Source organism: Neophocaena asiaeorientalis, unplaced genomic scaffold (genome assembly GCF_003031525.2).
Source record: "Neophocaena asiaeorientalis asiaeorientalis breed wild unplaced genomic scaffold, Neophocaena_asiaeorientalis_V1.1 scaffold132, whole genome shotgun sequence".
Classification (NCBI taxonomy): Eukaryota; Metazoa; Chordata; class Mammalia; order Artiodactyla; family Phocoenidae; genus Neophocaena; species Neophocaena asiaeorientalis.
Genome location: NW_020173393.1, coordinates 1,863,019 through 1,931,893, shown reverse-complemented (window position 1 = coordinate 1,931,893; position 68,875 = coordinate 1,863,019). Strand labels below are relative to the sequence as shown.

General features: G+C 47.6%; 6 protein-coding genes across 8 annotated transcripts in view; 2 read left to right on the top strand and 4 right to left on the bottom strand.

Moving 5' to 3' along the window:
* The window catches only part of LOC112400911 (colostrum trypsin inhibitor-like), a 3,011-nt gene extending 991 nt beyond the window's left edge, over positions 1 to 2,020 (bottom strand). The window contains exons 1-2 of one of the 2 annotated variants that reach the window (XM_024746906.1): positions 1,983 to 2,020; positions 1,741 to 1,847 (exon numbers count right to left, since the gene is read on the bottom strand). In XM_024746906.1, the coding sequence (XP_024602674.1) occupies positions 1,741 to 1,847; positions 1,983 to 2,020 (145 nt within the window). Of the gene's footprint in view, positions 1 to 1,740; positions 1,848 to 1,982 lie in introns of those variants that run through there. The other variant, XM_024746907.1, reaches the window with a different exon arrangement.
* A 9,495-nt stretch (positions 2,021 to 11,515) lies between these two features.
* LOC112400890 (serum basic protease inhibitor-like) lies at positions 11,516 to 15,892 on the top strand. Its single transcript, XM_024746868.1, has 3 exons — positions 11,516 to 11,600; positions 15,191 to 15,382; positions 15,831 to 15,892. The coding sequence occupies exons 1-3, from the start codon at positions 11,516 to 11,518 to the stop codon at positions 15,839 to 15,841; spliced, it is 288 nt and encodes a 95-aa protein (XP_024602636.1). The 3' UTR covers positions 15,842 to 15,892.
* A 14,324-nt stretch (positions 15,893 to 30,216) lies between these two features.
* On the bottom strand, positions 30,217 to 35,541 carry LOC112400895 (serum basic protease inhibitor-like). Of its 2 annotated transcripts, none has more exons than XM_024746877.1 (3): positions 35,329 to 35,524; positions 31,110 to 31,302; positions 30,217 to 30,647 (listed from the first exon to the last, which is right to left on the bottom strand). In XM_024746877.1, exons 1-3 carry the CDS (start codon positions 35,420 to 35,422, stop codon positions 30,614 to 30,616), a joined length of 321 nt encoding a protein of 106 aa, XP_024602645.1. In that variant the 5' UTR covers positions 35,423 to 35,524; the 3' UTR covers positions 30,217 to 30,613. The 2 variants fall into 2 exon arrangements, with proteins under 2 accessions (XP_024602645.1, XP_024602646.1); XM_024746878.1 differs by lacking the exon at positions 30,217 to 30,647 and adding an exon at positions 30,673 to 30,994 and having other exon boundaries at positions 35,329 to 35,541.
* An 8,071-nt stretch (positions 35,542 to 43,612) lies between these two features.
* LOC112400842 (pancreatic trypsin inhibitor-like) lies at positions 43,613 to 47,741 on the bottom strand. The gene is made up of 4 exons (XM_024746801.1): positions 47,648 to 47,741; positions 45,347 to 45,354; positions 43,762 to 43,963; positions 43,613 to 43,647 (listed from the first exon to the last, which is right to left on the bottom strand). The coding sequence occupies exons 1-4, from the start codon at positions 47,739 to 47,741 to the stop codon at positions 43,613 to 43,615; spliced, it is 339 nt and encodes a 112-aa protein (XP_024602569.1).
* A 3,522-nt stretch (positions 47,742 to 51,263) lies between these two features.
* Positions 51,264 to 54,245, top strand: LOC112400897 (pancreatic trypsin inhibitor-like). The gene is made up of 2 exons (XM_024746881.1): positions 51,264 to 51,516; positions 54,085 to 54,245. Exons 1-2 carry the CDS (start codon positions 51,423 to 51,425, stop codon positions 54,243 to 54,245), a joined length of 255 nt encoding a protein of 84 aa, XP_024602649.1. The 5' UTR covers positions 51,264 to 51,422.
* A 7,289-nt stretch (positions 54,246 to 61,534) lies between these two features.
* Positions 61,535 to 64,569, bottom strand: LOC112400896 (pancreatic trypsin inhibitor-like). The gene is made up of 3 exons (XM_024746879.1): positions 64,476 to 64,569; positions 62,147 to 62,339; positions 61,535 to 61,683 (listed from the first exon to the last, which is right to left on the bottom strand). Exons 1-3 carry the CDS (start codon positions 64,567 to 64,569, stop codon positions 61,650 to 61,652), a joined length of 321 nt encoding a protein of 106 aa, XP_024602647.1. The 3' UTR covers positions 61,535 to 61,649.
* Positions 64,570 to 68,875: the final 4,306 nt, after the last annotated feature.

Here is a 68,875-nt window from a genome sequence, read left to right as displayed (position 1 = left end):
ATGGAGAGGATATTACTGTCCCCACTTCACATATGAAGAAACTGAGGCTCGGAGAGGTTTGGTAATTTCCCCAAAATCATAAGACCTGTAAATTGAGAGAGGCTTGGGATTTAAACCCAGATCCAATTTCAAATCCCAAGTGCTGTGTCCTATAGCCTCTCATAACTTGACATCAAGATGTTTGTTGTAGCTTTGTTTATAATTGCAAAGAATTATAATTTGGAAAGTATGTAAATGTTCACCAACAGGGGATCCATGGGCCATTATGCAGTCACTAAAAAGCATAGTGTTGGGACTTCCTTGGCGGTCCAGTGGTTAAGACTCCGACTTCCACTGCAGGGGCGCTGGGGAAGTTAAATCCCGCATGCTGCACGGTGTGGCCAGAAAACAAAAGCACAGTGTTGATCTATACACATCAGCATGGGGAGAGGTCCATAACTTTGGTTGAATAAAAAAACCAAATTACAAAATAGGAGATCTGGTATGATCTGCGGATGTAAAATATATGTATAAACCGGTAGAATGATGACATGGAAGTTGTTCACCAATATATTTAGAGTAGTTATCTCTGGGTGGTAGAATTTGAAGGGATTTTTATCTTCTAAAAAAAATTTTTTTTTTGGCTGCGCCATGTGGCTTGCGGATCTTACTTCCCTGATCAGGGACGGAACCCGGGCTCATGGCAGTGAAAGTGCCAAGTCCTAACCACTGGACTACCAGGGAATTCCCTAAAAATTCTTTTTAGTATCATTTGAATGCCAGTGAACAAGTATTTTTTATAACTAGGAAAAAGATACTTACATTAAATAATCTTAAATATCCCTGAGTAATCAGCAAATAAGGAAACTGGCCTCTTTTACTGAATCACTTGTTATTTTAACTCCTAACTACATCTAGGTCCAGTTATCACACAAAGGAATTTATCACACACACCCTCCCTCAACCATTAGCCTTGGACACTCAGGACTTTTTATGGGATGCAACAAACTCCACTTTGATAATTACACTTTCCCTAATACGGACAGCATCCCTCAAACAAATAAGCACATGGGTCAACTCACCTCTACCGAAATATTTTGTGAATCTTGACTGCGTATGACACTGACCATGCTGAATATACTGGGAGAAACTTAACCCAGAATAGGGAAGAGGCCATTCTAGGAAGGGAATGCGAGACCTTCTGTTAGGCAGCAGTTCTCAATCTTGGTTAGAATATTAGGATCTCTTGGGGAACTTTAAAAAAATGTCCCAATGCCCAGGCTTCATCCCAGACCAATCAAATCAGAATTTCTGAGTGTGGGACCCAGAGACTCCTCAGGGGACTTCAGTGTGCAGCCAAGTCTGAGAATCTGGCCTCATTTTCAAAGCAGTATGAACATTTATTTTCTTGCTTAAGAATTCTAGGGAGTAGGATTCTGGAGAGCAAGATTGTTGGCGCTATGTAAAACAGGGGACCCACTTTTTAAACTTCATACATTTACATATGGTTTGTCTTTAACACAAACATGTGTATTGCTTTTTAAGAAAAATTAGAGTTTGGTGAAGACGTCACGTAGACACCGGGGAGGTCTGGTCCCACATTTTCCTGAGACCAGAAGGTGACCCCATGGGAGCCCCTTCCCATACCTAGGCCCTGGTTTCCTCCTGAGGGGGAAGTGACCAGGTGGCCTCTTGGATCCAGCATCCTCACACCCCATAGGCTGTGATCTCAGGGACCCTTTTCCCAACCCCTCAGCTCACCTGAGGTCTTTCCTGAGCTGGCCAAGCCCACCAGGCAGAGGGTGAGGCAAAGGGCAAGGAGGCGGCTGAGCTTCATGGTGTGAGTAGCTGCTTGTTCTGGGCTGAGGCTAGGAGGCGGGAGCTTATATCAGCAGGAGAAGGGGTCCTCTTCCCCAGGGCTGAGGGAAGTGCTCGCTTTTCATTACTTGGAATAGGAAGCACCCTGGGCAAGGGGTGTGGGCTGGAAGAACTGGACTTCTTACCTGGAGGCTGTGCCACTGGCCTTGGATGGGCTCTTCATGGCTATTGAGCAAGTCCCCTAAGACGGTGCTTCTGTAGCATCCGGAACGCAGTCCCCAGCCTCATGTACTGCAGACTCGAGTCTCTGTGACCTTGGACTGAAAAGGGACCTTTGGGGGCCTCGGTTTCCCTATCTGTAAAACAGGTGGGCTAGACCACATGGTCCCTAAGGGCTCAGCACATCTATTCTCCATTCTGTTATTATTGGTTCCTATCCAGAGCCTCCCAGCTAGTGTCTCAACATCCCAGGAGAGAGAACATAGCTCTTTGTTCATTGGCTTATTTATTTAATTTTGGGATAAGGAGTGTATTGTTTCATAGAAATCATCATATTTATTTTTTAAAGATCAAGCTATACTGAATAGCATAAACAAAAGGCAAAATCGCTCCCCACAGATTCTACCATAGTGCTGTACAGCAGAAATATGATGCAGGCCACAAAGAGAATTTTCAATTTTCTAGTAGCAGCATTTTTTTCCCCATACTGCATAGCCTGTGGGATCTTCGTTGTTGTTATAAGTTTCACTTATTCATTTATTTTTGGCTGCGATGGGTCTTTGTTGCTGCGCGCAGGCTTTCTCTAGTTGTGGCGAGCAGGGGCTACTCTTCGTTGTGGTGCGTCAGCTTCTCATTGTGGTGGCTTCTCTTATTGCAGAGCACAGGCTCTAGGCACACGGGCTTCAGTAGTTGTGGCACATGGGCTCAGTTGTTGTGGCTCGCGGGCTCTAGAGCACAGGCTCAGTAGTTGTGGCGTACGAGCATAGTTGCTCCACAGCATGTGGGATCCTCCTGGACCAGGGCTCAAACCTATGTCCCCTGCATTGGCAGGCGGATTCTTAACCACTGCACCACCAGGGAAGTCCCAGCTTGTGGGTTCTTAATTCCCCAACCAGGGATTGAACCCGGGCCCACGGCAGTGAAAGCACTGAGTCTTAACCACTGGACCGCCAAGGAATTAGCAGCTTTTTTTTTTAGCAGCAGCATTTTAAAGATTAAAAAGAAAGAAGTAAAACTAGTTTTAATAATAGTTTGTTTAACTCAATATATCCAAAATAGTATAATTTCAACATATAATCAACATGTAATAAAGACTAATATGATATTTTACTTTTCTTCGTACTAAGTCTTTGGAATCTGAGTATATTTTGCACTTGAGGCGCATCCTGATTCATACTATTCATATTTCCTGTGCTCAGTAGCCACGTGTGGCTAGTGGCTACCATAGTGGACAGTGAAAAATCCACCACGTGAAATAAGTATCTTTACTTCAAGTTATCCTCATAAACATTTTGTTAGGTAGATAAAAAAATAATAATTCTAAAAAACAAAGGGTTTACAGGTATTTTTTTCTCTGAATTTTTGCATATTGCCTTTATATTTCAAGGACAATTTGATGGGATAAAAAATCCTGGATGAGACTTTCTTTTCCCAGAACAATTGTGGACATGGTTCCACTGAATTCTGCCATGGAGTGTTGCTATGAAGTGGCCTGAATGTTTTTCTCCCTTAGGGGTGACTTTTTTCCTACCTGAAAGCTTGAAGACCTCTTTGCTTATCCTTGAGATAACATATTTTGGTATCATTCTGCATCATTTTTTTTTTTGTACTGGAACACGGAATGCTTTTTCCAATCTACAGATTTTTGTAAGGGAAATTTCCTTGTATTACATCTTGAAATAAAGTTTCTTTTCCAATTATTGAGTTTTCTATATGAGACATCAGTTATGTTAGATTATCTTCACTTGTGCTTCAGTAGTTGTTAAAAACCTCACCATTGGAGACAGAGGAATTCAAATTCCAGCTTTGCTATTCACTATCTGTGTGACCTCAGGCAAGTTATTTACCTTCTATGGATATAGTTTCTACTTGGAGATAACAACGGAAACTGTTGCGGAAAACCCAGCCTCTCTTCACCAGTACAGAATAGAAACCCGGAGACAGAGCTTTGGAGGAGTAGAAAGGAGTAGCTTCATTACTTTGCCAGGCAAAGGGGGCCACAGCAGGCTAACACACTCAAGGCTGTGCCCCGCTTCCTGGGAAGTAGAAAAGGGTCTTACAGTTTCAGGGTGGAAAATAGGGCTGTAGGTAAGGATCAGGGCTGATGTAGTTTGCATCCTTCTTTCCTCCTGGAGACATTGAGATCATTAGGGCTGGCGTCACGTGGTTCCAGAATAGGTTCTGGTGGTCCTCGAGATTATCGTTCCGTGACCTTTTTGGAATGAAGAATGCTCACAAGGGAGAGGAGTGTTCCGGAGTGTTGTCATGGAGAAGTAAACATCAGGCGCACAGTGCAACCTTAGCTAGAGGGCAGTCGTTTTCAGAGTGCAATTAAGCAAGAAAGAGAGGGGGAGAAAACATCTGTAGGAGACAGGTGGAATGGGTGGAAAGAATAAGGGCTGAATAAGGTCTAACATAATGGGGCGCCTCAACTATTTTCTGCTACAGCAAGACTACTTGTGTTTGGAGTTCACAAGACCACACTCAGGTTTAATTCATAAAAGGACTCACAGGACACAAAGGTGTTATACTTGAGTTTATATCAAATGGCTGCAGAGTAGAATCACCAAAGGGGGAAAGTGCGTGGGGTGAAGCTAGAGGAACACGGGCACAAGCTTCTGCTTGATTCCCTCAGCCCAACACATCCGAGGTGTTGCCAACCAGGGGACCTCACTCCTGTCTGGGAGTCTTGGGTTTTTACTGTGGTCAGGCATGCAGGTATATACTGCCTGCACAGCTGACCTCAGGGGAGCCCCAGACCCCAAAGGGAAAGCAGGCATTTCCCTTGTCTAAAATGATTAAAGAAGACAGTTCAGGTGACACAAACTTAACACTTCATGAAGTGAGCAGTCTCCATCCCCAAGGGTCCAAAGAACTGTAGATCATTTACAAGAACACAGAATTAAGTTTCAACGTGCTGACATGGCACCCCAGACATCTTGGGTCTAGATATTTATTTCAACACAGGCCTGAGATCAGATCCAGACGTTCCTACTGGGAGTTGGGTGTCATGTTGATGATCACAAGAGGAGCCCTGAATCTTTGAGTATTTACCGCCCAGGGGCACAGAGCTGAGCATTCTCTATTCATTAGTCTCAAATGCGTTCACAGCATCCCAAAGAAATGGGGTTGATTTTATAAACAATCCCGTTTTACAGATGAGGGCACCAAGGCCCAGGAACACTAAGTAATTTGCCAAACCCAGGTCCTCCTACTGTTGTCGGGGGGGAAACCTTTCCCTGTTTCCCGTCTAGGTTCCTTGGCTGGTTTGGTAAGACAAACTAGACATAAGACAGGTGAACAGGAGAAAACCAAATTTCATAGGTAGAGCATCCCCAAAGACACGGGACCCAAAGACAGGCAGCTGAGGCTTATATGCCATCCTGAGTGAAGGAGAAGGGGATGGGGATCTAATCAATCATCTCATCCTCGGGGAATGGAGGGAGACTCACGTTTGTTTTTACAAAAGAAGTCCAGTGACTTGTACTTGTCACAGGCCACCAGTGTGCGATCATTGCAACGAATTAAGGTGAAGGCAGAGAATTAGGAAGAGGTGCAGGTTAGTGGGAGAGAATGCGGGGCTTCCTGAGATTCAGCTCTTCCCGACCTTGGCTTCTCTGCTCTACTTCCCAAGGTGCGTGGGAAAGGCAGCTTTTCTCTGCGCCTGCTACCCTTCTCCTCCACCCCGGTGAGTCTCCTCCAGGCTTGCTATCAAATTGTGGTCCTGTGGACCATCTTATAGGAGGGGAAACTGGGGCTGGGGACACACCTGTGACGGTGAGCCTGTTAGGAATGCAGCTTCTCAGGCGTCACCCAGACCTGGGGAATCAGAATGTGTATTTACTTCCACAAGACCCACAGGCAGAGTCAAGTCTGAGAAGCGCTGTTACTGGGCATTTGGCCTCAGCAGGCAGAGGCAGGAAGCCTGATTACGTGGGAGGTGAAGCATGAACAGCACTTACCCCAGCTCCACCCCTTCCTCACTCCCCTCCTCATTACCTGATCCCACCCCTCAGCTGGGATATGAAAAGCTCTGTCAGCCCCCTGCAAGGCCACGAACATGAGCCGGCTCTGCCTCTCTGACCCGCTTCTTGTCCTCCTGGTTACCCTGGTGGCTGGCACCCCGGGCGGTAAACACAAGAGCCGAGCCAGAGGTAAGTCCCGGCTCACCTCTCCTCCACAGGCTGGGGGAGAAATGAGGCTAGTCCATTGTCGACTGAAAAAAAGTGTGCAACCTAAAAGTTGAGAGTTGTTTTATTCGGAGGAAATTTTTAGAACTTCAAGCCCGGGAGGCAGCATCTCAAGTAACCGTGAGAGAACTGCTCTGAGGAGGTGAGCGGGGAGCCAGGATATATAGAGGAAGTTTTCCAACAAAGGGCAGGTAGTCTGAATGTCAAAAGATTATTGTATATGAAAGAAAACCAGATATCCCAAGTTAAGGAATTTAGCACTTTTCTTTTTAAATTAAAACAATTTTTAAAAATTTTTTTGTTTTTTTACGTTTTTTCCCCTGTAATTTATTTCTAATGTCATAGCGTTGCAGTTGGAAAAGATGCTTGATATGATTTCAATTTTCTTAAATTCACCGAGGCTTCACTTGTGACCCAAGGTGTGATGTATCCTGGAGAATGTTCTGTATCCACTTGAGAAGAAAGTGTCATCTGCTGTTTTCGGATGGAATGTCCTATAACTACCAATTAAATCTATCTGGTCTATTGTGTCGTTTAAAGCTTCTGTTTCATTATTTATTTTCATTTTGGATGATCTGTCCATTGGTGTAAGTGAGGTGCTAAAGTCCCCTACTATTGTTGTCCCAGAGGTCTCTTAGGCTGTCTTCATTTTTTTTCATTCTTTTTTCTTTATTCTATTCCATGGCAGTGAATTCCACCATTCTGTCTTCCAGGTCACTTATCCGTTCTTCTGCCTCAGTTATTCTGCTATTGATTCCTTCTAGTGTAGTTTTCATTTCAGTTATTGTATTGTTCATTTTGTTTGAACTTCTAGGTCTTTGTTAAACATTTCTTGCATCTTCTTGATCTTTGCCTCCATTCTTTTTCCAAGGTCCTGGGTCATCTTCACTATCATTATTCTGAATTCTTTTTCTGGAAGGTTGCCTATGTCCACTTCCTTTAGTTGTTTGTCTGGGATTTTATCTTGTTCCTTCATCTGGTACATAGTCCTCTGCCTTTTCATTTTGTCTATCTTTCTGTGAATGTGGTTTTTGTTCCACAGGCTGTAGAGCTGTTCATCTTGCTTCTGCTGTCTGCCCTATTTTTTAATTAATTTATTTATTTTTGGCTGCATTGCTGCATGCGGGCTTTCTCTAGTTGCGGCGAGTGGGGGTTATTCTTTGTTACGGTGTGCAGGCTTCTCATTGTGGTGGCTTCTCGTTGCAGAGCACAGGTTCTAGGCATGCGGGCTTCAGTAGTTGTGGCATGTGGGCTCAGTAGTTGTGGCTCGTGGGCTCTAGAGCAGAGGCTCAGTAATTGTGGCGCACGGGCTTAGTTGCTCCGCGGCATGTGGGATCTTCCCAGACCAGGACTCAAACCTATGTTGCCTGCATTGGCAGGCAGATTCTTTTTTTTTTTTTTTTCGTTTAAACATAATTTAAAAATAGAACAGCATAGAGATAGAAACTATTTATATATTTTCCAATGCCTATTGTGCCTCAGCAAGGTTCATGCAAGGGCTGTCCTCCCAACAGTTTCCTGAATTCTGTATTTTCACCATTAAATTCCACAATAAAGTTGGAAATCCATTCACTGTTTTTAAATACATACTGATGTATTTAATAGAACGGCATGGACTATATCTTTTTCATTCCTGAATCCCAGCGTTCAGTACGGTGCCTACCATGGGCCAGGTTCTCACTACTTGAATGACACATAAATAGCCGAGACCAGCAAGTGTTTTCTGGGTGGGCTTGACAGAATTTCCGTACTTGCTGGGGTCACCGTGAAATCCATGGTCATCAGCTTTGCATTTTCAGCAACGCAGCTTTATCAAGTTATCCTCAGGTGAGTAGTGAGACCCTTGGGAGCTGATTCATGGCAGGGTGGCTTTGTAACGTGTCACCTTGACTAGGCTACGTTTCCCAGTACTCCCTTCCCCGTACGCTTCCGGTTAGGATGGGCCACAAGAGACATTTTGCGTGATAACTGGAGGGCAGAAGTGAAGCAGCAGTGCACTCGGAAGGTTGGTGCAGGGGCACCAGGCACTGTTGCAGTTCACACATGTCATTTATCTGCTGGCTCACCTCGTTGGTGTGGGGCAGCAGTCAGGCCTGCAGCTGCTTCACCTTCCCCAGGATCTTCCTTCGGCTTCTCTAATTCCTGGCCCAGATGCGTATTTAACTCTGTGATGAAGGGCACCAGCTTCTTCTGCAGGAAACCCACATCATCGAAGTTAGGGGTGGTGAGAGGCTGACATGGGTTCTGGGCCATCCGCGTGGTTTCCAGCTTGTACTCGTGGGTGCCAGTGTGTCCTCGGTCTCCCACTCTTTACATCCGTCTTCCCTTTCCGATTGCCTGTCCTTGGCAACCATACTGCTGTGTCCCGGAGGCGGGTTCCACCCAGGCTGAAAATCTCCATGATCACGGGCGTGCCAGCCCCTCCTACCTCCTCGTCTGGGGCCAAGTCAGAGGTGCAGTCATCCTTGTCTTCCTCAGGGTCAGGTGGCTCTTGTTTCACGGGTGGCAGGCCAAGGGTGGCTTCAGGGTCTGACCCAGACAGGGCCTTCGGGTAGAGCCAGGCCTGTTTCGATGCGGGTAAGGTGTGGGTGGCCCTGTGCCATCCTCGGACCCTGGCAGGCAGATTCATAACCACTGTGCCACCAGTGAACTCCCCAGACTAAGACATCATGCTGGAAATGGATAGCATCAGCCGTGGAATATGAAAAAACTCTTTATGTGACGATGGGTAATCCCTTCCTAGAACCTGCGTGGCAGGTGTCACCTGTCTACATGGGGAAACTGCAGATATGTGAGTGGCCTCTTGTCACTTCGTGGTGAGTGGTAAGTTCAAGTCAAAATACTATTCTGTCAAAATCCAGTCAGTGAAGCATCTGACATCTGCAGGGAATTGTTCAAATGCAGATAATGGGTAATAGTTTCTGGATGCACTGCCCCACACTCATTACTCCCCTGTCCCGAAGCCGCATCTCAGCCACCAAAGCCCAGCGACGAGTGGGTCTGGGTTTTTTTCCCCCAGACACCAAATCCATGGTATCTCTACCAACACCAACCAACTCTCCGACACCCACTGGGCATCCCCCAAGTCGATTCCCTTCTGACATTAAATCCCCAGAGTTAGACTAGAGCTCACAGGCGGAAGACTCTGTGCCACAAAACTGCCCCACTTCAAGGGCCAGCCACAAACCCGTCCCGCCCTCTGCAGCTCATCACCCAGCTGTGTGCCCGTTTGACACTTGGCTGGGCTTGCTTCTGGGGCTTCTGGGCATTGAGCCATCTCCCTTCTCCTTGACTCTGGAAGTGGAGCACAGGGTGTGTGTGTGTGTGTGTGTGTGTGTGTGTGTGTGTGTGTGTGTGTGTGTGAGTGATTGCCTACAAGGCTGGGCTGTGGGCTTGTTTTTACTGCTGATCAGCAGTTTGGTGATGGGTGATGCCTTCACCTCTCTGTGCTGCATTTTTTCTCCTCTGTGATAGGTGGTAAGGTAGAAATATACCCTAGAGAGGAGGGTATATATACCCTAGATTTGATGTGATCATTAAAGGAGATAAAAGATTTACACAGAGGGAATTGTAATCAGCACATCTCGGCAGTGTTAGCTGTTAGTGTGTGTGTGTGTGTGTCAGTGGGAGGATACTTGTCTGTGTGTGGATGAGTGAGTGTGTATGGGGGGGCCTTGCTGTACATGGCTGTAATTGGGAGTGAATAGATGGGACAAGTGAAGAGGGGAGGGTATGTAAGCCTTCACATGTGCCTGCACTTTATACCTTACAAAGCAGCCGAGTGCATGGTCCGCAGACTCTGAAGCCGGTTTCCTGGGTTCAGGTCCTGTTCCTACCCAGCATGACCTTGGGCAAATTACAGATTTCCTGTTGCCTCAATTTTCTCCTCTGTATTGTTAGGAAATATTAAGATTTGCTCACCCTCTTTTAGGATTATCGTGAGGATTAGATGAGTTAAATGCTTAGGGTAATGCCTGGCACATGGAAGGAGCTAAGTGTTTACTGCTGTCATTACTCATTATTATTATTATTTTTTAAAAAAATAATTAATTTTCAGCTGTGTTGGGTCTTCGTTGCTGCACGCAGGCTTCTCATTGCGGTGGCTTCTCTTGTTACAGAGCATGGGCTCTAGGCGTGCAGGCTTCAGTAGTTGCAGCACGCAGGCTCAATAGTTGTGGTGCACGAGCTTAGTTGCTCCGTGGCATGTTCGAGTCCGGACCAGGGCTCGTATCCGTGTCCTCTGCATTGGCAGGCGGATTCTTAACCACTGCGCCCAGGGAAATCCCTATTATTCTTACTACAAGGACTGACTTTGCAGGGAGAAGGAATATATGTCTGTTGACTCCACTGCTTCCATAGCAACCCCACGACGTGGGCAGCATGGATCTCAGATGACCCCTGATGACACAGGGCTGTGGGAGATTTCTGGCCACAGGTCACAAAGTTAGGGAAAGGGAGAGCTGGGATGCAAATTGACATCCTCTGACCCCAAAACCACAGGTGGAGAGACCCGAGAACGGGAGATGTTGCAGGCGATCTTTCCGGCCTCCCGCAGATCACGCCAGCCCCTGAGGTCTGCTCAGGCAGGCAGCTCTCCTGCTGGTGTAACCAGGTGAGGGGTGGTAAGTGGTCATGCTGTGGAGACGTGTTCAGTTCCCTGCTTCCCCTCTGCCCATGTCCCTTACTCTTTTTTCTACCCAGAAAATCAGGGTTTGTGCCCTGGATGGAGATAGTCTTCTCAGCTTCTGCTTGGACCAGTGCCAGGTAAAGAGCAAGTTCCATACAGCTGAGAAGCTGTGGCAATGGTTGCAGGAAGGTGTCCTGTGCCACACCTGTCTTCTGAGGTTAGTGAATTTGGGGTGGGGGGTGAAAGGCATTGATGCCCAGATGTGATGACATCAGCAGGAGGCTGAAAAGGAGGACCTGAGCTAACACACTCCCATTCACTCATCTGTCCTTTGATTTGCTCTCATCCACCCACTGACCGTCCATCACCTGCCATGCACTGCTCTAGGTGCTGGGACGCTCCCTGAGTCAACATATTGGACAAAATTCCACCTGTGGAATCACAGTCTGTGTTTCCACGAGACCCACAGGCAGAGTCAAGTCTGAGAAACGCTCTTACTGGGCATTTGGCCCCAGCAGGCAGAAGCAGGTTAGGTGGGGAGATTACACAATAAACAGGACCCAGCCCAGCTCCACCCTTTCCTCACTCCCCTCCTCACTGCCTGTCCCACCCCTCAGCTGGGATATGAAAAGCTCTGTCAGCCCCCAGCTTTCCTCAGAAGCCCTCCTGCAAAGCCACGAACATGAGCCGGCTCTGCCTCTCCATCGCCCTCCTGGGCACCCTGGTGGCCTGCACCCCGGGGTGTGAACCCAGCAACCAGATCCAGGGTAAGTCCCGGCTCACCTCCCCTCCACAGGCTGGGCTGGGGGGTGGGGTGGAGTGGGAATGAGGCGAGTCCATGGGAGGGGCTGGGGAGCAGGGGTGGGGTTGGTGCTGACAGCCTCTCTGGATTTCTCCTGGGAAGTTGGGCAGTTTTAACTCCAGGGACATTTCATGACTCTCAATAGGAATCATTATGTTTCAGCTTTTTAAAAAAGGAGCCCACCAAACCGTACCAGACCAGGGACTCTATCTCTGAGACTCTCTGTTCCTGGTCACTGCCTGTCCCTGAACCTCACTGTAGTGTAATGAAAAGATCCATATTTGATCCTTGTCCTGGTTCCTGGCCCAGATGTCCTGCAACCCTTGGAATTTACTGTCTTCTGTACGGTAATGCGATGAGTCAAGGAAGGGGACCCAGGATAACTTAAGGATGGGGCCGGTCTCCAAAAAGTCTCATCAGGTGATTAGAGAATTAGAACTTTCAACCTGTAGTACTTCTGGGGAGAGGAGAGGGTAAGTACTGAGGCTGAGTTCAATCATCAGTGACCAATGATTCAATCAATTTGCTGACCTATTGAAACCTCAATAAAAACCCCTAAACTTTGGGGTTTGGGAGAACGTCCAGAGTGGTGAACATTCAAGGTGATGTGAGGGGAGAGTGTCCTGAGAGGGCATGGAGGCTTTGCACCCCTCAACCCCCCTTTGCCCTATGCGTCTCCTCCAGTCAACCTGAGCTTCGACCTTTGTAATAAACTGGGAGCAGTAAGTAAGGGGCTTCCCTGAGTTCTGTGGGTGGTTCTAATGAATTCCTGAAAATGGGAAGTGGGGTCATGGAACCTCCGAATTTATAGCAAGTTTGTCACACGTATGGGTGACCCCGGGACTTGTGACTAGCATTTGAAATGTGGGACTGAGCCCTCGTATTGTTGAATCTGCACTAGCTCTGCGGTTTTAGTGTCAGAAGTGAATTGACTCGTGGGACGCCCAGTTGGCGTTGCAGAATTGGTTGGTGTCAGTAGGGCCACCACATATTTGCTCTCAGGGACAAAACCCGGAGTCACTCTCCCCTTTAATTTGGTGACTGTGGCTCGGGGGCAGGGTTGTGTTTAGTATGCGTCGGTGCTCCCAGAAACTCTTACAAGTTATCTGTATTTTCAGAATTCCTGGCAGAATCAGGTAGTTTATCAAATGGGTTGTGACATGATAGTATCGTGGTGACCTAAATACTTACGTGCTGTGTGTGCTGGGGCAAGTCGTCTGTGGTTTCCTCACCTGACTGGGGACACCTGTTGCACAGGTTCTCTGAAGGGATAACCAACCAATCATGAATTTCATAACCAACGATGTCCATTTTCCCCCAAGATGTATTTATCTGGAAGACTTAGTCTGCTTATCTTTCCCTTCCCAGCCCAAAATATTTAGGTGTCAAATAATGATTATTTCTCTTTTATTAAAATTCATCAGAAAAGTGTGGGGCAGCTGAGCTTCTGCTCTGTCTGAGGCAACTACAGGGAGGGCAAGACATCTAGCACTGCTGTGAGTTTGTTCGTGGGCCTAAGGCTGTTTTTTTTTCCAGGCTGGAACAATATTACTCAAAACTCAATGCCCTTCCCCTTGCCCCCCTGTCTATCACTTTACTATCCTCTCAAAATATAGCATGTTAGAGCTAGATTCATAGTTATATAGACTTGCCTCATCATTAAATAGACTTTTCACTAACAGCAATTCAATGATATCCATTCTATTCGATGAACGTACGCTTAGCGTGAAATGGGAGGTCAGTTCCACTAACAATATTTCTCAAGTCCTTACAAGCATAGTTCTTGATGTGGGGAAACAGCTGTACACAAAATAGCAAACTAACTTGCCTCCTAAGCGGGAGACAGATCACAGAGAAAGGGGAACCTAATATGCTAGGTCGTGATGAATATTTTGAAGAAAGAGAGTGATGGGGATAAAGGAGGCTGTGCTCTTTCCGCAGACTGGTCGGCAAACCTTCTACGATAAGCAGGTGCTGGGGCAGAGGCTTCAGTGAAACGTGCCTGGTGTGTTTGAGCAGCAGCCGGGACCAGGGTGGCTGGAGCTGAGTGGGGGGCGGGTGGGGAGCGGAAGGGGATGAGGCAGAGGGGTCATGGGGCAGGTCGTGTAAGATAAGAGTCAGAATTTGACTGAGAGAGATGAGGGCTTGGTCATGGGAGCAGTGGGATAGGATTCGAGTTGTAACAGGGTCCCTGCGGCTGCAGTGTGGAGAGTGGCCTCTAGGGGGCAAAGGGCAGAGACAGAAGCCCATGGGCAGGCTGCTGCAGGGGTGCAGGTGAGCCACGATGGAGTGTGTACCTATGTTGTTCCCTGGGTCGATGCCAATTCTTCTGAATAACATGAATGCCTTGGTCTGTTGAGGGTTTTATGCAGGTTTTACTACCTAGTCATGATTCATGAAATCATTGGCCCCTGGTGATTGTTCAGCCTCCAGCCCCTTTCCCCTCCCTGAGCGGGGCTGGGGGAGGCCATAGAGGAGGGTGGGAATGTAAGTTCCAACCCTCTGGTCAGGCAGTTAGCTCCTGTGGCAACCAGCGCCCATCCTCGGGTTACTAGGGGCTTCCCAATAGTCAGTCACCTCCGTCCCATAACAAAAGACAACTTATAGCTCTCTTCACTTTGGCAATTCCAGGGGTTTTAGGAGTCTGTTACCAGAAATGGGATGAAGGACAAATATATATTTATTATAAGTCACAATATCAATATTCCCTCAATATGCCATTATTCCAGTCCCTATGAGGTAACCAAAGCTAACACACCGTTGTGTTTTCTTTCATGCCTTTCTCTGTTACATCGTGATTCCTTCACACTTTTTTTTTTTTTTTTTTTTTTTTTTTGGCTGCACCACTCAGCTTGTGGGATCTTAGTTCCCTGACCGGGGATCGAACCTGGGCCCCCTGCAGTGGAAAAACGGAGTCCTAACCACTGGACCACCAGGGGATTCTCTTCACACTTATTTTTTTTTTAATAGTGGAAACTTTCAACCATTCCATTAAGTACAGAGAATAGTATTATAAACCCCATTTATCCAGCTTCAACAATTACCAACATGTGGAGAATATTATTGACGTGGGTCCTCTTTTCTTTGTAGACTGTTTCAAAATTAATCTAAGGTATTATGGCAATTAATCCATAAATACTTCATGAGGAAGATATAATTTTTTTTTTTTTGCTGTACGCGGGCCTCTCACTGCTGTGGCCTCTCCCGTTGCAGAGCACAGGCTCCAGACACTCAGGCTCCGCGGCATGTGGGATCTTCCCGGACTGGAGCACGAACCCGTGTCCCCTGCATCGGCAGGCGGACTCTCAAGAACTGCGCCACCAGGGAAGCCCAGAAGATATAATTTTTTAAGATGATTACCATATCGTGGTCACACCACAACATTAATAGTAACGTGTTGGAGCACAGGCCCTCGACTGGCCTTTTCACATTTCACACCCCTGGACCCCAACATTCTCTATTGCAAACAAGCTGGGTGTTGCTGTTGTTGACCTTATAGACCAAGCTTTGATGACCATCCTCATAACTGACCTAGAGTCCCTCCCATCCTTGCAGACCCACCGCCTGCCTTCTGCCTGGAGCCTCCCTACCAGGGTCTCTGCAAGGCCATCTTTATCAGGTACTTCTACAACGCCAGCTCCGGACTCTGCGACACCTTCATATATGGCGGGTGTGACGCCATGCAAAACAACTTCTTGACATCAGAGGACTGCATGAGGACCTGTGGTGGTGCTGAAAGGCCCTGGAGTAAGACAGGGGCAGGCAGGGTGGGAGGGGAAGGGCTGGGGAAAGAGGAGGGGCTCAGGGGGCCACCCACCATTCACAGCTCCACAGTGTCTTTCCTCCTCGCTGCCTCCCAGGACAAGTGGCTCAGTGTCCTGTGAAACCACACACTGAGCACATCCTCCACGGGCCAGCTTGGCAGAAGGTCACCCTAGAAGCCCCGTCATGAGAATCTGAGCTTCCTCACTTTTTCAGATGGAAACACTGAGTCAGCCACCCTACAGAGCAGGTCTGCAGAGCTCCTGAGCTCCCCACCTAGGCTTGGAAAACTCACCTCCTTCTTGTTGGTCATCCTGGTCCTGGGAGGATTGTGGTTGCTCATTTCTGGGATGGTCTAGGACCCAACAGAGTGTACCGTGTCCAAGTCTGGGGCTTCAGAGATGTCATTCAGCCAGTCCCTTTCTTTTTGCAGAGGACCTGTGAACCGTGCTCCCCCAACATGCTGAAGTCCAAGGAGGACCCACGCAGGGCTGAGCTGTGGCTGCTTCTGAAACAGTTCAGCCTCCCCGGCTTCCTTCTCAACCCTACCCTCCTCAGCAGAACCCTGCCTCTTTCCTTCCCCCCATGGGTCTACTTGCTTTAGCTCTGTCTCATCCAGTCGGCTCTAAGCGCCATGAGAGAAAGTCTTCCCTTTATCCCTAGCGCTTAGCATGGTTCCTGGCACAAAGGAGACGGTCCATAAATATTTGAGGAAGGAAGGAAGGAATGCAGGAGCACATTCCTCATGACTGGAGTGACTGCAAGGCCTGGGATTTGAAGCAAGTATTCTAACCCTAACCCTCATCCTCACTGCATCCTCACCTTCATCCCCCACCCCACCATCACTGCTCTCCTTGTGGGTATCGTTGGTAGAATTTCTGGACTCTAGCTCTGAGAATCAGTGATGGCAGAGGTCTTTTCATTAAAGAAGTCCCTTTCCCCCGCCGCGATGTTGAACATTTTCCTATCTGTCATTTAAAATTCTACATCCTTATAATCAATAAATTAATTTCCTAATTGAGCTAACTTGCGTGGAATCTGATTTTTGCACCTAATAACCTTATCCAACACTGTCCACGGAGATGGTGGCCCTTCTCATTATTCTGCAGAGCAAGTGGACTCCTCCCCTTTTTCTGCCCTTAGACTGGGCCCTACCAAGTATTGGAAGAAAACCTATTGCAATGCCATCTACCTCTTAATGGACACCCCAAGCTACAAAAATATCTGGGAGACACCTCAACATGAAAACTTTCTTTCTTTACTTCTTGGGCCAGGTCAAATTTTAGGGCAAGTTGATCTCCTGGACTCTTAGAAGGACAAAAGAAGAAGCATGGGGTTCAATTGTCCATTTTTTCAAGGAACACCCTTCCGCAAGGTCATCTGTATGGAGGGGGGGCTTCTTACTTCTGTTAAAGAAGGGCAGCTACCCTTTTTTGTGAGACTGGCCATGTGCCAGGCTCTGTGCTTGTCATTTTCCCCAAATTATTTGTTTGTATTTTCCTAATGATACTGGGAGGGAGGAAATGGGAGCATGGAGATGTCAGTTAGCTGGAGGATTAGTTTCCTGGGGCTACTGTGGGAGCCGAGGTGGAGGCTCTGGCTGTCACCTGAAGAGGTCAAGGCCAGCCTCCCAGAAGAGGTCAAGGCCAGCTTCCCTGAAGAGACGATGTCTGAGCTGAGTTTGGAAGGGTGAGTTGGATTCTGTCAGGTAGAGAGAAGAGGGCAAACAGGAGCTTTGGGGCAAGACAAAGAGGCAGAGATGAGAACAGAGATTCTACATCCGTCCATGTCCCAGGTCGGAGTCTGTGTTGGTTTCCAAGTAGCCTTTGAGCATCACGAGGAGACCCCAACTTGTTCCTCGAAGTCCACCCAGCCCTGAACACGATGGACCTGGGAGTCCCCCTGTACAGAGTAGGGGAACAGAAGTTCCCTAGGAGGGGTGCGGGAACCGCCGTATTTGCATGAGAGCCCTGGTTCCACAGCTTGAGTTTTCCGCTCCCTCCTGCTAGTCCCAGCTCCTGAGGGGAGTGAGGCAGCCGCTTTTGTCATCTCTAAGAAACAGACCCATTAGAGCTGAGCCATGTGGGTGTGTAGAGGTACCAGTGGAAGAGAAATTAGGTTTTGGAAAAACACTGGAGAAGGCTTCTGAATGATTAAATGTTAAATTTTCATAGAAGGTAGCTAGTCAACCAGCCTCAGTGTTTTTTACCTCCTGCTAGGGGGAGCTCACTTTCTCTTGGGCAGCAGGTACCAGCTGGTAGTATTGGTGAATAGAACACTCTTCTGTCCTATTGAACCTCTAAGAGTCCCCCTCCTCTCTGGCCCTGTGTTTCCACATTGGTCCTGACTCTGCTCCTAAGAACCCTACAGACAAATTCTGCTCTTTGTTAGTTCTACAGACATCGGGAGATGGCCGTCAGGGAAGTACCCCTCCACCACCACCCAAGTCTCTTTTAGTTTCTTAACATTTGCTAAGTCCCTTTCACCATCTTTCAGATCCTCAGGACTCAGAGTCAAGGGAATGACTCTTTAGAGCTCCCTACAATTTATGCTGCTAGGATGGTTGGCACCTTCCTGAGATGCTCCCTCACCGGGCTGGAGATGAGGTTAGTGGAAGAATAAGAGGATGGTCAGTAGGATCACAGCTCCCGGGTCACCCTCCAGTCTTTATTTTGTAATTTATTTAATTAATTTATTTTTGTCCGCGTTGGGTCTCTGTTGCTGCACGCGGGCTTTCTCTAGTTGCGGTTAGCGGGCGGGGGCTACTCATTGCGGTGGCTTCTCTTGTTGCAGAGCACGGGCTCTAGAACGCAGGCTCAGTAGTTGTGGTGCACGGGCTTAGTCGCTCCGCGGCATGTGGGATCTTCCCGGACCAGGGCGCGAACCCGCGTCCCCTGCATTGACAGGCGGGTTCTTAACCACTGCGCCACCAGGGAAGCCCCACCCTCCAGTCTTGCTTTTCCCAGTAGGTCAAGAGCTGCGGCAATCAGATACTGTAGAAATAACAGCTAAGTGAGGGTGGCTGAGAGGAGCAGGTAGGATGTAGGTGGGGCAGGAATCCAAGGCTTATGGAGGTATCTCCCAGGATGCACCCCACTTCAAGTTCATTATTAGACCTTCCCCGCTGCAAGGCGTTGTGGGAATGACTTGTTTAGAATCCACTGGGTTCTCAGTCAAAAGGAGGTCCCAGCTCTCCCAAGCCAAGCCACTTTGACAATGTTTTCATGCCTCTGCCTCTAGGAAGACGTGAGCTGGAGAGACCTTTGGAGAACAGTGTCTGACTGCATCACTACAGATAAGGAAACTGATGCATAGAGACTCACATAGCAGGGTCTTTAAATATGAGAAAATAGAAAGAGCTGGTTCTGTCACTTACTACCTTATAGTCTTGGGAATATCTCTCCAAATCTCTGAGTTTCTCTTTCCTTTTTTACAAAATAAGGCTAATGATTCTACCTGTCAACGTCTCTAGCCACACACCTCCAGAAACACTCCTGTTCCTGGTTGAACCAGTTGGGTTTATTACTCACTACAGCAAGGAGAACACACACCTTGGGGAACCACCTAGCATCTCATTAAGAGGATGTTAGAGAAGACCTAAAGAAATGTGCTATGGTTGGGTGATTTGGGGAAGGTTTCAGGAAGCTGGCTCTGCTCTGGATGGATGCTGTCAGGAAGTGGGGCAGTTCTCTGACTATGTATCTTAATCTTAACTCTAAGAAGAGAGGACAAGATAGAGTTTAGAGCTGTATTTGGTAAAGCAGCATCAGTCGCTCATATGAGGCAGAATAGGGAGAAGCTTTGTCATTTTGGTGGCTTGTTAACTTAACTTGTTTTGTCTGTGTTCAACCATGATTACAGGGTGTCCATTTATTTTTTTATTTATTTATTTATTTAGTTAGTTAGTTAGTTATAGCTGTGTTGGGTCTTCATTGCGGCATGCGGGCTTTCTCTAGTTGAGGTGAGCAGGGGCTACTCTTCGTTGCGGTGCGCGGGCTTCTCATTGCGGTGGCTTCTCTTGTTGCAGAGCACGGGCTCTAGGCGCGCGGGTTCAGTAGCTGTGGCTCACGGGCTCTAGAGTGCAGGCTCAGTAGTTGTGGAGCACAGACTTAGTTGCTCCACGGCATGTGGGATCTTCCCAGACCAGGGCTCGAACCCGTGTCCCCTGCATTGGCAGGCGGATTCTTAACCACTGTGCCACCAGGCAAGTCCCACTTTTTGTCTTAACCCATCATGGGCACAGAATGACTTTGTCTGATACTGACATCCTATAAAATAGTTTATGTTCAGCAGGAGACATAAGGCCAACTGTGGTGCCCGGTCAGCTCCTGGAAATCAGGGCTCAGAGTTGTAGCTCGCGGGGTTTAGAGCACAGGCTCGGTAGTCATGGCGCACGAGCTTAGTGGCTCTGTGGCATGTGCGATCTTCCTGGACCAGGGTTCAAACCCGTGTCCCCTGCATTGGCAGGCAGATTCTTAATCACTGCGCCACCAGGGAAGTCCCATGGGTTTGTATATTTGTGAGGACCATGTTGGTTATGGTGCTAAAGTGTTTTGAATACCATAGACCAAAGCACTTGCCTAAAAGCACATAGACTTTTAGTTTTCTTGATTCCTGACTCCTTTTTAAACATGCCGCCTACTGCATTAAAGAAAGGAATAAATAGCCTTTGGTTTGTAGTGTCACCCACCTTTCATAAGCCCCTCAGGGAGTCCCTCAGTGTCCAAGGGGCGTCACTGTCTGTTTCCTGAAACGGTCCCTTTCTTCCTCAGAGGTAACCTAAAGCCCTCTTGCTTCAGTGATAGGTCTCATCCAGGTCAAGTCCCTTGCCCACCCCATCCTGCCCTTTATTTGACCCTCTGGTTCCCCCAAAATGTAGGTGGGGTTGGGGACTTCTGCTGGTTCTCTTTGGGCTCAAGTCACCAGTACCTCAACCATTAGGAACCACATTTTAAGGAAGGCCCTTCCTGCCCCCTGGTGGCAGCAGTGGGGCCTGGTGGGATTCTCTGAAGGCTGTAGGGAGGCCCCCAGGGCCAGAATCGGAGATATCCAGGGAGACTGAGATTTGTGGTCCTAGGACAGGAGATGGGCATCCTCTGAGACTAGGACTTTGGTTCCTCACTGCGCGTCCGCCTCCCAGGCACAGGAGCAGAGAAATCAGGCGTGTGCCCCGCGCTAGAGGTGGACCTGAACTGCACGCAGGAGTGCCTCTACGGGTGAGGAATGCGTGGCCGACCTCAAGTGCTGCTGAGCCGGCTGCGCCACCGTCTGCCAGATGCCCAGTGGTAACCCCGGGGGCCTCCACCAGGCAGGACGGGAGACGGTACTGGTAGGAGGTAGGAGCATCTGGTTCGGGGAAGTGGGGTGCTCCCAACTCTGGGACATCTGGCTGGGTGGAAGGAGACGGAAGCAGTTCAGCTGAGGCACTCCCTCCAGGGACCTTGGGGAGACAAGGCATCTGAAGTGCAGCGGGGGGAAGGGAGACCCCTGCACCTGGCTGGATTCAGTGCATGTCTTTGCTTCTGGGACACAATGTGGGGACTTTGTTGCCTGAGGTCTGGGGACCTGGTCTGAAGATTCCTCCCTGTGGGCCAGAGTCACAGGGCAGCCGGAGGCTGCTGAGGGGACTGACTCCCAAGGCCTAGGACACTCGTCCCACTCCGAGTCCCCCTCCCGGGCCTCCCCCACTCCCAGCACCTGACCTGGCACCCCGAATTCCTCCATTCAGACAGAAAGAGACTTTACAGATTTCGGAGACCACCCAGGCCATATTAAAGATGTGGAGTGAGCATCTGAGAGAGACGGGTTCTTGCCCAAGGTCACACCGCCATCCCTGGCTGGGCAGCAGTCCCAGCAAGAGGGTTCAGCTTTTGCCTGAGTGGTTTGAAGAAAGTCGGGATGCCTCCCTGAGCACCCCTCCCCCTTCCTCCTCTTTAACACCCTCTCTTCCACTCTAAGGTTTGAGTGAGAGAAAGCATGTGAAGCTTGCCTGTCATAAAAAGCACTTGCTGGAGTTTAAGACTGGCCAGCAGGCCATGGGAGCTCCCATCAGGGAAGGAAGCGTGGAATCCAAGCTTTTCATTTTTCAGAGGCAAAAACTGAGGACCAGAAGCAGGGATATGGCCTGGGTCCCAAAGTGCTGGGGTCACTGGTCTTTACCCAGAATCTAGCCCCTGTGATGCTCCCTGCTTGTTATTTGTCTGAAGATGTCCCCCAGGGGATGGGAAGGTTTGTAATTAGAGACTCAGTCACTTGAGCAGGGAGATGGGAGGTGGAGGGAGGACAGGCCCGTCGGGGACCCCTGTGTCTGGGGGCCTCTAACCTGGACCAGAGGGAGGAGGACATTGGGAGAGAAAGACAGACACATGAGAGAGGAGGGGGCAGAAAAGAGGAGCCTCTGCTGTTAGGGGGAGTCTCTGCTGTTCCCTGGTCTCAGATGGACAGACTGAGGCAGGAAGGGAGGCAGGACCAGAGGGCCTCCTGAGCTAGAATCCTAGTTGTGCCGTCTGCTGGTTGTGGGTCCTGAGCAAGTCGCTTCACCTCTCCGAGCCTCTGCTTCCTGGTTGGCAAAATGGGATGAGAATCCCAGATGCTGTAGGGTTGACATGAGGCTAAATGAAATCATACATGTGAAATGTCTCAGGAGAGAGTAGACGCTCCACACACAGTGGCTTGTTTTCCAAGTACCCCCCTCCCTCTGAGGGATTCTCCATCTCTGGCCCTGGCGCCCCCTATGGGCCTTCAGAGAGCCCCACCTCCAGGCATAGGGCCCCTGCACCCCACACAGGAGTGACCTAGCCCTTGGCCTCAGAGCCCTCAATCCTTAGGTGACCCCGCACAGCTGAGTGTCTAGGAGCTTCTGATCTTTAAGCAGGAGGTCCCCTCTCTGGCCACTGAGTCTCAACCCTTAGCACAGAGCCTGCTCTCAAATGTCAGCCTTCAGTGTCTCCCCACCTCCAGCACATTGAACCCTACACCTGAAGCTCCAATGGTCACCAGTTTTTAGGCACCAGAGACCCCCAAATTTTATTCACCATGGGTCTCCCCACTCTGGCCCTGGGGATTTCGGTTCTCTGTTCCCAGAACTAAGCCTTTGCCAGACTGTGCCAGGCCTCTGCCCGCCCCACCCACCTGGGAGCTGGGGGCAGGCTCAGCAGCAGGCCAAGGAGGAGGCGGCAGCGAGGGGACCAGGGCTGCACGTAGGCATGGTGCTTGCTTGTGGCGGGCGCAGGAGCGAGGTGCTGCCCAGGTGGAGGTTTTAACGGTGTGCCTCGGGGGTAGGTGGTGGGGGAGTAGCCTTGGGGGGGCAGATCTGAGGCAGCTGGAGTTGAGGGCTCAGCAGACAAGGCAGGTGGGTCGGCTGCCACCTTTGCCATTTCCCAGTCCCCGGGGATCAGGTGTCACCCTGGCCCCAGTGGGAACCAGAAACCTAAGCTGCTTCCAAGCCGGGTGCAGCTCGACCAGCTGCAGCTGGATGGACCCTTGTCCACTCCTGCTTCCCCACCTCCTTCCTGGGGCCCGTGGGCAGGGCAGCAGGAGGCCAAGAGCTAGACTCAGGGGTTCCCATTCTGAGACTGAGAGGTCCCATGGGAAGGTCCTACCCAAGTCCCATTTGAAGCTGTAGAGAAAAGGTTTGATCCCAGGTCTCTATCCCACCAAGCCCTTGTTTTTTCCCTTCCATCATATATATTGCCCAGGTGTCTCCTTCGTGACACATCTAGGGTGCACAGTTGGTGTAGAGAAAGTAACGAAAGGAGCCCTCGACACTAGCCTTGGGGTGAAGGGTCTGGGTTTGTCTCCCACCTCCACCACCTCCCAGCTGAGGAACCTTGAATGAATCACTTCCTTGTTCTGAGCTGTCACGTTGTCATCTCCAAAGATTGGTGAGTGGTGGATTTCCCTGGATGGTTCAGCGGTTAAGACTCTGAGCTCCCAATGCAAGGGGCCCGGGTTCAATCCTTGGTCAGGGAACTGGATCCCACACTCACGCCACAACTAAGAATTCATATGCCGTAACTAAGGGGCTGGCGAGCCACAGCTAAGAAGCCCGCACGCCGCAACTAAGAGTTTGAATGCTGCAACTAAGACCCGGCTCAGCCTAAATAAATAAAAAAAGATTACAAACAGACAAAATCCAAGGTCCTTAAGCCCCAGGAGGTCTTTGCTGCTGGAGGGCAGAAGGGGGGCAGTGACCATTGGGATGACAGGTGAGTCAGAGCTGGTGACAGAAGCACATCCAGCCACTGTCCCCACAGATGGGTCCTGGGGGAAAGAGGTGAGAATGCCTCCCCAGTTCCCATGTTCAGCCTGGGGACTGGAGACAGGTGCTGGTTGGGAAGGGCCAGGGTTGTTTACTCTGAGCACAGGGAACAGTCCACAGCCATGACGCAGGAGCCAGGTAGGGGCACAGCCCAGGGCGGCTCCTGGAACTCAGTCTAGGGCAGCAGAAGACACTTTGATGAGCAAATGGTCTTAGCCTGTGGACCCAGCTGCCTACTGGACCTTCAGCTTTGGACACTGCTGCCCACGGATTTCTTCTGGCACCTAGCCAGCTCCCCAGGCCAGGAAACTGCTTGGCCTTACCCCTCCCCAGCACTCTTGGGCCACCCTGTTGACTTGATCTCTTTTACAAGAATGTGGATTTTCTGAAGCCAAGGGGATGGGGCGGGGCACACGGATGGAGGAGAAAGTTTTTGCCTAAATGTTTTACTGGCGCTGTGGACTCAACATTGACCAAACTGAACTCTTTGCCCTTCCCGCAAGGACTTGCTTCGCCTCCCTTCTCCCAGGAAGCTCCCTGCTGTCCGTGCTTCTTCCCTTTCCTCGCCCCCAGGAGCAATCTCGTAGCAAAGCCTGTTGGTTGTTCCTCCTCACTGCCTCCTCTGCAGCCTCTGCTCTCTGCTGAGTCCAGGCCACTCCTGTCTCCCCTCTGGACACTTGTCACTGAAACAGGAGGAAAGGGGGCAGTGTACATAGTCATAGGACATGACAAAAACTGGTTAGGTCCAAGATGGCAGAAGATTCGACTCCGAGTAGACCTTGAGCCTCATTATACGCTCATTGTAATACATTAGCATATGCCAAATGACACACCCACCAGCGCCATGACAGTTCCAAGGCCGACCATCAAAGGTCAAAAAGTGGGCTGTGGCCCAATTCCTGGAAATCTCTGTCCCTTCCCCCAAATAGTTGGAATAATCCTCCCACTTTGAAACTACCCAGCCCATAAAAACTAACCACACCATATTTCGGGGCCTTTTGCCTCCTGAGATGACCCACACTCTGTCTGTAGACTGTGCTTCTCCCAAGGCCGTTCTCGCATTTTGGGATAGACCGAATTCTGTCTATGGAATGTGTGTCTCTCTAAATAAATCCATTTCTTATCTATCACTTTGTCTCTCACTGAATTCTTTCTGTGATGAGACTTAAAGAAACTGAGCTTCATTAAGCCCTGAGACCAGGTGTGTGATTTCAATTAAAAGACCATGGGTTCAAGTCCCAATCTGGGTCACATGGTTTCATCACGACCCCACTGCCTCGGCCCCGCCCCTCCTCTCCATCCTCCACCAGGGCCTCCCAAGATGTCCAGGTCCTTCCTGTGGCCTCGGGTAAAGCCCCAAACTCTTAGCTCATCTCACAGGGCTCCTCAGGCCTGGTCCTTCAAGTCTACACCCAGTGCCATGTCGTCCCGTCCTCCCACACATTCTCACACACCTTCTCCTCCTCGTTCCTCTCTTGCTTTTCCATGTGCTGAGAACTTTCCCCACCTTCCTCTCAGGACTCTTGCTCATCCCTCAGGCCTCAGCTGAAAGTTCACTTCCTCAGGGCATCCCTCCATGCAACTCCCACCACCTCCACACTTGTCCAGCCCCCTGCTAACCCTCCCTTCATGCCCTGTGCTTCCTTCTCAGTAAAGTGATCACATTTCTTTCTTTTCTAAAAATTAATTAATTTATTTTTGGCTGTGTTGGGTCTTCGTTGCTGCATGCGGGCTTTCTCTAGTTGCAGCGAACGGGGGCTACTCTTCGTTGCGGTGCACGGGTTTCTCATTGCGGTGGCTTCTCTTGCTGTGGAGCACGGGCTCTAGGCACGCGGGCTTCAGTAGTTGTGGCTCGCGGGCTCTAGAGCGCAGGCTCAGTAGTTGTGGTGCACGGGCTTAGTTGCTCCGCGGCATGTGGGGTCTTAGTTCCCAGACCAAGGCTCGAACCCAAGTTTTCTTTTTTAATTTTTAAATTTAACTTTATTTATTTTTTATACAACAGGTTCTTATTAGTTATCTATTTTATACATATTAGTGTATATATGTCAATCCCAATTCATCCTACCACCACCCCCACCCCGCCACTTTCCCCCCTTGGTGTCTGTACGTTTGTTCTCTACATCTGTGTCTCTATTTCTGCCCTGCAAACCGCTTCATCTGTACCATTTTTCTAGTGGCAGGCGGATTCTTAACCACTGCGCCACCAGGGAAGTCCTGTGACCACATTTCTTATTTGTACATTATCTCAGAATTTCTTGCTGGAAAATGGACTACAGGAGAGAAGAGACTGAGTTAGCTTTGTGTACTTCAGTAGCTGAATAAATATTTTAAATTAATTATTCATGTTAACCTATGATTTATAAACCTACATTGTGTACAACAACAGCTTTTAAAGGCAGCTACCAAAAGACTTCAATATTCCTGCCTCACAGGGAAGGGGGTGTGCGCAGCTTCAGGTGGAGGACGCACTTCCTCATGCTGCCTCCAGGGGGCAGGCAGGGCCTTCCATAAAGTGTGGTTCCTAATGGCTGAGGAACAAGTGACCTGATCCCAAAGAAAATCAGCAGAAGCCCCCAATCCCACCTACATTTCTGAGACACCAGAGCGTCAAATAAAGGGTGGGATGGGGTGGGCAAGGAACTGGAACTGGGTGAGACCTATCACTGAAGCAAAAGGGCTTTAGGTGACCTCTGAGGAAGAAAGGGACCATTTCAGGAAACAGTGACACTCCTTGGGCACTGAGGAATTTCCTGAGGGGGCTTATGAAAGGTGACATCCCCCCCAAATTCTATTTGTTCTTTTTTTTAAAATGCAGTGGACGGCACACTTTAAAAGCAGCCAAGGGGGCTTCCCTGGTGGTCCAGTGGTTAAGACTTTGCCTTCCAATGCAGGGGGTGTGGGTTTGACCCCTGGTTGGGAAGCTAACATCCCACGTGCCTCGGGGCCAAAAAACCAAAACATAAAACAGAAGCAATACTGTAACAAATTCAATAAAGACTTTAAAAAGTCTGCATAATAAAAAAGAAAAAAGAAATCTAAAAGCAGCCAGAAACAAAGGAAACTAATACCCCATGTGCTTTTAAAAATGGGGTGGTCACAAAGCACTGAGCTGATCTCCCTGTGCTATGCAGCTGCTTCCCACTAGCTACCTATTTTACATTTGGTAGTGTATATATGTCCATGCCACTCTCTCACTTCGTCCCAGAGGGGTGGGATAGGGAGGGTGGGAGGGAGATGCAAGAGGGAAGGGATATGGGGATATATGTATACATATAGCTGATTCACTTTGTTATACAGCAGAAAGTAACACAGCATTGTAAAGCAATTACACTCCAATGAAGATGTTAAAAAAAAAAAGTGGGTTGGCCTGCACACACAAAAATAAACTCAAAATGGCTTGAAGACTTAAACATAAGACATGATACCATAAAACTCCTAGAAGAGAGCGTAGGCAAAACATTCTGACATAAATCGTACAAATGTTTTCTTAGGTCAGTCTCCCAAGGCAATAGAAATAAAAACAAAAATAAACAAATGGGACCTGATCAAACTTACACGTTTTTGCACAGCAAAAGAAACCATAGGGCTTCCCTGGTGGCGCAGTGGTTGAGAGTCCGCCTGCCGATGCAGGGGACACGGGTTCGTGCCCCGGTGCGGGAAGATCCCACATGCCGCGGAGCGGCTGGGCCCGTAAGCCATGGTCGCTGAGCATGCGCGTCCAGAGCCTGTTCTCTGCAACGGGAGAGGCCACAGCAGTGAGAGGCCCGCGTACCGCAAAAAAAATAAATAAATAAATAAATAAAAATGAAAAGACAACCTACAGAGTGGGAGAAAATATTTGCTAATGATGCAACAAACAAAGGCTTGCATCTTTGTAAATGCAAATCAAAACTACAATGAGGTACCACCTCACACCGGTCAGAATGGCCTTCATTAAAAAGTCTACGGGCTTCCCTGGTGGCGCAGCGGTTGAGAGTCCGCCTGCCGATGCAGGGGACACGGGTTCGTGCCCGGTCTCGGAAGATCCCACATGCCGCGGAGCGGCTGGGCCTGTGAGCCACAACTACTGAGCCTGCGCATCTGGAGCCTGTGCTCTGCAACAGGAAAGGCCGCGATAGTTAGAGGCTCATGCACTGAGATGAAGAGTGGCCCCCGCTTGCCACAAATAGAGAAAGCCCTCGCACAGAAACGAAGACCCAACACAGCAAAAATGAATAAATAAATAAACTCCTACCCCCAACATCTTCTTTAAAAAAAAAACAAAAAGCATGGAAACAACCTAAATGTCCATTGACAAATGAATGGATAAAAAAATGTGATACATATATACAATGGAATATTACTCAGCCATAAAAAGAATGAAATAATGGCATTTGCAACAACATGGATGGACCTACAGATTATCATACTAAGTGAAGTGAGTCAGAAAGAGAAAGACAAATGCCATATGATATCACTTATATGTGGAATCTAAAATACAACACAAATGAACTTATCTACAAAACAGAAACAGACTCATAGAACAGACTTGTAGTTGCCAAGGGGTTGGCAGGGAAGGAGAGGGATAGACTGGGAGTTTGGGGTTGGTAGATGCAAACTATTACATTTAGAATGGATAAACAACAAGGTCCTACTGCATAGCACAGGGAACTATATTATATCCTGTGATACACCATAATGGAAAAGAATATAAAAAAAAGAACGTCTATGTGTGTATAACTGAGTCACTTTGCTGCACAGCAAAGACTGGCACAACACTGTAAATCAACTATACATAAATTTTTTTAAAAAGTGGGTTGGTCAGAAGTATTCAAAGAACTTCTGCACCATAATCCATGTAGTTCCCAAAGTACCCATGTTTTTCTTAAGGCAGGTACCAGAATCCTATTTTGCAAAGAAAGAAACTGTGGCTCAGAGAGGTGAAGGGACTTGCCCAAGATCACACAGCAATATCCATACCTACTGAAGTCAAATTCTTCTAATTAGTAATAAGTCCTCTTCCATTACACTGTTATAGAATAATAATTATTAATATATTAAATTATTTGTTACAATTTGCAACTTATTTACTACCATTATGGTAATCAGAACAGTCATTCATTGAGAGCTTAGTCTCAACACTTGTGCAAAGCATTTTACAAATATCACATCCTCTTAATTCTCACCATAATTCTCTGAGATTGATAGAGAAGGAGAAAAGCAACCTCTGATTCGGGGGCTGACCTGGCACCATCACTGGCCTTAAGTTCTCCTGATGAATGTAAACATTTCACAAGACATCAACATCAAACAAGGCCATCCTGGGACCATGATATATCATGACAAAAATAGGACACTCTGTAATCATGTTTAAACACAGACAAAACCAGCTAAATCATACAAGCCACCCAAATGACCAAGCATCCCCCTATTCTGCCTCATATAAGTGACTGATGCTGCTTTACCAAATACAGCTCTAACTGCTATCCGGCCTTCCCTTCTTAGAGTTAAGATAAAGATACCCATTCGGAGAACTGCCCCACTTCCTGACAGCATTCATCCAGAGGAAAGCCAGCTTCCTGAAATCCTCCCCAAAATCAACCAACACAAGCCCACGTCCTGTAAGTTCTTTCTAACATTCTCTTAATAAGCTACCATATTGTTTTCCAAGGTGATTCCTATTCCTTGCTGCAGTGAGTAATAAACCCGACTAGTTCAACTAGGAACGGGAGTGATTTTAGTGGTCTCTGGCTAGAGACATTAGCAAGTACAAGCATTACCCTTGTTTTATAATTAAAGAATGTAAAGCTCAGAGATGTTGAGAAATTTGCCCAAGACTACAAAGAAGTAACAGAACCAGCACCAATCTGTATCCTTTTTTATTTAAATACTACACTTGCTGTGGTCCCCGTGACTCACTTTCCTCGTCTGTAGTGAAGCAGATACTCTCTGTTCTCCAAAGGTGCCTTCATCCCACATCTTCCCAGAGTCAGGAATAGGAAAACATTGTCAAAGTCACTCTACTTGGGAGAGCTGGGACCTCCTGTGTTAGGAAACTCATACAGCAGTTAAGTGACATCACTATGTCGCCATTTCCTCCCTTGAAGGATTCTCAGGATGGTTAATCGAAGAATGCAGGCAAAATGCTAGCACAGAGCCTGGCGCACAAAAAGGGTAGTTGCCCTTCCTTAACTGTAGTAAGAAGCCCCCTCCCCACATGTGACCTCAGGCCAGGGGATGCCTCGGAAAAACGGACAATTAAACCCCATGCTCCTTCTTTTCTCCTTCTGAGAGTCCAGGAGAGCAACGTGCACCCAGATTTGACCTGGCCCAAGAAGTAAGGAACGAAAGCTTTCATGTTGAGGTGTCTGTCCCACGGGTTTTTGTGTAGCGTGGGGTGGCCATTAAGAGGTAGATGGTGCTGTAATGGATTTACTTCCCGTACCTGGTAGGGCCCAGTCTGAGGACAGGAAAAAGGGAGGTGACAACTGCTCTGCAGAAGAGTGAGAAGGACCACCATTTCCATGGACACTATCGGTTAAGGTTCTTAGTTGCAAACAACAGAATCCACTCCAGTTAGTTTAATTTGAATATGAATTTATTGGAATATAAGACAGACAGCTTGAAGCCACAGATAGGAAAATGAGCGACATCACTGTGAGGTAAAGGGGCTTCTTTACTGAAAAGACCTCAGCCACTGTGAGGAATGTGCCCCTGCATTCATTCTTTCCTTCCTCAAGTAGTTATGGGCCGTCTCCTTCGTGCCAGGACCTGTGCTAAGTGCTCAGGATAAAGGGAAGACTTGTTCTCATGGTGCTGAGAGCCGACTGGATGAGACAGAGCTAAAGCAAGTAGACCCATGGGGGAAGCAGAGAGCCAGGGTTCTGCTGAGGTGGGTGGGGTTGAGACAGACTCAGAGGAGATCACACTGTTTCAGAAGCAGCCACAGCCCAGCCCTGTGTGTGTCCTCCTTGACTTCAGAGTTTCGGGAGAGCACAGTTCGCAGGTCCTCTGCAAAAAGAAAGGAACTTGCTGATTGACATCTCTGAAGCCCCAGACCTGGACACCGCTGACCTTGACAGATCCTAGACTTTCCCAGAAATATGCAGCCAAAGTCCACTCCAGAACCGGAATGACCAACAAGAAGGAAGTGAGTTTCCAAGCCTAGGTGGGGAGCTCAGGAGCTCTGCAGACCTGCTCTGTAGGGTGGCTGACTCAGTGTTCCCATCTGAGAAAAGGGGAGCATGTGAGGAGGCTCAGATTCTCATGATGGGGCTTCTAGGGGTGACCTTCTGCCAAGCTGGCCCATGGAGGATGTGCTCAGTGTGTGGTTTCACAGGACACTGCAGCCACTTGTCCTGGGAGGCAGCGAGGAGGAAAGACACTGTGCAGGTGTGAATGGTGGGTGGCCCCCTGAGCGCCATCTCTTTCCCCAGCCCTTCCCCTCCCACCGTGTCCTGCCCCCTTTCTTACCCGTGGGTCCCCACATGACCACCGCAGGTCTTCATGCAGTCCTGTGCTGTTGGGAAGTTGTTCTTCTTTGCAAAGCAGCCGCCATATACAAAGATGTCGCAGTGCCCGGACCTGGCATTGTAGAAGTACCTGATCTTCCGGGCCCTGCAGGGACCCATGTGATGAGGTTCCAGGCAGAAGGCAGGCCGGGAATCTATTGGAATGGGAGGGGTTCTGGGTCATTTATGAGGGCGGCCATCACAGGTTGGTCTACAAAGTCAACAACTGACACCACCAGTTTGCGATAGAGAATGTTAGCGTTTTGGGAGCTGGTCAAATTGAAAAGGCCATTTGACAACCTGCTTTCTGGGACATTAGTATTAATGATGCTAGGCGTGACCATGATATGGTAATCATGGAAAAGTTTATATCTCCTTCATGAAGTATTTAAGATTAACTGGTATGATGCCCTTGATTAGCTTCAAAAAACTACCCATGTTGGGGCTTCCCTGGTGGCGCAGTGGTCAAGAGCCAGCCTGCCAATGCAGGGGGCACGGGTTCAAGCCCTGGTCTGGGAAGATCCCACATGGGGCGGAGCAGCTAAGCCCATGCGCCACAACTACTGAGCCTGAGATCTAGAGTCCGCCAGCCACAGCTACTGAAGCCCGTGCGCCTAGAGCCTGTGCTCCGCAACAAGAGAAGCCACCGCAGTGAGAAGCCCGCACACCGCAGCGAAGAGTAGCCCCGCTCACCACAACTAGAGAAAGCCCACGCGCAGCAATGCAGACCCAACACAGCCAAAAACAAACAAACAAAAAACTCTACCCATGTCAATTATATCTCAATAAAGTTGGGAAAAAGAAAACTCTACCAAAGGAAAGGAGGACACAGGTAAAAAATATTCTCCATATATCAATAATTATTGGAGCTGGTACCTGGGTTTTATAATACTATTCTCTGCATTACTTGTATGGTAAAAGGTTTCCACCATTAATAAAAAAGTGTGAAGGAATCAGGCTGTAATGGAGAAAGGCATGAAGAAAACATACCAGTGTGTTCACTTTGTTACCTCATGGGGACTGTATAAATTGAATATTGACACTATATTGATATTGTGATTTATAATAAGAAATATATACATTTGTTCTTTGTCATTTTCCTGGCACGGAGTTCCTAAAAGCCTTGGTATTTCTTTTTCTTTTTAAGGAATTTGTTTGTTTGTTTGTTTTGTTTTATATTTATTTATTTTGGCTGCACCAGATCTTAGTTGCAGCATGCAGGATCTTTTAGTTGCAGCATGTGGGCTTCTTAGCTGTGGTATGCGAACTCTTAGGTGCGGCATGCATGCGGGATCTAGTTCCCCAACAAGGGATCGAACCTGGGCCCCCTGCATTGGGAGCAAGCCGTCTTACGCACTGGGCCACCAGGGAAGTTCCTAAAAACCTTGGTATTTCTTAAATGCTGAGAGCAATAACGGTGTCTTTTGTTATGTGAAGTAGGTGACTTTTGGGAAGAACCTAGTAACCCCAGAATAGGCTCTGGCTGCCAGGGGAAACCACTGCCTGACAGGAAAGTTGCAACTTTCATTCCTACTCTGCTCCAAGGCCTTCCATCCACAGTTCCCCAACCCCAAACCTCAGAGACTGGAGAGGAGCTGGAGGTTGAATAGTCACCAATGGCTAATGATTTAATGCATCATGACTAGGTAGTGAAGCCTCCATAGAAACCTAAACACAGCAAGACATTCATGTTATTCAAAAGGACTGGCATCGACCCAGGGAACAACATAGGTGCAAGTTCCATCATTGCTCACCTGGACCCCTGCAGCAGCCTGCTCCCTGGGCCTCTCTGTCGCTGCCCTTCGCCCCCCAGAGGCCATTCTGCACACTGCAGCCGCAGGGATCCTGTTACAACTTGAGTCCTACCCCATTGCTCCCACGACCAATCAGTGACTCCCCATCTCCATGAGTCAAATTCTGATTCTTATAAAGTCCTACTTCGTTCTTTCTGCAGCCTCTGCTCCAACGCCCCCTTATCACAGAGGGTTTCGCTCATCAGTCTACAGAAAGAGCACAGCCTCCTGTATCCCCATCACTCTCTACCTTCAAAACACTCATAACCTAGCAGAGTATTCCCCCCTTTTGCTATTGTCTGTCTCCCTCCTAGAAGGCAAGGTATTTTGCCATATTTTGTCTACAGTTCTTTCCCCACACCAAGAACCATGCTTCGTAGGGACTTAATAAATATATGGCAAGGGAATAAATCTTCCATTTCATGCTCACGCCAAGTACACAATCACTGAATAGAATGGATATAACTGAATTCCTGTTAGTGCAAAGTCTACTTGATGATGGGGAAGGTCTACATAATTATCAATCTACCTTTAACATTCTGTATCTTAAAAGGATAATAAAATAATAGTCAAAAGGGGACAAAGGAGGGACTTCCTTGGTGGTCCAGTGGTTAAGACTCTGTGCTCCCAATGCCGGGGTCCAGGTTCAATCCCTGGTCAGGGAACTAGATCCCACATGCTGCAACTAAGAGTTTGAATGCCACAGCTAAAGATTCTGCATGCTGCAACTAAAAGACCCTGCATGCTGCCACTAAGACCTGGTACAGCCAAATAAATATTTTTTTAAAGGTTGGCGGGACAAGGGAAAGGGACTTGAGCCTTTACTAAGATTATATCAGCCTTGGTCCCAGGAGCAACTCACACAAGTGTTGTGTTTCTTGCTTTCCCTGCAGTTGCTCAGCTCAGTGGTCCCACATCTTTCTGATTAATTTTAATACTAAAGGAATAATCATTATTTGACACCTAAATATTTTTTCTTGCCCAAAGGAGGTGGGTAGAGAAATTTTTTCAGATTAACACATCTTGGTGGAAAACGGATAAAATTGGCCGTGAAATGTGATTAAACTCTTTAAATTCGTGACTGGTAAGCTGTTCAAAGAACCCATGTAACATGGTTCCCCTGTTCAGTGAGGAAACTGCAGAAGACTTGCCCCAGGACACACAGCATGTGGGTCGTAGGGTCAGGACAAGATACTATCATGTCACAACCCATTTGATAAACTATGTGATTCTGCCAGGAATTCTGAAAATACAGAAAACTGGTAAGAGTTTCTGGGTGCAGTGTCCCATGTTCATTACTCCCCTATCGCTGAGTCTCACCTAAGCCCCCGAATCACAGGGAAGAGTGAGTCTGGGTTTTTCCCTGACACAAAATATGTGGTGACTCTACCAACATTAACCAATTCCCCAAACACCCACTGGGCATCCCAGAAGGCAATTCACTTCTGACACTAAATCTGTGGAGTCAGTGCAGATCCCGCAGGTTGAGGGATCAAGACTGTCCTTACTTCAAACGCCAGCCACGTGATCCCAAGTTACACTTGTAACCCACTGGCTAAAAATAGAGGTTCCATGACCCCACCTCCATGTTCAATAACCAATAGAGGTGGTGACCAAAATCAGGAAAACCCTTTACTTACCGTTCTCATGTTATTATAAAGCGTAAAGCCCAGGGACAGCAAAATGGAGGAGATGCGCAGGGCAAAGGGGAAGTAGAGGTGTTTGGAGGCCCCGTGCCCTAGTGGAGTGCACCCCCTCATAGCACCTCTCTGTGCTCACCACCCCGAAAGCTCTCTGAACCCCAATATTTATGGATTTCTATTGAGGTGTCAATAATAGGCATATTGATTGAATCATTGGCCATTGGTGATTGATCTCCATCTCAATACCCTCCCGTCTCCCCAGAGGTGCTGGGATGCGGGGTGATGAAAATTCTAGCCTCTAAACACGATTGGGTTTTTCTGGAGATAAGCCCCACCCTGAAGGTCTCTTGGGTCCCATTCCTTTACTCACCTCATTGCCATAAAAAAGACAGTAAATTCCAGGAGTTTCAGGAGGTCTGTTCCAGGAACCAGGGCAAGGATCAAATATTGATCCTTTTATTACACTACAGTGAAGTTCAGGGACACGGCACTGACCAGGAATAGAGAGTGTCAGAGATGGCATTCCTGATCTGGTAGAGGTAGGCGGGATATATATTTAAAATTTTTGACTTTTAATTTTTTTCCTGTTGAGAGTCATGAAATGTCCCTGGAGTTAAAACTGCCCAACTTCCCAGGAGAAATCCAGAGAGGCTGTCAGCGCCCACCCCAACCCTGCTCCCCAGCCCCTCCATGGACTCCCCTCATCCCTCCCCAGCCTGTGGAGGAGAGGTGAGCCGGGACTTACCTCTGGCACGGCTCTTGTGTTTACCCCCCGGGGTGCAGGCCACCAGGGTGCCCAGGAGGACGAGGAGGGCGATGGAGAGGCAGAGCCGGCTCATGTTCGTGGCCTTGCAGGAGGGCTTCTGAGGAAAGCTGGGGGCTGACAGAGCTTTTCATATCCCAGCTGAGGGGTGGGACAGGCAGTGAGGAGGGGAGTGAGGAAAGGGTGGAGCTGGGCTGGGTCCTGTTTATTGTGTAATCTCCCCACCTAACCTGCTTCTGCCTGCTGGGGCCAAATGCCCAGTAAGAGCGTTTCTCAGACTTGACTCTGCCTGTGGGTCTCGTGGAAACACAGACTGTGATTCCACAGGTGGAATTTTGTCCAATATGTTGACTCAGGGAGCGTCCCAGCTCCTAGAGCAGTGCATGGCAGGTGATGGACGGTCAGTGGGTGGATGAGAGCAAATCAAAGGACAGATGAGTGAACAGCTGCACGTTAGCTCAGGTCCTTCTACTCAGCCTCCTGCAGGTGTCATCACATCTGGGCGTCAATGTCCGGCCCCCACAAGGACTACCCCTACCTACCTCAGAAGACAGGTGTGACACAGGAAACCTTCATGCAACCATTTCCACAGCTTCTCAACTGGGTATATGGTTGCTGTTTACCAGGCATTGGTCCAGGCAGAAGCTAAGCTAGGGAAAGACCCTGTCCTCCTGGGGCTGCAACCCTCTTTTCTGGGTAGAAAAAGGAGTAAGGGGTGTGGGCAGAGGGGAAGCAGGGAGCTGAACACGTCTCCACAGCATGACCTCCCACCGCCCCTCACCTGGTTTCAGAAACAGGAGAGCTGCCTGCCTGCGTGGACCTCAGGGGAGCTTGGAAGATCGCCTGCAAGAGCCCCCCTCCTGCTGTCTCTCCGCCAGTGGTTTTGGCATTCTTGGACCTCAGTTTGGGTACCAGCTCTGTCTTTTCCTAACTTTGTGCCAGGGGACTTAAACCTCCCAGAGCCCCAGTGTCATCAGGTGTCACCTGAGATCCGTGCTGCCCACATCGCAGGGTTGCTGTGGAAGCAGTGGAGGCAACAGACATAAATTCCTTCTCCCTGCAAAGTCAAAGTCCTTGTAATGAAAATAATAGTGAGTAATGACAGCAGAAAAAACTTAGCTTCTGCTATGTGTCAGGCATTACCCTAAGCACTTGACACATATTAACTCATCTAATCCTCAAAAATCCTGAAAGAGGGCAGAGCAACTGTTGGTATTTCCTCATGTTACAGAGGAGGAACCTGAGGTAACGAGAAATAATTTGCCTAAAGTCATACCTTGTAGAGAGAGTATCTGAACCCAGGGATCCAGTTTCAGAGTCTGTGCACCATGCACTCTACTGCTTTGTAAGCTGAAACTCTAGTGCACATGTGAGGGCTTACACACCCCAATCTCTTCACTCATTCCCATACATTCACTCCCAGTTACACACATGTAGCACCAAGCGGCACACCCCCTCACTCATCTACAGACATGCATTCTTCCACAAATCAGCACAGACCCTCCCTAACAGCAGAGACTCCTCTTTTCTGCCCCCTCCTCTCTCATGTGTCTGTCTTTCTCTCCCAATGTCCTCCTCCCTCTGGTCCAGGTTAGAGGCCCCCAGTCCCAGGGGCCCCCCGATGGGCCTGTCCTCCCTCCACCTCCCACCTCCCTGCTCATGAGTGACTGAGGTCTCTAGTTTCAAACCTTCCCGGCCCCTGGGGGCATCTTCAGAGAAATTGCAAGGCGGGAACATCACAGGGGTTGTATTCTCGATAAAGATGTATGATCCCAGCACTGTGGGACACCAGGTCATATCTCTGCTTCTAATCCTCAGTTTTTCCCTCTGAAAAATGAGAATCTTGGACTCCATGCTATCTAGGGCCCCTTTGTGAAATGGATGGAATGCACCCGGGGCAGGCAGAAGATGTTTATCTGTTTGTGATGCTGTGCCCTGTGAGAGGTACATTCATATCCAAGACATGAGTGGCCAATTTCTGGCTACGTGATATAACAGCACCTCACTCTTTGGAGTTACATAGTCTTCCTCCTTCCTTGTTTTAATATTTTGAAATTTATTTATTGGGCCGTGCCGCGCATGACATGGGATACAGTTCCCCAATCAGGGATCAAACCCGCACCCCCTGCATTGGAAGCTCAGAGACTTAACCACTGGACCGCCAGGGGAGTCCCTTAGTCTTCCTCTTTAAAAGAGGTGCCATGAGTACTGGGTTTTTTAGGATTATTTTAAGGATTAAAAAGAAAGGCATAAACCAGAGCTTGCAATCTGGCTAGAATATAAGTATTTTTAGCCCACAGAGTACATTTTATAATTTTGAAACATTTGCCAAGATTTAACAGTGGGAGATTTCGTATAAAAGTGAATTTCTGGCACTGTTGGGAAGGTAAATGATTTGGCAACACAGTCCTGCAATTTAACAAGAGCTGTGGCTCTCAAACTTGAGTGAGCATCAGACTCTCTTAGCCAGGCGTTCAGACACAGATTTGAGATCTCCACCCGCAGAGTTTTGCTTCAGTAGGACAGGGGCGGGACCTGAGTTTCTGCATCAAACAGGTTTCTGGGGCTGCTGATGGTACCGCTCAAGGGACCACACTTTGAAAACCATGAACTAAGCTAAGTAGAGCTGTTCTCTTCTCACGAGGGGAGCGTTCTCTCCAGTTTCCATAATCCCCACCATGCCTTATTGTCCCCCCAGCCCCACTCCCACTCCAAATATTTCCATCCACTTCAATCACCTGGCCTGGAAGGAACTCAAAATTGTGACCCCTGGGGTGGGCTCACAGTAAGTGTTCAGTAAAAGGTAGCTTGTTCTTATTTAACAATCTTCCGAACTAAGTATTATTATTCCTATTTTACAGTTGAAGCAACTGAAATTCAGCTAAGGGAAAGTGACTTGCTGGAGTTTAAAACAGCAGAAAATCAAAAAGAAGACACTTGCCAAAAACTATAAGTCATGTGGCCCCGGTTATTTCAATGTTACAAATACACAAACGACACACAGGCAAATGTATCTGCTATTAACATAGATGATGCATCAAAGATTGTGGACACGACTTCATGAGAGTAAAATTATATTTATCAAAAAAGGAAGAAAAGAAATAGAAAGGGAAAAGGAAAGGTTAAAATAGGAGGAGACATGAGTCAGCTGTAGACATGCCCACTCTAAGATGACTGTAAACAAGTGAACATTGAAGATATGAGAAATTCCCAGGAACAAGGATTATGCCTTTCAACATACAATGGAGCATTTCCCTCTTGGACTGTTGGACCCATTCGAACTCCCTTCTCTCCATGGAAACTTCTCTCTCTGAGGATAGGAGCTATTTTGTCGCTTTGTCACCTAGCGTCTCTTTGTCCTTTTCCTGATACAGTAGCCTGATTTTGCTTGAGGAAGACTCCACCCAGGACTGATGGGATTGGGTGTCAGTCAAAGTGACTTTTACCAGCACATCAGGACAGGGAACTCACGTTGCTACTTTCACCCTCTGAGGTACTAGCAACCCCACTTTCTCTGAACCTCAGGTTCCTCCTATATAAATGGAAGGATGACTCCATCTCTGTGGATACCGTTCTATATCTGCACTCACAGATGTAAAGCACTAGCAAATTGATTAGGTCACACACCTAGTAAACTGGCAGAGCCAGAGTTTGAAGCCATGGACTCTGATCAAAGGTTTCAGTCATCACATATTTTATACCTAATAAACATTTCGTGAACAAGGGAATGAACAAATCAACGTCTACTCAACCTATTTGCCTATGTGTTCTGCCAGCACCATAGACTCAACGTTGACCAAAGTGAATTTATTGTCCTTCCTTCTAAAGACTTCCTTCCCCTATCTTCCCCCAGAAGGCTGAGTGCTGTCCTTCACTCTACCTTTTTCTCAACCCCCGTGAGCAATCTCATAGCAAAGTCCGTTGGTTGTACCTCCTCAGTTCTCAGCTGAAAGTTCACTTCAGAATAAGATGCAGACACCTGATCCTAGAACTGCCCCACTTCCTGACAGCGTCCATCCTGAGCAGAGCCAGCTTCCTGAAACTCTCCTGCAAATAACCTCAGGGAAACCCACATCCTGTAAGTCCTTCAACTTCCTCTTAATGAGATGCCGTATCATTCATTGTCCATTGCTGCAGTGAGTAATAAACCCAACTTGCTCAGCTAGGAAGGGGACAGTTTCTAGTGGTCTGTGGTTGGAAACATCGACAGGTATAAGCCTTTTTCCTTATTGTATAATTAAGGAATGTAAAAGTCAGAGACATTGAGATATTTGCCCAAGACTACAAGGTATTGGGCAACAGAACCAGCTCTATCTGTGTTCTGGTTTATTACACTACCTCTGTTTTTTGAGTTTTCTCTGCCTCAATTTCCTCATCTGTATTGAGGCAGTTAGGCTCTGCTGTCCTAAGGTTCCTCCAGCTCACTTCTTCCCTGAGCCAGGAGCATGAAAACAGCGTTAAAGTTGCTCTAATAAGGAAGTTGTGACATCCCTTTGACTCGGGACCACTAGATTATGCATAAGTCATTCCCACAATGCCTTGCAGCTGGGACGGTCTAATAATGACCTGTGGTACGTCTTGGGAAATACCTCAGAGAGTCTTGGATTCCTGCCCACGACCTACCTCCTACCCCCTCCTTTCAGCCACCCTCATTCAGTTGTTTAAATGTCCACACTATCTGATTGCCACAGCTCTTGCCCAACTGGGGGAAGCAAGTTGGGAGGGTGACCTGGGAGCCCTGATCCTAGTGACCATCCTCCTCTTTTTGAGCTAAATTCTTTCCTCCAACCATATTAGAGGGCACCTTGTGAGGGTGCCAACAACTCCAGCAGCCTGAGCATAAAATCTAGTGAGCTGCAAACAAGGGCTTCCCCCAACATTCAGTTTTGAGTATCTGAAGCTGGTGGTGGAAACTTAGCAAATGTTTTCCAAGAACCTAAAAGACACTTGGTGGGAGAGAGGGGTCCTTCCTTGATTCCCATCTCCCAGTGTCTGTAGGACTGTTTTAGGACAAAGGCAGCAGAATTGGCCAACAGGTTTCTTGGGAGCGGAGACTAGACCAGTTTTGAATGGCAGAGCCAGAGGGGAGAGGGAATCCTTCTGGTTCAATGGAACAAACCAGTGCTCGAGGTGGTATGAAAACTGAGGCTATGCGCGTCCGGAGCCTGTGCTCCGCAGCGGGAGAGGCCGCAGCAGTGAGAGGCCCGCATACCACAAAAAAAAAAAAAAAAAAAACTGAGGCTAGAAGAATCTATAGGAAAGGGAAAATCACAATAAAAATGACAAATATATCGAAGAATTAAAGATCATTTAGATAAACCTGTACATAGATTAAAAAACAAAAAATTGCAAAAGCAATGATAAGAAATAAACGGTAAAAGGATCAGCATGAAAATGTAAAGTAGGGCATCACAATCACAAAATGTGGAGAATGGGAGTGTAAAAATGTAGATGTTTTACAATGTGTTTGAACTTGAATGACTTTCAGTTTAAAGCAAGGAGGTATTGTTATGGTTCAACCTACTTGAACTCCATGGTTACCACAAATCAAACACATACAGTAGAGTCACAAAAACTAAAAACAAAGGAACTCAAGCATACTGAAAGAAAATCATCAAACCACAAACAGATAAACCAAAAGAAGAAATGAACAGAGAAGAACTACAAAAACAACTGGAAAACAAGGATTAAAAGGACAAATCCTATCAAAATACTCGAGACAGTTTTCACAGATCTAGCACAAATAACCCTAAAATTTATATAGAACGCACAAAAGACCCAGAATTGCCAAACTACTCTTGAGGGAAAAAAACAAAGTTTGAGTCATCACCCATGCAGACCATAGAGTATACTACAAAGCTATAGTAATCAAAACAGTGTGATATTGCCAGAAAACAGATATATAGACCAATGGAACAGAATAGAGAGCCCTGACATAAACACATGCCCTAAGGTCAATTTATGTACAACAAAGGAGGCAAGAATATACAATGGAGAAAAGACAGTGTCTTCAGGAAATGGTGTTGGGAAAGCTGAACAGCTACATGTAAATCAATGAAATTAGAACACTCCCTCACACCATGTACAAAAATAAACTCAAAATGGATTAAAGACCTAAATATAAGACATGACACCATAAAACTCCTAGAAAAGAACAAGGGCAAACCATTTTTGGACATAAATCACAGCAATATTTTTATGGATCAGTCTCCCATGCCAAAAGAAATAAAAGCAAATATAAATAAATGGAACCTCATCAAACTTAAAAGCTCTTGCCCAACAAAGGAAACCATCAACGGAACAGCAAGACAACCTACTGAATGAGAGAAAATATTTGCAAAACATGCAAGGAACAAGGGCTTAATATCAAAGTATACAAATAATTCATGCAACTCAATATTGAAAATCCAATCGAAAAATGGGCAGAAGACCTAAATAGACAATTCTCCAAAGAAGACCTACAGATGCCAGAGGCACAAAAAGAGATGTCAACATCGTTAAATATTAGAGTACAGCAGTGAAAATCAAAACCACAATGAGGTATCATATCACACCTGTCAAAAAGGCTACCATTGAGAAGTCTACAAATAATAAATGCTGGAGAGAGTGCGGACAAAAGGGAACCCTTGTACACTGATGGTGTGAATGTAAATTAGTGCGCTGTCCATTGACAACAGTATGGAGGTTGCTTACAAAACTAAAAACAGAACTACAGCATGATCCAGCAAGCCCACTCGTGGGTATATATCTGGAGAAAAGATAACTTTAGTTTGAAAAGATACCTCCACCTCAATGTTCACAGAAGCCCTGTTCACTATAGCCAAGACGTGGGCACTGTAAGTGCCCATTAACAGACGACTGGTTTAAGAAATGTGGTATGAAAATAGAAATGGACTCACAGTCATAGAAAACAAACTTATGGTTATCAAAGAGGGAAGGAGGGGGGAGGATTTGGGAAAATGACAAGCACAGAGCCTGACAAATGGCATGTGCTCATTAAAGGTGAGCTTGTTCCTCATTAGCTGGATTAGGAAGCCACCTTCCCACACAAGATGACGGAGAAGGGGTTTCCTTGGACTAGTGGACAATTGAGCCTCATGTTCCTTCCTTTCTTTTCTGAGAATCCAGGAAAATAACCTGCCCCAAAGTTTCTCATGGCCCAAGAAGTAAAGGACAAAAGCAATCTTGTTGAGGTGTCTGTAACCATTTTTTGGTGTATATTGGGGTGGCCATTAAGAGACAGATGCCACTATAAGGGGCTGGCTTCTTATTCCTTGTATGTCTGAGGGCAGAAAACGGGGAGGCACCGGCTGCTCTGCAGAAGAATGAGAAGGACCACCATTTCCATGGAACCTATGGGTTAAGGTTCTTAGTTGCAACAACAGGACCCACTCCAGTTAGTTGAATTAGAATATGAATTTTTAAAAATATAAGGCCAGACTGTTTGAAGCCACAGATGTTCAACATCAATGTGGCAGAGGGGCTTCCTTAGAGGAAAGACCTCTCCCACCACCAATGCTGAGAACAGGATGCCACAAATTTTACTTTTGCAGGCATAAGGAGAGCAGAGATGGTGGGGTGGAGGATGAAGGTGAGGATGCAGTGAGGAAGAAAATTAGGACAAGAATCGTGAATTCAGATCCCAGGCTCTACAGTCACTCCAGTCGTGAGGAGCTTTGCTCCTGCATTCATTCCTTCCTTCCTCAAATATTTATGGACTGTCTCTTTTGTGTCAGGCTGTGTGTGAAGTGCGAGGGATGAAGAGAAGACTTGCTCTCATGGTGCTTAGAGCCAACTTGATGAGACAGAGCTAAAGCAAGTTGAATCATGGGGGAAGGAAAGAGGCAGATTTCTGCTGAGGAGGGTGGGGATGAGACGGAAGAGGAGGAGGTGAACTGCTTCCGAAGCAGCCACAGTCCAGCCCTGGGTGGGTCCTCCTCAGAATTCAGCAGCGGTTTACAGGTCCTCTGCAACAGGAAATAAACTTGCTGCTTGACCTCTCTGAAGCCCCAGATCTGGGCACTGTACACCCTGATAGGTCCTAGACCATCCTAGAACTTGTTGGTAGGTCCTCCCAGGACCGGAATGAACAAAAAGAAGGAGGTGAGTTTTCCAAGCCTAGCTGGGATGTGCAGGAACACTGCAGACCTGCTCTGTAGAGTGGCTGACTCAGCGTTCCCTTCTGAGAAAAGGGAAGGAGGCTCAGATTATGAAGACGGGGCTTCTAGGGGTGACCTTCTGCCAAGCTGGGCCATGGAGGACTTGCTCAGTCCATTTCAAAGGACATTGCTGCCACTTCTCCTGGGAGGCAGAGAGGAAAAAAGTCACTGTGGGGGTGTGAGGGGTGTGGGACCCCCTGAGCTCCACCTCTCTCCCCAGCCCTTCCCCTCCCACATGCCCTGTCCCCTGTCTTACCCCAGGGCCCGATGGTCCCACCGCAGGTCCTCACGCAGTCCTCCCCCATCTTGAAGTTGTTGTTCTCAGCATTGCGGCCACCATATACAAAGGTCTCGCAGAACCAGGACTTGGTGTCGTGGAAGTACCTGAAGTACAGGAAGTACCTGATGATTTTGACCTTGCAGGGATCTGTGTATGGAGGCTCTAGGCAGAAGACAGGCTGCTGGGATGGGAGGGCCTCTGGGTCAGAGAGGAGGAGGGTCATCACCGCTTGCTCTACAAGGTCAACAACTGAAACCACCAGTTTGTTTGCCGTAGAGAGTAGTAAGGGTGCCAGAATGTGAAATGTGAAAAGGCTATTTGATGCCCTGCTTTCCAGGACATTATCTTTAATGTTTTTAGGCATGACAATGACAGGGTAATATTGTAAATAATTACATACCCTTAATGAATATTATAGATTAGTTGGCATGAGGCCACTGATTAGGTTCAAAGAACAACAAAAATGGAGGATGTATATTAAGAAAATTCTCCATGTGTGGTCAGTTATTGGAGCTGGGCAATGGGCCCATGGGTTTTATAATACTATTCTCATACTTGTGTGTGTGGTTGAAAGTTGCCACCATTAAAAAGAAAGTGTTGAGGACTTCCCTGGTGGCACAGTAGTTAAGAATCTGCCTGACACTGCAGGGGATATGGGTTCGATCCCTGGTCCAGGAAGTTCCCACAGGCCGTGGAGCAGCTAAGCCCGTGCACCACCTACTGAGCCTGCGTTCTAGATCCCGCGAGCCACAACTACTGAGCCCGCGTGCCACAACTACTGAGCCCATGTGCCACAAGTACTGAAACCCACGTGCCTAGAGCCCATGCTCCACAAAGAGAGAAGCCACCGCAATGAGAAGCCCGCACACCACAAAGAAGAGTAGCCCCCACTCACCGCAACTAGAGAAAGCCCACACAGCAACAAAGACCCAACGCAGCCAAAAATAAATAAATAAATTTATTTAAGAAAAAGGTGTGAAGGAATCATGATCTGATGGAGAAAGGCATGGAAGAAAAAACACCAGTGTGTTTACATTGATTAACTCATGCGGGCTGGAATAATGGAATATTGAGGGAAGATTGTGACATATAAAAATTTGAATTTTGTCTTCATCCTATTCCTGACACAGAGCTCCTAAAACTGTTGGAATTTCCTAAGAGATGAGAATGAAAAAGGAGTCTTTTATCATGTGAGGGGGTTGACTTTCGTAAAGCCCCAACCTAAACCAAAAATGGGGACTGGTTGCCAGGGGAACCAACTGTCTCATTAGGGAATGGGAATTTTCATACCCACCCTTCTACCTTTTTCTGTCCCCACACCTCAGGTGCAGGAGAGGGGTTGAAGGTTGAATCAATCACAAACGGGTAAAGATTTAATGAATCATGATTTGTGATGAAGCCTCCATAGAAATCTCAAGAGAGCAAGTCATTCATATTATTCAAGAGAACTGGGGTGGACCCAGGGAACAACATAGGTACACACTCCATCATGGCTCACCTGGACCACAGCAGCAGCCTGCCCATGAGCCTCTGTCTCTGCCCTTCGCCCCCTAGAGGCCACTCTCTGCACTGCAGCCACAGAGACCCTGATAGAACCCTGAGTCCTATCCCATTGCTCCCAACACCAATCCCTCAGTGACTCCCCAGCTGTCTCACAATCAAAGTTGGATCCTTATAAAGTCCTACAAGGCTCCTCACGACTTACCCCCATGGCCTGCCTCCTCCCCTTCCTCTCCCCTCCCCTTCAGCCACTCAGCTCCAGCCACCCTGGTCCTGGCTGCTTCTCAAACACAGGAGGCACGTTTTTTTTTTTGCAGCCTCTTCTCAACGCCTCCTTATCACAGAGGGTTTCACTGACCAGTCTACAGAAGGAGCACAGCCTCCTTTATCCCCATCGCTCTCTTCAAAACACTCATCTCAACCTGGCATAGGACTTTTTCCCTTTCTTTATTGTCTGTCTCCCTCTTAGAAGTCAGATTATTTTACTATATTTTGTTTACAGCTGTTTCCCTACACTAAGAATGATGCGTTTTAGGAACAAAAAGCATAAATATTTGATAAATATTTGTCTAAGAAATGAATTTCCCATTTCATACTCATGCCAAGTGCATAGTCATTGAAGAAACTGGAAATAGTAACCTTCTTGTTAGTGAAATGTCTATTTGGTGATGGGGCATGTCTATATAATTATGAGACAACCTCTAACATTGTATATCCTAAAAGGAAAATAAAATAGTAGTCTGTTGGGGGGCAAGGGGAAGGGTCTAGGGTTTTGACTAATATGGTACCAGCCTGGAAAAAAGTCTGGGCCCCACCTGCAAAAACACAAAAGTACTGCATTTCTTGCTCTCCCTGTAGTTGCCTCAGAAAGGGAAGAAGTTAGGTGTCACTCAACTTTCTGATTAATTTCATAAAAAAGAAATGATAATTATTTGACATAAGTTTCTTTTGGGGAGGGTGGTGAAGAAATGCAGGCAGACAATCTTTCCAACTAAGATATTTAGGTGGAAAATGGACATCACTGACCATGAAATGGGGAGACTCTTTATACTCAAGATTGGTTATCCTTTCAAAAAACTCATGTAACATGGTCCCGCTGTTCAGGTAAGGAAACTGCAGAAGACTTGTCCCAGGACACATGACATGCGGGTGGTAGGATCAGGAAAAGATACTATCATATCACAACCCATTTAATAAAGTACCTGATTCTGCCAGGAATTCTGAAAAGCAGATAACCAGTAAGGACTTCTGAGTACACTTTCCCACCCACATACAATAGTCCCCTGTCCCCAGACCTCACCCCAGCCACACATTATAGAGAAGAGTGTGTCCGGGGTTTTTCCCTGACTGCAAATATGTGGTGTCCCTACTAACACCCACTGGGCGGCCCACAAGTCAATTCGCTTCTGACACTAAATCTGCGGAGGGAGCCCACACCCCAAAGGTTGAGGGCTCAGTCCCTGAGGACGGCCCCTACTTCAAGTGCCAATCACAAGTCCCGGGGTCACCCATACACGTGACCAACTGGCTATAAATTATAAATTCAGGGCTTCCATGACCCCACCTCCCATATTCAATAATTTATTAGAACCACTCACAAAACTAAGGAAAGCCTTTTACTCAATGTCCCAAGTTATTATAAAAGATAAGACTCAGGGACAGCTCTATGGAGGAGATGTGTAGGGTAAAGGGGGAGCTGGGGGTGCCGAGCCTCCATGCCCTCTCAGAACACCCCCCCTCACAATCCCTTGATGTGTTCACCTCCCCTGAAGCCCTCTGAACCCAGTGTTTATGGGTTTTAATTGAGGGTTTGAGGTAAGCAATTTGATTGAATCATTGGCCATTGGTGACTGAACTCTACCTCAGTACACTCTCCTCTCCCCAGAGGGGCTGCGGGTTGAAGGTTCTAACCCTCTAATCACCAGGTGGGATCTTCCGGAGTCCAGTCCCATCCAGAAGCTATCTAGGGTCCCATCCCTGACTCCTCTCTTGACCTACGAAGACAGTAAATACCAAGACTTTCAGGAGGCCTGTTTTAGGAACCAGGACAAGGATCAAATGTGAATCTTTTCTTTACATTAAAGTGAGGTTCAGGGACAGGCAGTGACCAGGAACAGAGAGTCTCAAAGATGGGGTCCCTGTTTTGGTACGGTTCGGTGGGTTCCTTTTTTTGAAAGCTGAAACATAATGATTTCTTTTGAGAGTCATGAAATGTCCCTGGAGTTACAACTGCCCAACTTCCCAGGAGAAATCCAGAGAGGCTGTCAGCACCCACCCCACCCCTGCTCCCCAGCCCCTCCCATGGACTCGCCTCATTCCCCCAACCCCTCAGCCTGTAAAGGAGACGTGAGCCAGGACTTACCCTGGGCCTGTTTGCTGGTTTCACTCCCCGGGGTGCCAGCCAAAAGGGTGCCCAGGAGGACGAGAAGGGCTGCAGAGAGGCGGAGCTGACTCATCTTCGTGGCCTTGCAGGAGGGCTTCTGAGGAGAGCAGGGGGCTGACACAGCTTCTGACACCCCACCTGAGGGGTGGGAACAGGCGATAAGGTGGTAAGTGAGGAGGAGATGATCTGGGGTGAGTGCTGTTCCTAGAAATCTTCCCACATAACCAGGCTTCCTGCCTCTGCCTGCTGGGGCCAAATGCCCAGTAACAGCGCTTCTCAGACTTGACTCTGCCTGTGGGTCTTGTTGAAACACAGATTGTGATTCCACAAGTGGAATATTTGTCTGATTTTTTCCTCACGGAGCATCCCAGCACCTAGAGCAGTGCATGGCACATGATGGCCAGTCAGTGGGTGGATGAGAGCAAATCAAAGGACAGAAATGAACAGCAGTGTGTTAGCTCAGGTCCTCATTTTCAGCCTCCTGCAGGGGACATCACATCAGGGGATCAATGCCCTTCACTCCCTTCCACTCCCACCTACCTCAGAAGACAGGTGTAACACAGGGCCACTTCCTGCATCCCTTGAAGAGCATCTCAACTCTATGGACACAAGCTCTTTACCTGGCACTGGTCCATGAGAATGGTGAGCTGGGTGAAGAATATCTCCATCTGGGGGACACATCCTGATTTTCTGGGTAGAAAAAATGTAAGGGACGTGGTCAGAGGGGAAGCAGGGAGCTGAACACGTCTTCACAGCATGACCACTCACCGACGCTCACCTGGCTTCACCAACAGGAGAGCTGCCTGCCTGAGTGGATCTCAGGGGAACTTGGAAGATCGCCTGCAACATTCCTCTTCCCATTCTGGTCTCTCCACCAGTGGTTTTGAGATTGGAGGACCTAAGTTTGCATCTCACAACTCCCTTTTCCTAACTTTGTGATCTGGGGCCAGAAATCTCCAAGAGCCCGGTTTCATCAGGTGCCATATGAGACCCGTGCTGCCCACGTCGTGAGGTTGCTGTGGAAGCAGTGGAGGCAACAGACATATTCCTTTGCCCTGCAAAGTCAGTCCTTGTAATAAGAATAATAGTGAGCTATATGACAGTTAACGCTTAGCTTCTTTGACCAGGGAGTCAAATAATGGCAACGTGGGGTGGGAAAAGGGCAGGACCGGGGTAAAGTCAATCACTGAAGCAAGAGGGCTTTCGGTTACCTCTGACGAAGAAGGAGACCTATTTGGAAGGAGACTGTGACTCTCCTCTGGCACTGGGGGAACTTCCTGAGGGTGGACTTCTAGAAGGGGACACTTCATCAATGTTGTTTGTTCCTTTCTTTTCTACAGTAGACAACACATTTAAAAAGTAGTCCGGAGCTAAGGAAACTAAAACTCTATGTGCTTCTAGACAATTTGCTTTGGTAAATGGTGTGCAAAGAACTTTAGCAGCCTAATCAACATGGTCCTCAAAAGGGTCCAAACCTGGAGATTTCTTAAGGCAGATACCATTATCCTATTTTACAAAGAAAGAATCTGTGGCTCAGAGAGGTGAAGTGACTTGCCCAAGATCACACAGCAACATAGTGAGTTACTGAAGCCAATCTCTTTTCATGAATACCAAGTCATTTCCCCATTACACTGTTATAAATTAATAATTATTAATAATAATTAAATAACTTACATATTTATAGTATTACTCTTACTGTTATCAGATCTGATATTCATTAAAAGCTTACTTGGCCAATACATGCACAAAGCATTTAACAAATATATCTTTCTAATTCTCACCACAACGTTATGAGATTGATAGAGAAAGAGAAATGCAGCCTCTGAGTTCCAAGACCTGACCTGGCATCACAGCACGCCTTATGTTCTCCTCCTCAACAGAAATATTTCAGAAACCTTCAACATCAGACAAGGCCATTCTGTGTCCCTGCCGGATCAAGACAAAAATAGGACATTCAGTAATGATGTTTGAACACTGACAAAGTGAGGTAAATTATACAAACCACCAAAACATCCAAGCATCCCCCTATACTGAGCAACTGCTACGTCTTTACCAAGTACAGCTCTAACTTCTATCTAGTCTTCCCTTCTTAGAGTTAAGATAAAGATACCCATTCAGGGCTTCCCTGTTGGCGCAGTGGTTGAGAGTCCACCTGCCGATGCAGGGAATGCGGGTTCGTGCCCCGGTCCGGGAGGATCCCGCGTGCCGCAGAGCGGCTGGGCCCGTGAGCCATGGTCGCTAAGCCTGTGCGTCCGGAGCCTGTGCTCCACGATGGGAGAGGTCACAGCAGTGAGAGTCCCACGTACCACAAAAAAAAAAAAAAAAGATACCCATTCAGAGAGCCACCCCACTTCCTGACAGCATCCATCCAGAGCAGAGCCAGATTCCTGAAACACCCCCAAATCACCTAACACAAGCCCACATCCTATAAGCTCTTTCTAACATTCTTTTAATGAGACATCATATTGTTTTCCAAGGTGATTCCCGTTCCTTGCTGCAGCGAGTAATAAACCCAACTAGTTCAACTGAACCAGATTCCCCTCTCTACACTCTACGACTTTAGGCAAAGTGCTTTATTTCTCGTTACCTCAGGTTCCTCCTCTGTAACATGAGGAAATACCAACAGTTGCTCTGCCCTCTTTCAGGATTTTTGAGGATTAGATGAGTTAATATGTGTCAAGTGCTTAGGGTAATGCCTGACACATAGCAGAAGCTAAGTTTTTTCTGCTGTCATTACTCACTATTATTTTCATTACAAGGACTTTGACTTTGCAGGGAGAAGGAATTTATGTCTGTTGCCTCCACTGCTTCCACAGCAACCCTGCGATGTGGGCAGCACGGATCTCAGGTGACACCTGATGACACTGGGGCTCTGGGAGGTTTAAGTCCCCTGGCACAAAGTTAGGAAAAGACAGAGCTGGTACCCAAACTGAGGTCCAAGAATGCCAAAACCACTGGCGGAGAGACAGCAGGAGGGGGGCTCTTGCAGGCGATCTTCCAAGCTCCCCTGAGGTCCACGCAGGCAGGCAGCTCTCCTGTTTCTGAAACCAGGTGAGGGGCGGTGGGAGGTCATGCTGTGGAGACATGTTCAGCTCCCTGCTTCCCCTCTGCCCACACCCCTTACTCCTTTTTCTACCCAGAAAACACGGTTGCTTCCCCAGAGGACACGCCTTCTTCCAGTTCAGCTTCAGCCTGCACCACAGTGCCAAGTAAACAGCACGGGTCCATCCAGTTGAGAAGCTGTGGCAGTGGCTACAGGATGGTGTCCTGCGTCACACCTTTCTTCTGAGTTAGGTAGTGGTAGGGGTGCGGGTGACTGGTACTGATGCTGAGATGGGATGACACCTGCAGGAGCTGAAAAGAAGGACCTGAGCGAACATACTTCTGATCACTTATCTGTCCTTTGATTTGCTCTCATCCACCCACTGACCGTCCATCACCTGCCATGCACTGCTCTAGGTGCTGGGACGCTCCCTGAGTCAACATATTGGACAAAATTCCACCTGTGGAATCACAGTCTGTGTTTCCACGAGACCCACAGGCAGAGTCAAGTCTGAGAAGCGCTCTTACTGGGCATTTGGCCCCAGCAGGCAGAAGCAGGTTAGGTGGGGAGATTACACAATAAACAGGACCCAGCCCAGCTCCACCCTTTCCTCACTCCCCTCCTCACTGCCTGTCCCACCCCTCAGCTGGGATATGAAAAGCTCTGTCAGCCCCCAGCTTTCCTCAGAAGCCCTCCTGCAAGGCCACGAACATGAGCCGGCTCTGCCTCTCCATCGCCCTCCTCGTCCTCCTGGGCACCCTGGTGGCCGGCACCCCGGGGGGTAAACACAAGAGCCATGCCAGAGGTAAGTTCCGGCTCACCTCTCCTCCACAGGCTGGGGAGGGATGAGGGGAGTCCATGGAGAGGCTGGGGAGCAGGGTTGGGGTGGGTGCTGACAGCCTCTCTGGATTTCTCCTGGGAAGTTGGGCAGTTTTAACTCCGGGGACATTTCATGACTCTCAATAGGAAAAAAATTAAAATTAAAATTAAAAATATATATATCCCACCAAATTTACTGGATCAGGGACCCCCATCTCTGACACTCTCTATTCCTGGTCAGTGCTGTGTCCCTGAACCTCTATGTAGTGTGATAAAAAGATCAATATTTGATCCTTGCCCTGATCCTGGAACAGACCTCCTGAAACGCTTGGATTTACTCTCTTTCATAGGTCACAAGATGAGTCAAGGAAGGCGATCCGAGAGACCTTCAGTCTGGCCTTCAAAAACACTCAGACATGTGTTTAGAGGTTAGAACTTTCAACAGCCCGCATCCCAGCACCTCTGGGGAGAGGGGAGGGTATTGAGATGGAGATCAATCACCAATGACCGATGATTCAATCAATATGCCTATTATTGACACCTCAATAAAAATCCATAAATATTGGGGTTAAGAGAGCTTTCGGGGTGGTGAGCACATGGAGGTGCTGTGAGGGGTTGCGCTCCACTAGGGCACGGGGCCTCCACACACCTCTACTCCCCCTTTGCCCTGCGCATCTCCTCCATTTCGCTGTCCCTGCGCTTTACCCTTTATGATAACCTGGGAACGGTAAGTAAAGGGTTTTCCTGAGTTCTGTCTTCACTTCTATTGGTTAGTGAACATGGAGGTGGGGTCATGGAGCCTCCGATTTTTAGCCAGTCGGTCACAAGCATGAGTGACTCCGGACCACATGGCTCGCATTTGAAGTGACGACAGTCTTGAGCCCTCAACCTGCGGGATCTGCACTAACTCCATGGATTTAGTATCAGAAGTGAATTGAGGGACTTCCCTGGTCCACCGGGTAACACTCCCCCCTTCCAACGCAGGGCTCCTGGGTTCGATCCTTCGTCATGGAATCAGATCCTACACGCCAGAAATAAGAGTTCCCATGCCCCACCTAAAGTTCCCCATATCGCAACTAAAGATTTTGCCTGCCGCAACAAAGATCCCGCGTGCGTAACGAAGATCCAGCAAGCTGCAACAAAGATTCCGCATGCCTCCACAAAGATCCCAAATGCCTCAACCAAGACCTTGCACGTGGCAACAAACATCCCACACCGGGCAACTAAGATCCCACACATGGCCACGAAGATCCCGTGAGCTCCAACTAAGACTTGCCACAGCCAAATACATACATACATACACACATATTAAAAAAAAAAAAAAGAACTAAATTGACTTGTGGGATGGCTACTGGTTATTGGGGAATTGGTTAATGATGGTGGAGACACCACATACTTGGTGTCAGGGAAAAACCCAGGCTCCCTCTTCCCTGTAATTTTGGGGCTCAGGAGAGGCTTGGGGATGGGGGAGTAATGAACGTGGGACACTGCACCCAGAAAACACTTACCAAGTTACCTGTATTTTCAGAATTCCTGGCAGAATCAGGTAGTATATCAAATGGGTTGTGACATGATAGTACGTTGTCCTGACCCTATCACCCACATGCTGTGTGTCCTGGGACAAGTCATTTGCAGTTTCCTCACCTGAAAGGGGATACATATTACATGGGTTGTTTGAACAGCTTACCAGTCATGCATTTAAAGAGTTTACTCACATTTCATGGCCAACTTTGTCCATTTTCCGCCAAGATGTGTTAATCTGAAAAAACTTCTCTATCTACTTCCTTTGGGCAAGAAAAAATATTTAGGTGTCAAAAAATTACTCCTCTAGGATTAAAATTAATCAGAAAGACGTGGGACCATTAGGGTCTTCCCAAAAGTCACCTAGTTCACATAACGAAAGACACTTTTATTGCTTTCAGCACTTAGGAAATAGCAAGGTTTGTAAGATCTCTGTGCCAGGATATTACAAAGAACAAATATATATATATATTACTTATTATAAGTCACAGTATCAATATAGCATCCATATTCAATTTAGAGAGTCCCTGTGCCGTAACAAAAGAGAACACACTGGTATGTTTTCTTCATGCCTTTTTCCATTACAGCATGATGTCTTCACATTTTTATTAATGGTGGAAACATTTTACCATACACATAAGTGCAGACAATAGTATTATAAAACCCAGGTACCAGCTCCAATAATTATTGATATATGGAGAATATTTTTACCTGTGTTCTCCTTTTTTTTTTTTTTTTTTTTTTTTTGGTTAGAGTTTTTTAAAGCTAATCAAGGGCATCATACCAGTTAATCTTAAATACTTCATGAAGGAGATATAAACTTTTCCATGATTACCATATCATGGTCACGCCTAGCATCATTAATAATAATGTCTCAGAAAGCAGGTTGGCAAATGGCCTTTTCAATTTGACCAGCCCCCAGAACCCTAACATTCTCTATCGCAAACAAACCGGTGGTTTCAGCTGTGACCTTGTAGACTGACCTGTGATGCCAATCCTCCTAACTGACTCAGAGGCCCTCCCATCTCAGCAGGTTCTCAGCCTGCCTTCTGCCTGGAGCCTCAGTACACGGGTGTCTGCAGGGCCCGGAAGGTCAGGTACTTCTACAACGCCAAGTCCGGGCAGTGCGACATCTTTATACACGGCGGCTGCCGAGGGAAGAAGACCAACTTCCTGGCTGCAAGGACTGCGTGAAGACCTGCGGTGGTCTCGCGGGAATCCAGGAGTAAGAAAGGCGGCAGGGCAGGGTGTGAGGGGAAGGGCTGGGGAAAGAGGTGGAGCTCAGGGGACCACCCACCATTCACAGCTGCACAGTGTCTTTCCTCCTCGCTGCCTCCCAGGACAAGTGGCTCAGTGTCCTGTGAAACCACACACAGAGCACATCCTCCACGGGCCAGCTTGTCAGAAGGTCACCCCTAGAAGCCCCGTCATGAGAATCTGAGCTTCCTCACATGCTCCCCTTTTTCAGATGGGAACACTGAGTCAGCTACCCTACAGAGCAGGTCTGCAGAGCTCCTGAGCTCCCCACCTAGGCTTGGAAACTCACTTCCTTCTTGCTGGCCATTCTGGTCCTGGGAGGATTGCGGTTGCTCATTTCTGGGAGAGTCGAGGATCTGTCAAGATGGATGGTGTCCAAGTGTGTCCTGCCCCTCTTCCTGCCTCAGTCTGTCCATCTGAGACCAGGGAACAGCAGAGACTCCTCCCAACAGCAGAGACTCCTCTTTTCTCCCCCCTCCTCTCTCACGTGTCTGTCTTTCTCTCCCAGTGTCCTCCTCCCTCTGGTCCAGGATAGAGGCCCCCAGACCCAGAAGCCCCCAAGGGGCCTGTCGACCCTCCACCTCCCACCTCCCTGCTCAAGTGACTGAGTCTCTAGTTTCAAACCTTTCAGACCCTTGGGGGCATCTTCAGAGAAATCACAAGGTGGGAACATCACAGGGGTTTATTCTGGATAAAGACCACGGATCCCAACACTGTGGGACCCCAGTCATATCTCTGCTTCCAGTCCTCAGTTTTTCCCTCTGAAAAATGAGAATCTTGAATTCCATGCTATCTAGGGCCGCTTCTTGAAGTGGATGGAATGCACCCGGGGCAGGCAGAAGATGTTTATCTGTTTGTGATGCTGTGCCCTGTGAGAGGTACATTCATATCCAAGACATGAGTGGCCAATTTCTGGCTACGTGATATAACAGCACCTCACTCTTTGGAGCTACACAGTCTTCCTCCTTCCTTGTTTTAATATTTTGAAATTTATTTATTGGGCCGTGCCGCGCATCACATGGGATACAGTTCCCCAATCAGGGATCAAACCCGCACCCCCTGCATTGGAAGCTCAGAGACTTAACCACTGGACCGCCAGGGGAGTCCCTTAGTCTTCCTCTTTAAAAGAGGTGCCATGAGTACTGGGTTTTTTAGGATTATTTTAAGGATTAAAAAGAAAAGCATAAACCAGAGCTTGCAATCTGGCTAGAATATGAGCATTTTTAGCCCACACAGTACATTTTATAATTTTGAAACATTTGCCAAGATTTAACAGTGGGAGATTTCGTATAAAAGTGAATTTCTGGCACTGTTGGGAAGGTAAATGATTTGGCAACACAGTCCTGCAATTTAACAAGAGCTGTGGCTCTCAAACTTGAGTGAAAATCAGAATCACTTAGCCAGGCGTTCAGACACAGATTTGAGATCTCCACCCACAGAGTTTTGGTCAGTAGGACAGGGGCGGGACCTGAGTTTCTGCATCAAACAGGTTTCTGGGTTTGCTGTTGGTGCCGCTCAAGGGACCACACTTTGAAAACCACGAACTAAGCTAAGTAGAGCTGCTCTCTTCTCATGAGGGGAGCAGTCTCTCCAGTTTCCATAATCCTCACCATGCCTTATTGTTCCCCCTTCCTCACCCCCATTTCACCTACTTCCATCCACATCACTCACCTGACGTGGAAGGAATTCAAAATTGTGACCTCTGGGGTGGGCTCACCGTAAGTGTTCAGTAAAAGGTAGCTTTTTCTTATTTAACAGTCTTATGAAGTGTTATTATTCCTATTTCACAGATGAAGCAACTGAAATTCAGCTAAGGGGAAATGACCTGCTGAAGCAAAAACAGCAGAAAATAGAAAGAAGACACTTGACAAAAACTGTTAGTCATGTGGCCCCAGTTATTTCAATATTACAAATACACAAACACACAAACAACACACAGGCAAATGTATCTGATATTAACATAGATGAGGCATCAAAGATTGCAGACGTGACTTCATGAGAGTAAAATCATTTTTATCAAGAAAAGGAAGAGGGGAAATAGAAAACAGAAGAAGGAAAGGTTAAAAGAGGAGGTTCCATGAGTCAGTTGTAGACATGCCCACCTTAAGGTAACTGTAAACAAGTGACATTGAAGACCTGAGAAATTCCCAGGAGCAAACAGGATGCCTTTCACCACACAATGGAGCTTTCTCCGCTTGGACTGTTGAACCCATTCAAACTCCCTTCTCTCCAAGGAAACTTCTCTCTCTGAGTATATGGGCTCTTTTGTCGCTTTGTCACCTAGCGTCTCTTTGTCCTTTTCCTGATACAGTAGCCTGATTTTGCTTGAGGAATGACTCTTCCTCCACCCAGGACTGGTGGGATTGGGCCGCCTGTCAATCAAAGTGCCTGCCTTACCCCCAGACCAAGAGTGGCCAATCAGATGCTCTCCCTGGAATTTAATCTTGATCGATGAATCCCAAAAGACCTAAAAATGGAGGTCATTCAGAGGTGGCCTGGGAAGACCTTAGTTCTTCCTTGCTTACCATCCTTTCCAAGCTGAGATCTTTTAGCACTCCCCTCAGTCCGTGGGCTGAACTAAATCAATTAGTGCTATGGGTGTCAACAGAAGAGTCCAAAAGGATCTCACTTAAGGGTACAATCAGGAAGGGAGAATGGATGCCCACTACATCCCCACACCGTCGTCACAAATTCCTTCTCTGCTTCCAATAGCCAGAGTCAGTTTCTGTTGCTCATAACCAGCGAGATCTGCTGCCTTTACCAGAGTCACCACCAAGTTCCGCGTTTTTCTGTCCAGTGGCCTTTTCTCAGCCATCCTCCTCCTCTAACTCACAGGTAAGGCCCTCATGGCATAAATGCGAACAAAATTCTTTACCAAAATTGGTTTCCACTTGGTCTCAGCACACACAAAAAAATAATAATGAAAAGCAGAGGTTTCCATTTGAAGAACTTTGAGTATCTTCTGGTGAACCTCCGGGGCTTTTGAACGCACAGATCTCCAACGTCTTTCAAGGAAAATCATGGGAGACAGAGAGTGATAAGCTTGAATATCAGCCCCTGCCAGTGTTGGTTATGTGACCTTGGAGAAGGGCTGAAACCTCTGAGCTTCAGCTTGTATCACTCTAAAACAGAAGCAAAACTTATTAAAATTATTGCAATATTGAGAGATTAGGATGTATGTGCAGGGCTTGGCACATAGTAGGTTGTCAATAAGTGGTAAAGGGTGTTTTATATTATTAATTCTACCTCTCTCAGAGTTACTTAGACATTCTCATCGACTCAGTGACTTTTACCAGCACATCAGGACAGGGAACTCACGTTGCTACTTTCACCCTCTGAGGTACTAGCAATACTTCCACCTTCTCTGAGCCTCAGTTTCCTTCTATGTAAATGGAAGGATGACTCCCTCTCTATGGACACAATTCAAGATCTATATGTGCTCACAAATGTATAATGCTAGCAAATTGAATAGGCCACACTGCTAGTAAATTGGCAGAGCCAGAGTTTGAAGCCATGGAGTCTGATCAAAGGTTTCAGTCATCACATATTTTATCCCTAATAAACATAATGCTAGCAAATTGAATAGGCCACACTGCTAGTAAATTGGCAGAGCCAGAGTTTGAAGCCATGGAGTCTGATCAAAGGTTTCAGTCATCACATATTTTATCCCTAATAAACATTTGGTGAACAAGGGAATGAATGAATCAACGTCTACTCAACTTCTTTGCCTAAGTGTTCTAGAAGCACCATGGACTCAACATTGACCAAACTGAATTTATTATCCTTCCTTCTAAAGACTTGCTTCCCCTATCTTCCCCGAGAAGGCTGAGTGCTGTCCTTCATTCTACCTTTCTCTCACCCCCTGTGAGCAGTCTCATAGCAAAGTCCGTTGGTTGTACCTCTTCAGTTCTCAGCTGAAAGTTCACTTCAGAATAAGATGCAGACACCTGATCCTAGAACTGCCCCACTTCCTGACAGCGTCCATCCTGAGCAGAGCCAGCTTCCTGAAACTCTCCTGCAAATAACCTCAGGGAGACCCACATCCTGTAAGTCCTTCAACATCCTCTTAATGAGATGCCGTATCATTCATTGTCCATTGCTGCAGTGAGTAATAAACCCAACTTGCTCAGTTTGTAAGTGGACTGTTTCTAGTGGTCTGTGGTTGGAAACGTTGACAGGTATAAGACTTTTTCCTTATTGTGTAATTATTGTCTCCCCACATAAGCAGGCTTCCTGCTTCTGCCAGCTGGGCCCAAATGCCCGGTAACAGCACTTCTCAATGATCCCCTGCAAACCACCCCCAACTCTGGTCTCTCCACCAGTGGTTTTGGGATTGGAGGACCTCAGTTTGCATCCCACCTCTCCCTTTTCCTCACTCTGTGACCTGGGGCCAGAAATCTCCCAGAGCCCCGTGTCATCAGGTACTGCGTGAGACCCGTGCCGCCCATGTCGTGAGGTTCCTGAGGAAGCAGTGGAGGCAACAGACATATATTCTGTCTCCCTGCAACGTCAAAGTCCTTGTAATAAGAACAATAGTGAGCTATATGACAGTTAACACTTAGCCTCTTTGATCAGGGGGTAAAATAAAGGCAAGGTGGGGTGGGAAAAGGGCAGGACCGGGGTAAGGTCAATCACTGAAGCAAGAGGGTTTTTGGTTACCTCTGACGAAGAAGGAGACCTATTTGGAAGAGAGACTGTGGCTGTCCTCTGGCACTGGGAGAACTTCATGAGGGCGGACTTCTAAAAGGCGACATTTCAGCAATCAATGCTATTTGTTCCTTTACTACAGTCGACAGCACATTTAAAAAGCAGTCAGGAACCAAGGAAACTAAACCTCTATGTGCTTCTAGAAAATTTGCTTTTGTAAGTGGTGTGCAGAGAACTTTAGCAGCCTAATCAACATGGTCCTCAAAAGGGTCCAAACCTGGGGATTTCTTAAGGCACATACCATCATCCTCTTTTACAAAGAAAGAATCTGTGGCTCAGAGAGGTGAAGTGACTTGCCCAAGATCACACAGCAACATAGTGAGTTACTGAAGCCAATCTCTTTTCATGAATACCAAGTCATTTTCCCATTCACTGTTATAAATTAATAATTATTAAATAACATATATTTATAGTAGTACTCTTACCGTTATCTGATTACACATTCACTAAAAGTTTATTCTGCCAATACTTGTACAAAGCATTTAACAAATATCATATCTTTTTAACTGTCATCACAACTTTATGAGATTGATAGAGAAAGAGAAATGCAGCCTCTGAGTTCCAAGACCTGACCTGACATCACAGTGCACCTTATGTTCTCCTCCTCAACAGAAATATTTCAGAAACCTTCAACATCAGACAAGGTCATTCTGTGTGCATGATGGATCAAGACAAAAATAGGACATTCGGTAATGATGTTTGAACACACACAAAAAGAGGTAAATTATACAAACCACCAAAATATCCAAGCATCCCCCTGTATTGAGTGACTGCTGCATCTTTACCAAGTACAGCTGTAACCTCTACCTAGTCTTCCCTTCTCAGAGTTAAGATACCCATTCAGAGAAATGCCCCACGTCCTGAGAGCATCCACCCAGAGCAGAGCCAGCTTCCTGAAACACACTCCCCCGCCAACCAAATCACCTAACACAAGCCCTCATCCTATAAGTTCTATCTAACATTCTCTTAATGAGACATCATATTGTCTTCCAAGGTGATTCTTATTCCTTGCTGCAGTAATAAACCCAACTAGTTCAACTAGGAAAGGGAGTGTTTCTAGGTGTCTCTGGCTAGTTAAAAAGTACAAGCTAGGGCTTCCCTGGTGGCGCAGTGGTTGAGAGTCCGCCTGCCGATGCAGGGGACGCGGGTACGTGCCCCGGTCCGGGAAGATCCCACATGCCGCGGAGCGGCTGGGCCCGTGAGTGATGGCCGCTGAGCCTGCGCGTCTGGAGCCTGTGCTCCGCAGCGGGAGAGGCCACAACAGTGAGAGGCCCGCGTACCGCAAAAAAAAAAAGTACAAGCTAGAGACGTCTCTGGCTAGTTAAAAAGTACAAGCATTATCCTTATTTTATAATTAAAGAAAGTAAAGCGGAGAGATGTTGGGAAATTTGCCCAAGACTATAAGGAAGTGAGTAACAGAATCGGCGCCATCTGCGTCCTTGTTTATTTGAATGCTATGCTTGCTGTGGTCCCCGTGCCTCACTGTCCTCGGCTGTAGTGAAGCAGATACTCTCGGTTCTCCAAAGGTGCCTCCAGCCCGCATCTTCCCAGAGGCAGGAGCGTGAAAACACTGTCAAAGTCGCTCTACTTGGAGCTGGGACCTGCTGTGTTACAAAACTCATACGGCAGCTAAGTGACATCTCCGTGTCACCGCGTCCTCCCTTGAAGGATTCTTAGGATGATTAATAGAAGAATGCAGGCAAAATGTTAACACAGAGCCAGGCACACTGAAAGTAAGAAGCCCCCTCCCCACACGTGACCTCAGTCTAGGGGATTCCTACTGCAAATGGACAACTGAGTCTCATGCTCCTTTCTTTGTCCTTCTGAGAGTCCAGGAGAACAACCTCTACACCCAAATTTGACCTGGCCCAAGAAGTAAAGAAAGAAGGCTTTCATGTTGAGGTGTCTCTCACCCGGGTTTTTGTGTAGCTTGGGGTGGCCATTAAGAGGTAGATGGTGCTGTAGTGGGTGTGCTTCCTATACCTGGCAGGGCCCAGTGTGAGGACAGGAAAAGGGGAGGTGCCCGCCGCTCTGCAGAAGACTGCGAAGGACCAGCATCTCCGTGGACCCTAGTGATGAAGGTTCTTAGGGGCAAACCACAGAATCCACTCCAGTTAGTTTAATTTGAATTTATTGGAATATAAGCCAGACTGTTTGAAGCCACAGGAGGAAAATGTACAACATCACTGTGAGGGAAAGGGGCTTCTTTATTGAAAAGACCTCTGCCACCACTGATGCTGAGAACTGGATTCCAGAATTTCCACCTTGGCCACCCACAAGGAGAGCAGTGATGGTGGGGTGCAGGATGAAGGTGAGGACGCAGTGAGGATGTGGCTTGAGGCGAGAATCCTGACATGAGGAATGTGCTCTTGCATTCCTTCCTTCCTTCCTTAAATAATTATGGACCGTCTCCTTTATGCCAGGACCTGTGCTAAGTGCTAGGGATAAAGGGAAGACTTGCTCTCATGGTGCTTAGAATCTACTGGATGAGACAGAACTAAGGCAAGTAGACCCATGCTGGGAAGGAGAGAGGCAGGGTTCTGCTGAGGAGGGTGGGGTTGAGACGGACTCAGAAGAGACCATGCTGTTTCAGAAGCAGCCACAGCCCAGCCCCGCGTGGCTCCTCCTTGGACTTCAGAGTTTCGGGGTGGTACAGTTCGAAGGTCCTCTGCAAAAAGAAAGGAACTTGCTGATTGACATCTCTGAAGCCCCAGACCTGGACACCGCTGACCTTGACAGATCCTAGACTTTCCCAGAAATATGCAGCCAAAGTCCACCCAGGACCAGAATGACCAAGAAGAAGGAAGTGAGTTTTTCAAGCCTAGGTGGGGAGCTCAGGAGAACTTCGGACATGCTCTGTAGGGTGGCTGACTCAGTGTTCCCATCTGAGAAAAGGGGAGCATGTGAGGAAGCTCAGATTCTCATGACGGGGCTTCTAGGGGTGACCTTCTGCCAAGCTGGCCCGTGCAGGATGTGCTCAGTGTGTGGTTTCACAGGACACTGCAGCCACTTGTCCTGGGAGGCAGCGAGGAGGAAAGACCCTGTGCAGCTGTGAATGGTGGGTGGCCCCCTGAGCTCCACCTCTTTTTCTCAGCCCTTCCCCTCCCACCCTGTCCTGCCCCCTTCCTTACCCCTGGGTCCCCACATGACCACCGCAGGTCTTCATGCAGTCCTCTGGCGTCAGGAAGTTGTTCTTCTTCCCACGGCAGCCACCGTATATAAAGATGTCGCACTGCCCGGACTTGGCGTTGTAGAAGTACCTGACCTTCCGGGCCCTGCAGACACCCGTGTACTGAGGCTCCAGGCAGAAGGCAGGCTGAGAACCTGCTGAGATGGGAGGGCCTCTGAGTCAGTTAGGAGGATTGGCATCACAGGTCAGTCCACAAGGTCACAGCTGAAACCACCGGTTTGTTTGCGATAGAGAATGTTAGGGTTCTGGGGGCTGGTCAAATTGAAAAGGCCATTTGCCAACCTGCTTTCTGAGACATTATTATTAATGATGCTAGGCGTGACCATGATATGGTAATCATGGAAAAGTTTATATCTCCTTCATGAAGTATTTAAGATTAACTGGTATGATGCCCTTGATTAGCTTTAAAAAACTCTAACCAAAAAAAAAAAAAAAAAGAAAAAAGGAAAACACAGGAAAAAATATTCTCCATATATCAATAATTATTGGAGCTGGTACCTGGGTTTTATAATACTATTGTCTGCACTTATGTGTATGGTAAAATGTTTCCACCATTAATAAAAATGTGAAGACATCATGCTGTAATGGAAAAAGGCATGAAGAAAACATACCAGTGTGTTCTCTTTTGTTACGGCACAGGGACTCTCTAAATTGAATATGGACGCTATATTGACACTGTGACTTATAATAAGTAATATTAAGACTGTATCAGCCTTGGTCCCAGGAGCAGCTCACACAAGCGCTGTGTTTCTTGCTTTCCCTGCAGTTGCTCTGCTCAGTGGTCCCATGTCTTTCTGTTTAATTTTAATCCTAGAGGAATAATCATTATTTGACACCTAAATATTTTTTCTTTCCCGAAGGAGGTATGTAGAGAAATTTTTTCAATTTAACACATCTTGGTGGAAAATGGACAAAATTGGCCATGAAATGTGTTTAAACTCTTTAAATTCATGAGTGGTAAGCTGTTCAAAAACCCATGTAACGTGGTTCCCCTGTTCAGTGAGGATACCGCAGAAGACTTGCCCCAGGACACACGGCATGTGGGTCGTAGGGTCAGGACAAGATACTGTCATGTCACAACCCATTAGATAAACTACCTGATTCTGCCAGGTATTCTGAAAATACAGGTAACTGGTAAGAGTTTCTGGCTGCAGTGTCCAGCTTTCATTATTCCCCTGTCCCAAGCCTCACTGGAGCCCCCAGATCACAGGGAAGAGGGAGTCTGGTTTTTCCCTGACACCAGATAGGTGGCGTCTCTACCAACACCAAACAATTCCCTAAACACCCACTGGGCATCCCAGAAGGCAATTCACTTCTGACACTAAATCCATGGAGTTAGTGCAGATCCCGCAGGTTGAGGGCTCAAGACTGTCGTCACTTCAAATGCGAGCCATGTGGTCCGGAGTCACTCATGCTTGTGACCGACTGGCTAAAAATCGGAGGCTCCATGACCCCACCTCCATGTTCACTAACCAATAGAAGTGAAGACAGAACTCAGGAAAACCCTTTACTTACCGTTCCCAGGTTATCATAAAGGGTAAAGCGCAGGGACAGCGAAATGGAGGAGATGCGCAGGGCAAAGGGGGAGTAGAGGTGTGTGGAGGCCCCGTGCCCTAGTGGAGTGCACCCCCTCCCAGCACCTCCATGTGTTCACCTCCCCGAAAGCTCTCTGAACCCCAATATTTATGGATTTTTTATTGAGGTGTCAATAATAGGCATATTGATTGAATCATCGGCCATTGGTGATTGATCTCCGACTCAATACCCTCCCGTCTCCCCAGAGATGCTGGGATGCGGGCTATTGAAAGTTGTAACCTCTAAACACATGACTGGGTTGTTTTGGAGACCAGCCCCATCCTACAGGTCTCTCCATGGCCTTCCTTTTCTCACCTCATTACCAAAAAAAACCCCAGTAAATTCCAGGAGTTTCTGGAGGTCTGTTCCAGGATCAGGGCAAGGATCAAATATTGATCTTTTTATTACACTACAGTGAAGTTCAGGGACATGGCAATGACCAGGAATAGAGAGTCTCAGAGATGGGATTCCTGATCTGGTAGAGGTAGGCGGCATATATATTTTTTAATTTTAATTTTAATTTTTTTTCCTATTGAGAGTCAGGAAATGTCCCTGGAGTTAAAACTGCCCAACTTCCCAGGAGAAATCCAGAGAGGCTGTCAGCATCCACCCCACCCCTGCTCCCCAACCCCTTCCACGGACTCCCCACTCCCCCCTCCCCCCAGCCTGTAGAGGAGAGGTGGGTCAGGACTTACCCTGGACCTGGTTGCTCGTTTCAGCCCCCGGGGTGCAGGCCACCAGGGTGCCCAGGAGGACGAGGAGGGCGATGGAGAGGCAGAGCCGGCTCATGTTCGTGGCTTTGCAGGAGGGCTTCTGAGGAAAACTGGGGGCTGACAGAGCTTTTCATATCCCAGCTGAGGGGTGGGACAGGCAGTGAGGTGGGGAGTGAGGAAGGGGTGGAGCTGGGCTGGGTCCTGTTTATTGTGTAATCTCCCCACCTAACCTGCTTCTGCCTGCTGGGGCCAAATGCCCAGTAAGAGCGCTTCTCAGACTTGACTCTCCCTGTGGGTCTCGTGGAAACACAGATTGTGATTCCACAGGTGGAATTTTGTCCAATATGTTGACTCAGGGAGCATCCCAGCACCTAGAGAGCAGTGTATGGCAGGTGATGAGTGAATGAGAGCAAATCAAAGGATGGATAAGTGAACAACAGTGTGTTAGCTCAGGTCCTCCTTTTCAACTCCTGCAGGTTTCATTACAGATGGGAATTATGTGCTTCACCCTCACCCCTACCACTGCCTAACTCAGAAGACAGGTGTGACACAGGACACCTTCCTGCAACCGTTGCCACAGCTTCTCAGCTGGATGGACACTTGCTGTTTACCTGGCACTGGCCCAGGCAGAAGCCCTCCTGAGGCAGCAACACTGTTTTCTCAGTAGAAAAAGGAGTAAGGGGTGTGGGCAGACAGGAAGCAGGGAGCTGAACACGTCTCCACAGCATGACCTCCCATTTCCCCTCACCGGGTTTCAGAAACAGGAGAGCTGCCTGCCTGAGTGGACCTCAGGGGAGCTTGGAAGATCGCCCGCAATAGCCTCCATCCTCCTGTCTCTCCCCCAGTGGTTTTGGAACCATAGGACCTCAGTTTGGGTACCAGCTCTGCCTTTTCCTAACTCTGTGCCCTGAAGACTTAAACCTCCCAGAGCCCTGTGTTTTCAAGTGTCACGTGAGGTCAATGCTGTCGGCATCATGCGTTTCTGTGGAAGAAGTGGAGGCAATAGACATATATTCTTCTCCCTGAGAAGTCAAAGTCCTTTGTAATAATAATAATAATGTCATTACAGCAGATAAAACTTAGCTGCTTCTATGTGTCAGACATTATCCTAACTACTTGACATATATTAACTCATCTAATCCTCAAAAATCTTAAAAGAGGTGGTGAGGAATTTTTGATATTTCCTCATGTTACAGAGGAGGAACCTGAGGTAACAAGAAAGAATTTGCCTAAACATATAGAGTGTAGAGAGAGTATCTGAACCCAGGGATCCGGCTTCAGAGTCTGTGCACCATGCACTCTACTGCTTTGTAAGCTGAAACTCTAGTGCACATGTGAGGGCTTACACACCCCAATCTCTTCACTCATGCCCATACATTCACTCCCAGTTACACACATGTAGCACCAATGCCCCCTCAACTCACTCATCCACACATGCTCAAGCAATCTGCCACAAACACACACACACACACACACACCCCGTGCTCCACTTCCAGGGTCAAGGAGAAGGGAGCTGGCTCAATGGCCAGAAGCCCCAGGAGCAAGCCCAGCCAAGTGTCAAACGGGCACACAGCTGGGTGATGAGCTGCAGAGGACAGGAGGGGCTGTCTTCCTCGCACAAAGTCACCCTTTCCCTTGAGAAGGGCAGGAGCTCTCAATACCGAGCTGCCCCCGGACAGAAGGGCTTCAGGAGCGGGGTACCCACAAAACAAGCCACTGTGTGTGGAGGGTCTACTCTCTCCTGAGACATTTCACATGTATGATTTCATTTAGCCTCATGTCAACCCTACAACATCTGAGATTCTCATCCCATTTTGCCAGCGAGAAAGCAGAGGCTCAGAGAGGTGAAGCGACTTGCTCAGGACCCACAACCAGCAGACGGCACAACTAGGATTCTAGCTCAGGAGGCCCTCTGGTCCTGCCCCTCTTCCTGCCTCAGTCTGTCCATCTGAGACCAGGGAACAGCAGAGACCCCGCCTAACAGCAGAGATTCCACTTTTTTCCATCCTCCTCTCTCATGTGTCTGTCTTTCTCTCCCAGTGTCCTCCTCTCCTCCGGTCCTCCTCCCTCTGGTCCAGGTTAGAGGCCCCCAGACCCAGGGGCCCCAGATGGGCCTGTCTTCCCTCCACCTCCCACCTCCCTGCTCATGAGTGACTGAAGTCTCTAGTTTCAAACTTTCCCGGCCCCTGGGGGCATCTTCAGAGAAATTGCAAGGCGGGAACATCACAGGGGTTGTATTCTCGATAAAGATGTATGATCCCAGCACTGTGGGACACCAGGTCATATCTCTGCTTCTAATCCTCAGTTTTTCCCTCTGAAAAATGAGAATCTTGGACTCCATGCTATCTAGGGCCCCTTTGTGAAATGGATGGAATGCACCCGGGGCAGGCAGAAGATGTTTATCTGTTTGTGATGCTGTGCCCTGTGAGACGTACTTTCATATCTAAATCATGAGTGGCCACTTTCCGGCTACGTGATATAACAGCACCTCACTCTTTGGAGCTACATAGTCTTCCTCCTTAACTGTGGTGTCATGAATACTGTTTTTTTTAAGGATTATTTTAAGGATTAAAAGGAAAAGCATAAACCAGAGGTTCAAATCTGGCTAGAATATAAGTATTGTTAGCCCATACAGCACAATTTACAATTTGAAACATTTGCCAAGATTGAACAGTGGGGGATTTCTTAAAAATGTAAATTTCTAGATTGTTGGGAAAAGTAAACGATCTGGCTACACAGTCCTGCAATTTAACAAGAGCAGTGAGTCTCAAAATTGAGTGAGCGTCAGGATCACTTAGCCAGTTGTTCAAACACACGTTTGAGATCCACCCCCAGAGTTTTGATCAGTAGGACGGGGTGGGACCTAAGATCTGCTTCTAACAGGTTTCCAGAGCTGCTGACAGTACCGCTCAAGGGATCACAGTTTGAAAACCATGAGCTAAGCTAAGTAGAGCTGCTCTCTTCTCACGAGGGGAGTGTTCTCTCCGGTTCCCATAATCCCCACCATTACTTAATGTCACCCCAGCCCCACTCCAAATACCTCCATCCTCAAGACTCAACTGATCTGGAATGAATTTAAAATTGTGACCTGTGGGGTGGGCTCACAATAAGTGTTCAGTAAAAGGTAGCTTGTTCTTGTTTGACACTCTTATGAAGTAGGTATTATTATTCTTATTTTACAGATGAAGAAACTGAAGTTCATCTAAGGGAAAGTGACTTGCTGGACGCAGAACAGCTGAAAATCACAAGGAAGAACTTGCAAAAAGCGTCATGTGGTCCCACTAATTTCAATGGTATAAATACACAAACACATAAACAACACACAGGCAAATCTATCTGATATTAACATAGATGAGGCATCAAAGATTGTGGACACGACTTCATGAGTGTAAAATCATATTTATCAAGAAAGGGAAAAAGAAAAAGTTAAAATGTTAGGTTCCATGAGTCAGCTGCAAACATGCTTACTCTAAGGTAACTGTAAACAAGTGACATTGAAGACCTGAGAAATTCCCAGGAGCAAACAGGATGCCTTTCACCACACAATGGAGCTTTCTCCGCTTGGACTGTTGAACCCATTCAAACTCCCTTCTCTCCAAGGAAACTTCTCTCTCTGAGTATATGGGCTCTTTTGTCGCTTTGTCACCTAGCGTCTCTTTGTCCTTTTCCTGATACAGTAGCCTGATTTTGCTTGAGGAATGACTCTTCCTCCACCCAGGACTGGTGGGATTGGGCCGCCTGTCAATCAAAGTGCCTGCCTTACCCCCAGACCAAGAGTGGCCAATCAGATGCTCTCCCTGGAATTTAATCTTGATCGATGAATCCCAAAAGACCTAAAAATGGAGGTCATTCAGAGGTGGCCTGGGAAGACCTTAGTTCTTCCTTGCTTACCATCCTTTCCAAGCTGAGATCTTTTAGCACTCCCCTCAGTCCGTGGGCTGAACTAAATCAATTAGTGCTATGGGTGTCAACAGAAGAGTCCAAAAGGATCTCACTTAAGGGTACAATCAGGAAGGGAGAATGGATGCCCACTACATCCCCACACCGTCGTCACAAATTCCTTCTCTGCTTCCAATAGCCAGAGTCAGTTTCTGTTGTTCATAACCAACGAGATCTGCTGCCTTTAAGGGTCACCACCAAGTTCCGCATTTTTCTATCCAATGGCCTTTTCTCAGCCATCCTCCTCCTCTAACTCACAGGTAAGGCCCTCATGGCATAAATGCGAACAAAATTCTTTACCAAAATTGGTTTCCACTTGGTCTCAGCATAAAATAATTATGAAAAGCAGAGCTTCCTATTTGAAGAATTTTGAGTCTCCTCTGGTGCATCATCACGGCTTTTGAAGGCACAGCTTTTAAGCCTCTTTCAAGGAAAATCATGGG

Excerpts from the sequence above, each read along its gene's own strand:
- LOC112400890 (XM_024746868.1), top strand. The coding sequence starts at position 11,516 with ATGAGCCGGCTCTGCCTCTCCATCGCCCTCCTGGGCACCCTGGTGGCC. Across the intron at positions 11,601-15,190 it reads ACCCAGCAACCAGATCCAGG|ACCCACCGCCTGCCTTCTGC; the intron begins GTAAGTCCCGGC and ends CCATCCTTGCAG.
- LOC112400895 (XM_024746877.1), bottom strand. The coding sequence starts at position 35,422 with ATGAGCCGGCTCTGCCTCTCCATCGCCCTCCTCGTCCTCCTGGGCACC. Across the intron at positions 31,303-35,328 it reads ACACAAGAGCCGTGCCAGAG|ATTCCCGGCCTGCCTTCTGC; the intron begins GTAAGTCCCGGC and ends CCATTCCAATAG. Across the intron at positions 30,648-31,109 it reads GGTCATGTGGGGACCCACGG|AGGACCTGCGAACTGTGCTC; the intron begins GTAAGAAAGGGG and ends TTCTTTTTGCAG.
- LOC112400842 (XM_024746801.1), bottom strand. The coding sequence starts at position 47,741 with ATGAGTCAGCTCCGCCTCTCTGCAGCCCTTCTCGTCCTCCTGGGCACC. Across the intron at positions 43,648-43,761 it reads TGGGACCATCGGGCCCTGGG|GAGAAGTGGCAGCAATGTCC; the intron begins GTAAGACAGGGG and ends TCTGCCTCCCAG.
- LOC112400897 (XM_024746881.1), top strand. The coding sequence starts at position 51,423 with ATGAGCCGGCTCTGCCTCTCCATCGCCCTCCTCGTCCTCCTGGGCACC. Across the intron at positions 51,517-54,084 it reads ACACAAGAGCCATGCCAGAG|GTTCTCAGCCTGCCTTCTGC; the intron begins GTAAGTTCCGGC and ends CCATCTCAGCAG.
- LOC112400896 (XM_024746879.1), bottom strand. The coding sequence starts at position 64,569 with ATGAGCCGGCTCTGCCTCTCCATCGCCCTCCTCGTCCTCCTGGGCACC. Across the intron at positions 62,340-64,475 it reads AACGAGCAACCAGGTCCAGG|GTTCTCAGCCTGCCTTCTGC; the intron begins GTAAGTCCTGAC and ends CCATCTCAGCAG. Across the intron at positions 61,684-62,146 it reads GGTCATGTGGGGACCCAGGG|AGGACCTTCGAACTGTACCA; the intron begins GTAAGGAAGGGG and ends TTCTTTTTGCAG.